This window comes from Passer montanus, unplaced genomic scaffold (genome assembly GCF_014805655.1).
Source record: "Passer montanus isolate IOZ18808 unplaced genomic scaffold, ASM1480565v1 scaffold3, whole genome shotgun sequence".
Lineage (NCBI taxonomy): Eukaryota > Metazoa > Chordata > Aves > Passeriformes > Passeridae > Passer > Passer montanus.
This window is the reverse complement of record NW_024367707.1, coordinates 7,683,441-7,750,337: the sequence shown is the minus strand read 5'-3', so window position 1 is coordinate 7,750,337 and position 66,897 is coordinate 7,683,441. Positions and strand designations below refer to the sequence as shown.

At 40.5% G+C, this 66,897-nt stretch overlaps 1 protein-coding gene across 2 annotated transcripts; it reads right to left on the bottom strand.

Moving 5' to 3' along the window:
• Positions 1-11,138: 11,138 nt before the first annotated feature.
• VEGFD (vascular endothelial growth factor D) lies at positions 11,139-42,024 on the bottom strand. Of its 2 annotated transcripts, none has more exons than XM_039714323.1 (7): positions 41,403-42,024; positions 23,959-24,169; positions 19,799-19,989; positions 17,248-17,396; positions 15,864-15,961; positions 13,269-13,464; positions 11,139-11,810 (listed from the first exon to the last, which is right to left on the bottom strand). In XM_039714323.1, the coding sequence occupies exons 1-7, from the start codon at positions 41,490-41,492 to the stop codon at positions 11,684-11,686; spliced, it is 1,062 nt and encodes a 353-aa protein (XP_039570257.1). In that variant the 5' UTR covers positions 41,493-42,024; the 3' UTR covers positions 11,139-11,683. The 2 variants fall into 2 exon arrangements, with proteins under 2 accessions (XP_039570257.1, XP_039570258.1); XM_039714324.1 differs by lacking the exon at positions 41,403-42,024 and adding an exon at positions 29,017-29,035.
• Between the last annotated feature and the right edge of the window lie 24,873 nt (positions 42,025-66,897).

Below are 66,897 nucleotides of genomic sequence, written 5' to 3'. Positions count from 1 at the left end.
CCCTCTCCCATCCCGGCCCCGCCCCTCTCCCATCCCGGGATCCCGCCCCGATCCCGACCCCGCCCAGCTCCCAGCCCGACATCCCGCCCCGCTCCCATCCCGGGATCCCGCCCCAGCTCCCGTCCCGGTGTCCCGCCCCGCTCCCGGCGCCAGGCACCGCGGGCACGGCGCAAATGCAGCTGCGGTGTCCTTGCTGTAGTGGGAAGCTCGTCCCGGACGGCTGTTGACAAAAAGCGTAGCACGGAGCTACTGAAAAAAGTGACACAAATGCCGTGTAGGGATGGGATTGCCTCAAAGTTCCAAAGGCTCTGCTCTGCCCCCAGTGGAGAAGCTCTTCTGGTGTGTTTGGCTCAGTTGCAGCTGGAGCTCCTGAAATGTTCTAGACTCTTCTGCCACAAGTGCTGCAAGCTTGCTGTCTCTAAATGAAAATAAATTAAAAACAACATGGTTTTTATAGACGGTCCAGGAGCTTGGACACTGGGAAAGGATCACTTTACTTTCACACTGGGTTAGCATCACTTGGCTGTGTATTCCTGGTCTTCTCAAGGAGCCTTAGCATCAGCCTTTTTTGCAGCTCCAACACTGTCCTGGCTGCTGCTGGCTGCCAAGAAGGGTGTTCACGCCTTTCCTGTGTGTTCCCAAAATTATATTTGGCAGCTCCTTCTTGCCAAGATTTCTGATAGGAATTTTGTCAGATTTAAGTCTGTCATGACTCCTATGCAAATGTGTTTGTGAGTGACAGTAGAAGCTGACCTAGGCTGGAGTTCTGGCTGGATGGATTCCTGTGGATTGAAGCTTGGACAGATGTGGTTTGGAGGCTCTGATCCCAGGCAGGGAGGAACAAGACTAAGGAGGAAATCAGGCACTTCAATCTGTAGACTGAAAGATGTGAAAATCTCTACTGTGTTGAGTAAGAAAAGCAGTGCTCATTAATTGAATTTTTCTCGTGTGTTCAGACAGATGGGACCAGCACTGGCAAATCTGATTTCATCACCAGGTGGTTCTCTGGAGTGTCAAGAACCTGAATTTCAGGGTGAGAAGCTGTGAGGCCAGAAGAGGGGAAGCTTCTCACCAGCAACAGCAGAGTGTGAAAGAAGAAGAGTTTGAGAAGCAGGAGTTTGTAGGGATCCTGGTTCTCAGAAGAAAAAGTGTGTAAAGCTGTGGCCTTCAATTACATCTGGGAAAAAGCCACCAAAGTAGTGCCAGGAGAAGGAGGAATGCACCTGGGGCTTCTCCAGTGCAGCACCCCATGTGAGCTCTGGTGAATGGTAGGGGTGACCTCCCTTGCTGTCACACTGCCCTGAATAATCGAGCTGTCAAGTCACTCCAATTTTAGCTGTTGGGAAAACAATACTTATGGTTTTAACTATTTAGATTTATTTTTTTTTTTAGATTAGTTCTTCATGTGTGTCCTCTAGAGAAGTTGTAATTCTTGGTATGCAAACTTAAAAAATATGAAGAGAAATCACAACTGGTACATGACATAGCAGCCTCTTTCTTTACTTTCCTGGCAGTTGGTCATAGGCTCTGGATGGCCTTCTGAAGGAGATCAGGGATTGTGGCCAACCTTCATGCCTTTGGCCTGGCATGTTGTCTTTGGTGGTCTGACATCTGTGATCTTCATCAAATGTGTCTAGTTGAGCTTAATGTCATTCCTGTCTGTGGTCCAGTAAATCCCCCTGTATCAGCAGCCTTCTCCTGTTGTCATGTTCAAGGGAACTTGAAAAATTTGTCAAGGAGCCTAGGACAAACCTTAATGGAAAGGAAAGGAATATTTGCCACTGCCAAGTTGAAAAAGGTGCTGCTAAATTTTGTCTCCACAGCTGGTTCACAAGGATGGGATAACATTCACTTTTTGCCGGCTGTGGTGTTGTGTGGTGTATTCATAAAATTGTCACAGATCCTGGTCCTATCCAGAGTCTATCCTGGCCTGTCTGAGGTGAAGCTGATACTGAAGGGACCAACAGCTGAAGAAAGAATCAAATTTTCTTACTTTCTAAATCCTGCACTCAGTATATTCACCCCCTCACTTACAGCACATACAAGGTCAGAGTGAGACTGTAGGATAAATAGAGAGTAAAGATGTAAAACCTGTGACAGCAGAGTAATTGCCACTTCCAAGCCTGGTCCTTGAATGCTCTCTAAAACATCTCATAAATTGAGTTAATGGAGAGAGAAGATGGAGGACACTCCAAGAGACTCCTGTGGCTTTGTTCAGGTAGCAGATGCCATCATGCCTCAAGGAGACCTCTTCAGTCTTCCTGAAAATATAGGAAAATATTCTGCCAAGTACTCTGCACTTTCCACTCCCATTCAGCCTCCTCTCAGGCTGAATTTGCCACTCTCTCTCCTGTCAGCCTGTTGGATGACATTGCTCTTATTCCATGTCTGTATGGAGCAAAGACTATCAGTGTTTGGTGAAGTGGCTTTGCTGTGTGTTTTAAGTTGGTGTATTAAATTAATGCTTTTATTTACACTCCATAAGCCTAAAGCATGCACATTTATCATTAAAAACAATAGTAATTGACAAAAGCAAGCTATCGGTTATTCACAGAGTACTTCAAAAAAGAGCTGTGAAGCAGTGCTGCTCTAGAGCCTGATGCAGTGACAAGAGAGCCACAGTGCTGCTGGAAATCTTGTGACATGGAACAGTGGTGTGAGATTGCACAACTGGCTTGAAGTGAAGGACATTTCCTTTTTATGATCCAGGGAAGCAGAAACTGTTGAAAGCCACAAATGAAGTACATCAGTGAAAAATAATACTGCTGAATGGAGAATTGTGGTCTGTGGATGTATCATAAACAGAGACAGGTTAATGAAACCAAGCAGGACAGCCAGAGACAGCCCAACACCTTGTTTGAAAAATGATAGTATTTGAAGTTTTTGATCCTGCTGGAATTAAATAGGCTCCAAAACAAAGAGGAAAGCAGTATTGCTTGGAATTCTTCCTCTGAAGAAAGAGGACTAATTGTCCTTCCATTTAGTTTACTTTTACAGGGTAGGGCTGAAGAGCCTGTCACTTCTAAGATTCCTGCATAGGGGGAGTGAGGGTCCAACTGTCTACCTCAGCAGTAATTTTTTGCTGCTAGGAAATAGCTACAGGATCTAATAGATTTATATAATACCATGGAAAGGTTGGTTTTGCCTGGTTTCTACTACAGATGGCCAATCTTATTACCTGGCTGCAATACCTCCCATAAAGCAGCCAGGAAAAATCATGGTTTTCTCATTCAAGCACCTGGGTTTTCCTATTCATGGAATCCCACAGAAGCTGGCTGAAATTACATGTTAATGTACTTCTGAAATACAGGTTTCAAGTTGAAGGCTTAACAAACCACAGTGCTGTCTGTGAAGGAAATTACCACTAAACGCAAACTGGAGAAAGGGCTTATTTTCTTGAAGCCAGATTTCTCTCTTAAATGCCAGAAAATAAGTTGGTTTTCCATTTTACAGACACTTATCCCTTCCAAGCAGTTTAGAATTCATCTGTGGGACACGAATTGCTAGCAGAAGGGAGAAGTTGATTGGCAAGGCTGAAGGCTGTGCCTGTTTGCTCTCATATGTGTGTAATCTGTGCCTCTCGTGCATGCCCTGAGGTCTCAATCATTTGGTCATCCTCTGCATGTTACAGTGCTCTTCCACCCCAGAGCCCAGAGCATTCCCTTCCCTGTCAAATCAGGTCAGTGAGGGTGAAGATGAGCATGAGGGCTTGGGAGCAGTCAGGATATACACCACGAGTACCTTCCAGTCCTCTGAGCTTACAAACAAGTTACATCTCTTAGCAGGACACAGGACAGGACAGCTGCTCCCAGTGCATGGCTGTTACTGAGAAGAATCCTCTTTTACACCACCTGCCCAAAGTGAGTCTTTCACCACTGCCATTCCAGTACCTGGACACTTGTTTTGTGGTCCTTCCTGGTCCCTAGCAGGAGCAGTCATGGCAAGCAAAGCCTGGATGGTGCCTGTCTTCTGCCTTCTCAGAAGTTCCAGCTTAAGTACTCATCAAGTAGGGCAGAAAAAAGATTTCTGAGCCCACAATGCAAAGTGGTGTCTGTGCTTATCCAGACATTTTAAGTCTGTCAGAAGTTGATTTTGTACTGGCAGACCCAGGGGATATCTGTCCTGCAGCCAGCATACCACTACTATCAACTCTCTAACAAGCCACCTGACTAATTTGAGAGAAATACAGTTCTGCCTGTGTCTGATTTGGATCAAATGATTAAATGACTTACAGTAACACACAGGTCTGCAGGTCTGGAGTCAGTTATGAAGCCACAGCATGTTGACCAGACTAGACTTGGGGGGAGGGGTTGGGTTTGTTTTTTTTGTTTGTTTGATTTTTTGGGGTTTTTTTTGTTTGGTTTGGGGTGTTGGTTTTTTTTGTTTTGTTTTTTGGGGTTTTTTGTTTGGGTTTTTTTTTTGGTTTTTTGGTTTTTTTTTGGTCAGCTTTACTAGATTTTACTGTCTATTTAGTTGCAGATCTGTTTCTGCTTTTGCAGCCTTGGGGCCACATCAGAGTACTTTAATGCTGGTGTATCAGCTGTGCTAGAAGAGAAGGCCTGTCCTAGAGGTCTTTTGTTTGTATCTTTGTATTTGACAAAGTCTTAAAAACTCCTGGCAATTTATGTAGAGTTCTACACTCTATGATTCTATGAGTTGGCACAAACTGGAGTGGCAGAACTGTCAGGTGGGTTTCAGCTTTAAAATGCTAACAAAATGGGTTTAACTGGAAGTTGAGTGTGTGTGAGGACTTGCTGGTGGAGGAGAAAAAGATGTGCAGTGACAACAGTAGATGGAGCTATTGGAAACTTAAAATGTGTTTGTCCTTGTGGTGCTGCAAAATATCTCTGTGCAAAGCTGAAGAACCTTAACATGGTATGTTTTATTTCCCACTACTAATGCCCCTACCCACAAATGCTCCAGAACATTTTTAGCACTGTTCTCTGTAGTCATTATAACAAATAGAGTAATACCTGTCTGCATTCTTCAGTTTGAATTTAAAGGAAACTAGTTTTGCTTAAAAAATAAGCATGAACTATCTATAGTTCTATATATTGATACTATAATTAACTCCATATTGATAGTTTGAACCCAGATTTAAACTGTAAGGCAAGAATAATTAATTTTAATTATACTTTAAAATCCATTAAATGAGACAAGTGTTTATTTAAATTGATACTGTTACTGTAGCCTTGAATATTTAGAGATAAAAAACAAGGTAAGGTCTATGGAGGAAGAAGTAATTTTTATTTGATTGTTATGACTGAGAAGACTCAGAGAGGCATGCAAACTATTCTCAAGGTGTGAAATGGAAGCCACAGATTGCAAGCTTTGTGGGGCTGGAAAGTGCTGCTCTGAGGTTAATTTAATTGATGTGGAGCAGGGCAAGGTGAAAGGTGACTGTACTCCAGGGCACAGGCAGAGAAGTGTAGGCATTCTTAGCTCTGAAAGCTTTTAGGAGTGAGCTGTGGGTAGATTTAAAATGAGATGCACAGGGAAATGCAGGAAGAGAGAGGCTGGATGACTTTCAAGAGATTTTCATGATATGCCTCATAACTCAGCTACAGGAAAATATTGATGTTTATGGCAAAGACAATATTGATAAGAAGCATTGCATAGTTCTTGTGGATGTGTTAAGATCTTCCTTGTCTTTCATCACTTGTACTGGTGATTTCATTCAGAGGACTGAATCAAAATAACTGCTATGCAACTGTATTTGAATGTTTAAACACAGTTCTGAAAAGTTAGTCCATTAATAGGAACCAGGATACACTTTCCCGAGAAAAAAGATCAAAGGATGCACATGAGTGTGCACAGACAGTGGGATTTGGGATCAGGGGAAAGTTTTGGAGAAATGCCTTGCCAGTGAGTTACCTTACAGAAACTGTTGGTTTATCTGGGTATCCTGCATTACCTTTTCACCTGGACCTGTGATCCTCAGCCACACATCAGAGATATTCTTCACCAATTAAAAATACCACTACGCATAAGAAAGTGGGGTAAAAGGCCAAGTGAAATGCTTCCTACTTTGGTACCTTATTTTTTAGACACTTAATTTGTGATCACATTCCATAACTAGATATTTTTTGTATAACTACTGTTGTATTTTTTTAAATATATATAGCATATACCAATGCAGACTAGAATTAAATAATTGATAATTCAACAATAAACATTTTAAATGTACCTTTAGATATTTAAGAGAGGAAACAGTTCATGCTAAATTATGATCCCCCACTGTCTGCTCTCAGCCTTGAATGACCTTTCACATTGAGTAGTATTGTAAAGTTTGATAAAAGTGAAAACAAAGAAGAGTGTTAATGGCCTTGAAGTCAAAATGCAGACCAAGCCCTGACACATCATTTTGTGTACTCATTTTGTTTTATTGGCTTAAGGAGCACTTTTCTTTTATCTTAATTTAAAACAGATTTTTTACCCCTGAGTTAAAAGTTTTTTGTGAGGTTTTTAAGTAACTGCTGATGTAGGTGTTTGATAAATAAAATGAATGGCAGTACATCACTTGTAATCCCTGCTTACTTGTTTTTTTAAACGTAGACTTTAATAAATGAGAACGTAGATTTACTTGGCCTGGTATCTACCTTGTAGTTCCAGAAAGAGCAATTCACTCCACAAGTCCAGAATTAGAAGATGACAACCTCTTTGGTATTTTCAAGTTGAAATGCATTTACCAGTTGTTTAGAAAATACAAAGGAAACAGCCAGCTGAAGGAGCTTCCTCAGATTCAGCTCTGGGTTCTCAAGATTTTCCTTTCCTTTTTGTTTTTACACTACTGTAAAGAAAAATAACTTTAATCACATAAATCCTGGCTTGCCGTGGTACAAGAAAACAAAAAATAAACCTAAGCACATTCACATTTGTTTTCGCTGGAGTACAGGAAGGGACCTTACGAGTCAGGTGGAGTGGATGCCCAAAGGATTCATACAGATTTATATGTTTGCAGTGTATATGAGTATGACAGGATTTATATGTGCTCTGTCAACCTTCCAGTGAATAATTCTTGCCATAAGCAATGTCACAGCATATGACCTGTGATAGCTTTTGAAGTAAATGAGAGCAGTGCTTTCAGGATGTGCTTGAATTTCTTCCATGTCACCAGCATTGGTAAGACCACACGTATCTCTGTCCTTCTGAAGTCAAGTTTGGTTTTTGCAAGTAGATAAATATTTCCTGACTCAATTAGCTATTATTCTGATTTATATTCTTCCTTGTCTCCTTCCTGAAGAAACCACGTATAAGTGTAAGCTACTACTCATAAAAACTGATGGTTTGAGAAACTTCATATGTGTTTATTTAGAATTAAAAATTATTGTTTATGTACTATCATTCGTATTACACACGTAACACATATCACATTAAAGACATTCTTACTATATGAAAATTAAGACACACCACAACAGGAATTTGTAGCACTATTATTCTGCCTATGAAATCTCTAAATCATGTCCATATGCCTAAAAAGCAAGTCATGCTGAATACAGTAATAAAAGGCCTTTCAAACTTCAAAGAGAACATTCCACTGCTCAATAACCTTCTCTCTCTGAGGGTCATTTAGTCATAGGTTAAGAGTTAATGACATCAGTCAAAAAAGAGATCTGCTATGAATTTTACATGCCACATTTAGTTCTTCTGAGTTTTTATATTAAATATCCTAATTAAAAGTCAATCTGATGTATCAATATGGAAAATGACGTAAAGCATTTCTATTTTAAAGTTTGTTGAATATTCTTAAGTGAAAAATCCAGAATTTCACCAACAAAATAGCATTGAACTTTTATGGGTTCTCACCAAAATCTAATTATCTGCATGTGTTTGCATTTTCACCCAGACCCTCTTTTTAGTCCTGGTCTTCCATACAGAGAATTTATGGCTACACCATAAAGTTAGTGACATCCAGATATTCTTGGGGCTGTGGCAGTGAAGACCATCACACAGCACTGTCATTCACAGCATTGTGCTTAAATTCTTGAGCTTTTCCACATGGTATTTCAGTGAATTTTACAGATATGCACTACATGCTCTAGCTTTGGTAACTTTCTAATGATTAGGAGACAAGGTAGCAAAGAGCAGCATCCTACAAGAGAGCGGCACAGGGCCTTAGAGCAGACAATCCACTGGGGTAGGAATTTATTTTAAAAGAAATAGACTGCAGGATGCCTGTAGGTTGCACCAGAGCTGACAATCCTGCTTGAAGCATGCAGAAGTACATTCATAAGGCTTCTACAAACTAGGCTGAAACCTCTAAGGAGAATCCAGGTTATAAACTAAATAAAAGCTTGTGTCTTGGCTGCTTAGGCCATCCTTGCTAGTGAATGTCACCACAAGCAATTTCCTTTTCCATCTTCACAGTGGGCCTAAGAACCATTCTTAATCCACAAGCTTTCAGGCACGTTTCTCCTGCAAAACAGAAATCCTTCACAGGCACAGGAACCTGTAGGGGGTTAAATTCAGTGAGAATAACACTGAATTTTACATTGACCTCCAGGTGTGTTTTTGCTGTTCACACACGCTCTGTTGCTTGAGCATGTTTGTATCTGTCCTGGTTTGGGCTGGGATAGAGTTAACTTTCTTCTGAGTAGCTGGTACAGTGCTGTGTCTTGTTTTTAGTATGAGAATAATATTAATAACTCACTGATGTTTTGGCTATTGCTAAGCAGTGCTTTTCAATTTCCCATGCTCTGACAGAGAGCAGATGCACAAGAAGCTGTGAGGAAGCATAGCCAGGATGGCTGACCTCAGTGGGCCCAGGTGATATCCCAGTCCATAGAACATCATGGCCAGTATATAAACAGGGGGAGTTAGGGAGGGGGAGTCCCATCGCCCCTGGGATGGACTGGGCATTGCTCAGTGGGTGTGAGCAATTCTGCTGTACATCATTTGTGTTCCTTGGGTTTATTCCTCTCTCTCCCCTTTCCATTACAACTACTACTAGTATATTATTCTTATTGCTGTGTTAGCTGTTATATTTAATTTTGTTTCAATTGTCAAATTGCTCCTACTTCAACCCATGAGGTTTACTTTTTCTTTCCAAATCTTCCCACTAGGGTGGTGGTAGGGCAGGTGAGTTGTGGGGTACTTAGTTACCAGCTGGGGTTAAACTACAACACTATAAAAAATATTTGCCTAAGTGTTTAACAAAGTGATCCATAAGATTTAAGAGCAAAATTTTGAGATTAAAGGTTAAATTCACCCAGAGGCTTAGACTGAAAGAAGCCTATGGATATAGCAAAATCTCATCTCCCTCCATCCCAATGGGATCTTCAGCCTGCGTTGGACATCCAGGCACTGGTCTCTTTTACAGAGGAATGTGGAAATGTGAAAAGCTCAGAGCAGGGCTCACAGTGGTGGTCAGTGATGGTACCTTTCCAGCTTAGGTATTCTAATGGCCATTGTAATCTCCTGGAGGTTAGGTGGTTCATGTTCAGATCCCTCTCCATCTCTGTAAGAAAAGCTCTGGGATATGGTGTTCAGCCCCTCAGTGACTGCCTTATCTAAGGGCCTTCTGGGGTTGAAGCAGAGTTATTTGTCTGTCTGGCAAGAGCATTCCATTTTGAAAAATGAAGTTAATTTATTCACTGGTGAGGACAGAAAACCAAGGAAGCCTCTACAGATCAACACTGACAAGACACAGATGTCATTAATACAGCATTCCAGTTGCTGAACTCCAGATAAGCTAAGAAATGTAAAAGCTTGGTTTCTTTCCACAGAATTTGGCTTTACAAATACTTTTGTGTGGTTTTACATAAAAATGTACTTTTACTCCATATACCTCTGGTGCTACCAGTTAAGTGTCAGGTTTGCCTCTGCAGCTGCCTGGCTTTCTGAGAAGTATGCTACAGGTTTAATTTATTGGCAACACAGCCATTTGGTCAGGATGCCCCCAGATGAGATAGAGGGGAGATGATGGGGAAGTTCACTTCTTTCACTCCCCTGTGGGGCTCAGGGACCTCACCACCACACAGGTGTTTAAATTTAGAGCTTCTAGGAGGAGCAGGAGAGATGTGAGAGTCTGCTTGTGGTGCCAGGCTGCTTCACCTGGTGTTGCACTGGGATTGCCTTCCCCTTCTTGTCCGTGCAGAGTTCACCTTGGTGGCACACATCCTCTCTGGAGGGGCACCCACAAGCAGGAGCCCAGTGCAGCCAGGGGTAGCCCTGCTGCAGGGGCTGCCCCAGGATGCTCACGGGTCAGTCAGGATCCCAGGCCAGCTCACAGAACAGGCAGCACAAGCAGCCTGCAGGGATGTTTGCACAGACCTAGGTCCCAGCTGGCTTAGGTAACACTCTCAACAGTCGGGATCAAATCCTAAATGCCTTACTGAGACTAAAGGCGTGTTAAATTGTTTGGTGCTTTGTCCAGCCATTCAACCAATCTTACAGGATTTGGCTTCAATTTTACTATAAAGCAATCTGGTTTTCCTGTATGAATAAAAAAGAAATCTTAATTGCACATCAGAAATCCATTTCCTGTTCCCTGTGTTGTGTCAAACATTCCATCTCTGTGGCTTTTGTTTCATGTACTCTATTCCCTTTGTTCACAGTGCAGTGTAGAATTGGAGAATTCAGCAATTGGGAAAAAAATCATACAGATGTCAAGACTATCACTTCCAGTTCAAGATTATTGCTCATAATATTTTCTCTGGACTAGCTCACACCAGACTTTGGTGGCTCAGAAAATAGTACTGCCCTTTTCTGATCTGGTTAAAACACTGTTACTCAGACCTCACACTGGGGAGAGGAATTTCAGTGCGAACGAGATATTTTCATTGCATGGTAGGCTAAAAGGAAAACCATCTTCTAGTGAACAGTGCTTTTCCAAAAAATCACTGAAGAGTTAGTACTAGTGCTGTTATCCCCTTAGGAAGATTAACACACTACACCAGGAACAAATAAATAAATCACACACATTGTCAAGCAGACATGGGAAAAAAAAAACTTCTTTTTTAATGAAACTATTGGGTCAAGTGACCTTGTTTCGACCTGGGTTTGGGCAGGAGCCAGTCCCTGTGGCACAAATGTAAGAAAACTGTACTTGAAATGGCTTTGGTGTTTGTTTTTTGTTGTTGTTTAGTTTGGGGTTTTTTTTGTTGGGCAGAGTTTTAAAATAACAAAGAAAAATCAAATCCACTCGAATAAATGATGTATTTATTTTCTTATATACACTTAAATATGGCACATCTGACAGTAGTTGTACAATAAACACAAAATGATAATCAAAGCTGAACAGTAGATCAAATAACTCAGTGCTGAACCTATTAGAAGCCAAATCCTGTACACTGAATTTCTGAAGAAAGTTTTACCCAGGAGCTGCATTAGCTAAGGATTCAGAGGCTAAGATTATCAAGTCTCAATTTCTGAACGACTGGCTGGAGACTGTGACTCTATTTCCAATACACAGTTTCATCTTCCATAATGTAACATTGAACTGGTACTTTCCAGTCTTTCTTCCATGCAGCCAGAAATTCATCAGCTGTTGTTACCTCTTAGAGAACAATTACCAATGTCCCAGAGGATTCACTTGCAGTTAGTGATTACTCTAATAAATAAATGCAGACTGGATTAATTCTTCCGCTAGTAATGTGGAAGATGTTCATGTTTACTATTGTTTGAAAGTCAGTGACAGCTACTTTGCAAAGCAGTGGATTTTCGAAGAATAGGGGAAGCTCAGTCAAGGAGTTTCTCTGCTTTGGGACCCATGAGAACCTCTCTTCTCCTTTGGACAACGACAATGCCTGGAACACACTGGTTTGGCAGTTGGGCATGTTCTGGGTTGGGATGGGCATCTGTCTTCACAACTGTGTGATTAAGGAGAAAGAATACAAAAGAGGAAAGCATTTTAATATGAAAATTCTTCACGGTCACATTCCTCAACTTTTTCATCATTGAATACTGCAATGCTTCCTACACACTGGGAAAGTGTTGGCATCCTACAACAGAGGGAGACAAGAATTTTGCTGCCTCACAATTTCTGTCTACAGTAACAAATCTTGTCCATTTGTCCAGATTCACAACTTAAGTGGTGCTTTCCTTTCTTAAGACCAATGAAGTCCTGAGGGTTAGCATTGGAAAGTGCTGCCCTTGGACTTTGCAAAGTAGCTGATCTCACTCACTGACTCAGCTTTGCTCCTCCATAGATACTGCATGGAAGTCTGGCATTAAGGTCCTGCATCTAGATTTCAGGAATTTTCAGAAGCCAAATTAATGTAAACAAATTATTTCATTGCTCCCCTCCCACCTGTCTGAAACATATAAATAACCAATTATTTCATGCTCATTTTTAGCTCTGCTAATTGTTTTAGCTATTTTTATACTTGCCAACTTTTTTTTTGTGTTTGTCCTTGTTTTCAAAGCTGAACCTGAAGATGCAAATGCTAATTCTTCCACAGCATCTTCCCTGTCAATGAACCTATGAAGCCACTGAGAGTGGACCCTGTGGGTGACCACTCAGTGAATTACAGCTCTGCCAAGGTACCCAGGGAAACTGGATGCTGACTGTCCTTATATAAACTTTGAGACTAAGCTACTGCTTGCTCCTGGGTCTCTACACAGGACCAAAGCCTTCTGAAAAATTAAAAAAAAAAATAACTAATCCATGAAAACAGGTGTTTTAAGAGGGCATTTTCTATCTGAGGTAAGACACAGAAACCTCAGAACTAATAATACAAAGAGATTAGGGAAATTTATGCAGTATAGTAGCCCCAGAACCATTTTCCTGCTTCTCAGTGGAGTCAGAGCTGGTTGAGTAGATTTATCTGTGTACAAAATTGCATTAGGTTTAGAAAATTACTTTCTCTGAGGACAAACTGGACAAGGAATGTGCTGTGTGCTCTGTGTGCAAATTTAGGGAGCCTTTGTCCCTAACCATCCATGAGATTGCTTTTAGCTGGTGCAGAGAACAGCTGTCACAGGATGGGCTCTGCCTACCTACAAGACTCGGTATCTCATTGCAAAAACTAATACCAGTTGTAGTACAGTTTTAATCATCATTCCCTAAAGATTAGCACACAAAAAAAAAGGTAGCAAGCATTGACACTTGAATAGCGGCCATGTCCAGATTTCTTAAAAATACAAACAAGCCTTAGATTCCTTTTATATGGTAAGTATTGTAAATATAATCTCCATTATTATTATTATTATTATTATTATTATTATTATTATTGTTATTGTCCCAAGTGGAAATCCCAACCAATTAAGCACTTACATCTCTAATTCAGCTCTTGCAATGTAGACACTGAATGGCAAGGATCACTTACCTGCAGGTTTCAGCATGAAATATCTTGTGTTTTAGAGCACAGCTCTCCTGGCTCTCCCTACACAAATAGCAGCTGCAGTTCTCTTTACTTTGAAAGAAATCTGTGGGACACTTATGTCTACAGATGCATTCACAATTTTCTTCATCAAATTCCATATGTTGTCCACACATAGCCAGCTCAGCAAGAGGAGGGAGTCCTGCAATGGCACATACATCTTTTAGCAGTAAGCTTTGCATGACTAAATCCTGCTTTTGAAGATACTCTATATGTTCTACATTCATTAGGAATCACTCACACATGTACTTCCTGATAGATTCTAGACTTCACAATTTCTGTTGCAACTTCCTGAGCAGAAATGGACTTGAGAGGATTGCGCTGATTATTTCACTTTATTCTATTTATTCTATTCTATTCTATCTATTCTGCTATTTCTTGTAGGTTGAACTTAACACAAAAAAGTTTTGGATGGTGTATATTGCAAGCGTTATGTTTTGGAATGCACAAATATTTACTGGACAGCAAGATTTAAAAAGATAATCTTAAAAAGGATTTAGTCTATACCCATGACAAAAAAGGCACATCCATGCAAATTACCACACCCACCACATGTGTACTTCACTACACAGTCACTGCAGAAATTTTTTTAGCAGTAATGTTATGTCTACTAGGGGGCAAGCAGGCCTAGCACTTCAACAAGGAGCACATTCATATTTGTCAAAGATGAAAGAAAATACTTTGTTTCAGAGAAAAAACAGAACAGCCAAGGGAACTCACTGTCTAATGTCTCCCCTGAAAATGCACATCTGGCGTACAATATGAAGCAAATTCCAGCAAAAAGGGAACACATTTTGTGAAAGCTGTATTAAAGCAAGCAGCACATCCCTGGTTAAAGGTCATGGCATATAAGGTGTCATTGGGAAGGTAATTTCCTGTAGCTTTACAATTAGCTCTTGGATATAACCTATGGAATGTGAAATGTAAGCTGCACCTCTGCCATCTGATCCCTCATCTCAGTGGCCAGCAAAGGCTTGCACCTTACTTGAAAGAAACTTTCATTATTATTCACTCAGTGATGAAAAACCAGTATCTCAACAGAATAAAACCTAAGGCCTATTGAAAGCAAGGAGGAGTCTGCCCAAAATTCTGGGAAGACAAACCCTTTCCTTTGGGTGATAAAACCTGGCATGTGTGGTGTTGAGTGTTTCGATCTCACTTTGTTTCAACATCAAAGGCAGATTTTAAGTTATTTTGTCCCAGCCACTTGCCAAACATAATGTACTTCAGAGAGTGGTATTTTTTCTGAGGAAGTATTGAGTGTATGTCAACAAAGGCCATAATTACACAAGCCACAGATTTTAATGCTCCAAGCTGACTATACAAAAGACTCTGAGTTAAGAGGGCTCTGGCTATTCTCAATTCTTCAGACTCAATCTAAAATAGAGTACTAATCTTTTCTGGACTGAAACGTCTAACTTGTGTTTGACTGCCTGACCTGATGGTCAGAGGATCTTATCCAGAGTGAGAAAAGATCTAACAGAAACAACTATGCAAATTATTTCTTGCTTATTAACATTAAGAGACTGCAATCAGTAGACCAGTTTATGAGGTTATTTAGCTTTATTTTAGTTTGCTAGTGTAGGAATTGCTTGCCAGATTGATTTATTGTTGCCTTCAGTGGTTTATTCTTTCTCTTGCTGAATGTAGCTTAAAGCACAAAGGCAAGGTTTATTTCTCTGTTTCCTCTAGTGCTATGACTGTGTTGTTTTGACCAATACAATTTCCTGACAAAACCAATTTTTAAAAACTTTACACAGGACTTGGAGAAAATTTTAATTCTCTTAATACTTATTGCTAGCAAGTAAGTTTAGACTTACACAATTACCACCCAGAATATTTCCTGCAATTTTCTCTGACAAATTAAAATTTTACAGGAGAAGCAGAGGAAGAAAGGCAGTTACTATTCATCTACAAATTTTATCGTCTTCCGTTTCCTTCCACAGAGTTGAAGAAGTGTACATAGTCCTGAATATGTAGGGTATATCAGTTTGAAAGACTCCTAAATAACTTAGGATTATCATTAAAAGTACTCAAATATTTTGAAAGGTTATGGAACTTTTTGCACTGACTCCAGCTAATGAGCAGGACTGGTTTTGTCTATCTTATTGCTTATTAATTATTTTCTTAAGAACAAAAAATAAAATAAATAAAAAAGTACCTGCTCCATGCAATGTATTCTAGGGCATTTTTTCTACAGTTAAGAAGTTTCCCTAATGCCCATCAGACAATTTAAGGTGCATGTGAAATAAAAATTTGCACAGGGTGCCTACTTCACAAAATCTTATAAATACTTTCCCAGGTCCCACTCAGGTTGCTGATACAGGGAGTAAAACATCCAAGCAAAAATACATGAGATGAGGGGAAGCACACATGTGTGTTTATTTTCAGGTGAACTTCCATACCATAATCCAAGTCTTATCTAGGGATGTGGAATAAAAACTTTAACTCTCTCAATGTAAAAAAGTGAAAAGACCAGAATGAGAGACAAAGAGCTTGGAGAGAGTATGCAAAAGTGTCTCTTTGTCATTCCATCTTTACCTTCTCGTCTGCTGGAATGCTGTGTGTCTATTACACATTCACATTTGTCACTATCCCAGATCCATCCATTATGGCAAAATTTGTTGGCAAAGGGGCATCTGGAAGAAAAAGAAATTGAGATAGGAATTTTAGAAAGATAATTAGGGGCATCAGAGTAGCCATTTGGCAAAATGAGCTGCTGGTGTGCTGGGTCTGCCCCTGTCCCACGTGAAGGCGTGGCACCTGTGTGCATTACTGCTGCCAACAGAAGGAATGGGGTCTGGCTGGTCCTGGTGACAGCGGGGAGCTCTCTGGTTCCCAGTGGCACAGGAAGGAAGTTTGACACCTATTTCAGACTAGGAAAGCTAGGAAAGCTTTAGGAAAGCTTTAGGAAAAAGCTCCAGTTTTGCAGCTCCACTTTTGCATAAAACAGCTTTACCCCAGGCAAGGTGGTCTTTGTCCTGCAGTATTCATGTTGTGTAACTTCACTGAATTTTGCCTCGCTGCCAGAAGGTTCAGTTCCAGTTTAATTTGCCCATGTTCATGGATGCACAGGGGACTATTTCAGTGTCAGAGGAACAGATTGACTTGCAGGCCCTTTGCTCTGGGAGGGAAACTCACAAACTGAAAAAAGACTGAGGTTCTACTGTATTTGTCAAAAAAGCAGATTCAGAGTGGCCAGCTGAGGGAGGGCTGGAGTGGCTTTGCTGAAATGACACCTCTCACCACCCCAAAGTCCATCTCAAGGGCAGTGATAAGCAGAATGCAGGGCTTGACAGAGGTTTTCCAGCTGACTTCCAGGGATTCACTCAAACTATTTCAGTTTCTAGAGTCTTTGTTTATTTATGTAGCCTTTTCTCACCAAGAGTACTAATATTTTATGCCCCATTTTGGAGTGAGATGTGAGGTCACTTTTCTCCTGTCCATGAGCCCAACAGATGCAAACCAAGACTGGGTCAAAGAGTGAAAAGCCAAGATTCACACTGATTCTGACCCAGTACGCCATACAGTGCGACAGAGGGCTTTAGCTTGAGCACAGGACTCAGTGTGCCCTGGCTAAATAATGCACAAGCAGAGTTGCTGTGTCAGGTTGAAAATGTCTATGCACACATTCTCAAATAGCTCCAGAGGAGCATAGTGCCAATATGAGCACTTTGAGTCCCTGCTGAAGAACCTAAATATCTTAGTGACTCCAGATGCTGCTGAACTGGCCCTCAGTTTGTTGGATCTGATGAGCATTCACTTAAAATTCACATGGTTTGGGTGAACTTTCTAACCATGAGCGACAACCAAGTTATTCAGAAAAAACTGTTGGGATAACAGAAAGAGAACGGACCATTATAACATTCAGAGAAGGACAAAACAATTTCCATGTGTGTAGAAGTTTGCAAATGGGGGAACTTACCCATCTTCCTCAGGGTACTGGACAGATCTTCGTATGATGGTGTACTGCTGGCGCTGGGTGTTTGATGTACACTTACAGGCCGTGTGATTGGCAATTTTGATGGGCACAGGCTCGGGAACACTTGTCAAGGGAACCGAGATCTCAAAGAGCTAGATGGCACAAATAGCATTTATTTTTTGGTTTCAGTTCTACAGTTAATAATTAGTTATTCATAGTAATTAATAATAACCATTTAAAAAAAATCTTGCATTTTTTTCCACCATTTTTTCTACCCTTGCTCTTATCTAGAGGTAGTTACCCTAAATACAAATGAGCAGAAGCACTCTGAGGGTTTTGAAGAGTCAGCAATGCCCATCAAGGTAGAAACTTGCCAAAATGGGCATTCTAGTGCTATTAATAGCTGTATTACAGCTATTAAACACCCAAAACTACTCAAAATTATTTGCAAGCAAACACAAAAACCTCTTTTGGATGCTAGGGCCAGATGGGAAAGAGGTAGGTGTTGAGAACTTTGTTTTTGGTTGTACCATCAGATGAGTCTCCACTACTTACAGAGACCTACTTAACTGTCCTTGGGTATAATCACAGTATGCATCTTTAGGACCTAACTTAACCCCCAAAGAGGAGTGAAGAAACAGGAGTAAATAGAGGAAAGTTCATTCTGCTTCAGCTAGGTTTCTGCAGGGAATCATCCTGGAAACGTCTCTCTGTTGACTACAGCAGGAGCTGAAGGAGCAAAGCAGCCTGCCTTCAGAGCATCCAGGTTGTTGAGTGATCTCTGAGTAGGCCTGAGGAGGCTCTGGTTCCTTGGGCAGCTATGTGTAGGAGCTGTTGAAGGGATCCACACTCCCTCTGCCCCTCAAACCAGCTTCCTCCCATGGAAACCAAAGCATTGGGCACCTCTTGGTGTGCCAGCAGGTTTTGGCTCAAAGCTGCATCCACCTGCAGGGACTGAGTATTCCTAAGCAGACTGCTTAGGTATTAAAACTTACGTGTGGCAGTGTCTAACTTTAGATGGCATCAATATCCTGCAGTCGATATTTTATACCAAGGGGAAAAATTCTCTCACTAATATGGGAATATGGGAATAATTCTATTAGTTGAATAAATCTGAACTGATGATGGTGTATCCAGAAATGGAACTTAGCTGGGGACTTTTGAAGGAATGCTTATTTTGAAGGATGCTAAAGGAATGTTACACTCTGCAAAATTGCAGTTTTTCAACAAACTTATGAACTGTTGCTCAAAAAACACATAAATAAATAAATATTTCTTAACCTGACCTAGCTCCCTGAGCTGATCAGATGTCTTCTGTGTGTGGCCAACAGCTCATAACAGCTTTCTCCTTCGGGTGTGGAATGAAAGCAACTAATGAGCATTGACGCAAGAAGGACGGGCCCTGATTTATTTTACTCCAGCTATATTCCAGTACAACCAGACACAGTGGAATTGCATTCCAACAAACACAAAATAAATACAGAAGTGAATTGGACCTGTTCCCCATAAGGGCTTAAATTTTCTTTTTGAAACAATTGCCCTTGATCTTTATTATGATTTAAAGAAAAGGCTTTTCATAAGTAGAATTTCATTTATTATGCCAAGTGAAATAGGAATGCACAAGACGAAGGTTTATCAAAGAGGACCAGTGTCCTGTGCTTCATCTGTGGGTATGAATCATAGAATCATAGAAAGGTTTGGTTGGAAGGGACCTTAAAGATCAGTTCCAACCCCTTACCCCCTCCCATGCGCAGGGGTGCCACCCACTAGACCAGATTGCTGATGAACAATGGATGGTTTCAGCCACAGAGTGGATTGAAGATACTAAACTTGGAGCTCTGCTCTGTCACCCACGGGAGCAAGATATCTCTGTACATAGCCTCTAGTGGGAGTCTACAGAAAGAAGCTGTCTGGCTACCCTATGCTCAGTTTTTGGGACTGGTCATTAAAATTTGGGTATCACCTGTTTCACATATTTAGTAACTGACTACTGGTTTATGCCTTTCTTTTCCCAAGAGGTGAGTGAATTGGGACATTCAGATCCTGAGGCATGCTAATTAAGAGCATCTGGTCTCTCCTGATGAATATGTCTCCTTTTTTGGCTTGCAAAATTGCACATCCAAAATTATTAGCCAGCCTTCTTGGCACGGATAATAATGTTGAAATACAGCAGCCCAACACAACAAAATTTCCTGGGGTTAAACCTTGGATACAGAAGATTCCCAGGAGACAATGCTCTCAAGGGGTCTCCAGTCCAAGTGACAATATATTAAAGAAGGATATAACTTCTGATCATCATGAGCCTGCAATTACTTTCTCAGGACCTGATTTTCCATCTCTACAGATACATAAACAATTTTTAATAATGCAGCATGGTAAAATGGTATTGCACACTCCTGCATTCACTCCACATGGATAAAGAATTAATTCTTCTGTTTGTTATGATAGTGCAGACAGATCTTTCATAACAGGATCTCAGAAACCAAACATCCTCCTTCCCCTCCCTTTTTGGTGAGCCAGGGTAAAAAGAAAACAGATGAATAGCCTCATTTACCGTTTTCGACACGTAAGTTGTGCTTGTATTCATGCAGCTGAGACTCTCCTCGTTGCAGCAGCCTCCACATCTAAACACATTCACACAGGGAGGCTTGAAAAATTTGTTGGTTGTTGTACCCAGTTCTTTGGCAACTTCCACACAGGTTTCCCTTGGCACACACTGAGTCTTTTGCCATTCTTCATCTATGACTAGAGAAAACAGCATTTTTATGAACAATCATGGCAAAGCTAAACCTCTTGATTAGTGAAGGAGAAGCATTATATAAATAAAAATTAAGTGCTGGCAGGCCATTTGCAGTTACTTGGATCAATTTGCACTTATTTGGATCAATCTAAGGAGCAGAGGGAGTCTGAGTGCAAAATTATCCCAGTAACTTACACCAGCTGCACTGGCAGAGAGGTTGTTGTGTTTATCTGCCTTTAGCTTACAATGCAAATGACCAAAATCTCAGTTAATTCCAGCAGATCAGGTAGAGCTGCATTGGTTTCCCTTAGCTGAGGGTCCCCAGCTCCACAGTGTCTGTCTGACCAAGCTGCCCCACACCCTGCTCCCCTTTGCTCCAGGGCAGCCTTCCTTATTGTCACTTTATCCTCTCTCTGAGTGTACCGCACCACGGACTCAGCAGGGCCTGGGCCTTAGTGCAAAAGCACATTAATGATTACCAGATTCTGGTCAGAGGGTTTGAGTACTCCTGGTGGATGTCAGCCAGAGAGCACAGTTTCCAAAATGCCCAGTGAAATCCAAGACAAACAGTCTCACACCTCAGTACCACCAGGGGGTTCCTGAATAACAGGAATATGAGTTCAAGCGTGAGCTGTCTATTCAGAACACCATGGCATCTTTCAAAGTCTGAATTGCTGTGGACTAATAGACTAGGCTTGACTGATTTGTTAAATTCTGACAGTCAGAAGGAATAATGAATTAACTACCTGAGCCAGACAGACAAAAAAGTGATATTTACCTAATCAACATAATACAGTCGAGTTTTGTCAAGAGGTGGCTCTCCTTTATCTGCCTTTTGCTTACTTGATTCAAGTTATGGAATTGCCCATGAGTCATCAATGCTTATGCTTTAAGTTCTTCTTAAAATGATGAAAAACATTTTTCTTCTTTACCCCTTACATCAGGCTTGTGAAATATGAAAAGCAACTTTTATACAATTAAAAAATGCTCTCTTTTCCAGCGCAGTCCACCTCCCTAGCATTGTAAAAGCAGTGCCTACGTTTACAGTGGAGTTCTGACAAAAAAGAAATCTTGGAATACTTTTAACCTACAAGATATACCTCACCTTCAGGTGAAGATCTATTTTTCTCGTTCCTGACTTTCCTTTTGTTTTTTTTAACTTTTTCTTCAACTGACTTTGTATATTTAAATAATTTTGTTTATTCCTGAAAAGTCCTTCAACAGAGTTGATTTGCTCCATTTTTCAGTCATGCAGAGAGTACAAGAAATAAGAGTTTGATGTCTGAATTGTGAAGAAGAGGCATAAATTAAGAGAAGAATAATCATTACAATTAATAGAATTTTCTAGAGCAATGTTAGTTCTATCAAACACCAATCTCATCCTAACATTAAAATAGAAACTAAAGTGTTTGCCAAACTCATTAATGTATGTGCATGTAATCACTTCAGATGTCACTTCAATGAGCATAAGCAGCGATGACCTTTCCAGCTACACACATCCTCACTTTATTAACCACTTCTTCAGCAGAAGGGCTGCTACAGCAACTGGCTGCCAAGCAACTGAGTGTCACATCTTGTTCAGAAGCCCCATTGTCACCGTGGTCATTTCTGAGACCAAGCACAGAGCAGTTTCTGAGAAATTTGTCTGTAATACAGTCTTCAGCTTGAAAGTGCTGCAGTCCTTAGTGACTGAGCAGCTCAGGGGAGGCTGTGGTTAGATTAAGTGACACAAACTTTCAGTGAATTCATTGTTAAAGCTTTAGAAAGGAGGAACGAAGTCCTGAATTTTCCCCAGTGGAGTTTGGAGTGCTGTGGAAGATACTGAAGTGAAACAATAGTAAGTCTTGCCCGGCCTTCTCATCAAAACATTTTGTTAAAACAAAACAGATGCACTTGAAAGAAAGGTCACTGTTTCATGACTGGAAAGGGTGTGGGAAAGAAATACATGTTTATGGGCTTGTGGTTTTTAAAAGAAGCTTTAGTACCTTGAACATATTAATATATTAGAACAAAAGTACTTGCTGTCCTGGGATAATTCCACTTTGAATGGAAGAATGGCCAGCAATGGGCTTTTATAATTTGAATTTCAGCACCTTGACTTTTAATGAGAAACTTGACATCTCTGTGTCTAAATTTAGACTTTCAAAGGGAAAATAGCAAGCAACATAATAGCTGTTCCAACCAGAAAACTTTATCAATATGACCATAGTAAAATAGGACCACAGAACAGTTTAGTTGGGAAGGGACCTTAAAGATCACCCAATTCCAACCCCTCTGCTGTGGGCAGGAACACCTTCCTCTAGACCAGGATGCTTAGTGTTCAATCCAGCCAGGCCCTGAGCACTTCCAGGGATGTGTCATCCACAGCTTCTCTGGGCAACCCGTTCCAGTGTCTTCCTGATACCTAATCTAAACCCTCTCTTAGCTTGGGAAAAGTCCCTCTCCAGCTGTCTTGCAGCTCCCTCTTAGACACTGGAAGGCTGCAATTAGATCTCCATGGAGCCTTCTCTTCTCCAGGCTGAACAGCCCCAACTCTCTTAGCCTGACTTCATAGGAGAGGTGCTCCAGCCCTGTGACCATCTCAAATAATTCACAGCACACTAAATGTCATAGTGACCTTATTATCTGAACATTATTTATGTTATAAATATTGAGTTACACCATTTTGCCATTGAAAAATGCCCATTTCAATGTTCTCTGCCTCTGTAACATTTAATAACATCTCCTTTTGTCATGCTGTTTTGACAAAAGGGATGCTTTAGTTTTGCAGAAATGTTTGTGTTCATTAAATGAGCAACAGTGAGTAGAGGATTACACCACTTGACTCTGGGTACTCCTAATAACTCTATGGATTTTTAATGTATTTGAGTAGAATTACAAGGGTATGTAAACAAAATGTTTATCACTATTAAAAACTGTCTTAATTGTTCTTTATGTATGTATTTGTTTTAATTTTTTTCTATACAAAACTTCTGTGAAAAGATTAAAGCCATGCCTGTGATATGAAAATCCTCTTCAGACAGGCACTTGTATACACATTTTTGTGTTGTGGCTCAGAGAAGTAATTTAAGGCCTTTGTTCAAACATAATTTAGCTGAGTAATGGTGTGTGAATGTGGCTGGGGTTGTTGTAAAAGTGGTATTGGAACAGGATCAGTAATATCTGATTTCCCAAAAGGAAAGTGATATGATAATATCACAGCAGGATAAAGACAACAAAGATTATCTTAGCCTGTCCTTCATTAAGCTACAGTTTAGATTTGCTGTAGGATGTCCATTTGCTGGACCAAAATATAGTAACTGATCTTTTGTTTTTTCATCCATGAATATGCAATGCCTCTTGAGCATCACAGCTCCAAGGAATAATATTCATATTTGCTCCAGATGGAAGGAGTGGGTTGTGATTCTCCACCTTTAGTTGCTGGTTAGTTGCCTCAAGGTCATCCTTTCTCTGGAGAAACTTCCTCAAAGAGATCAAGGTTAGGGCAACAGCTTCTTTCTCTCAATTCCCACACAGACACTGCTGCTGGTGCAGTGCCTTGTATCAGAGCACACCTAATAAAAAAGGGATTTCTATGCCTGCAGTAAAGTTTATTCATTTCTGCCTGCAAGCAAGTTCTGAGATAGCACAATGCTGCTCTCCAGCCCCTCATCCAGTCATTCTGAGCTGGTTTTTCTACATTGACTTCTCTTTCTTTTGTGCACTGACATATCCCTGAACAGTACATTTTCCCTTCGGAGAGTATGCAGAGAAAATAAGCCTGATTTGGCCCCAAAACAGGGAGGTGTACTCAGGCTGTTTTCTGACACTTTTTCATACAAAGTCATTTTCCAGAAATGCCCTGTTGTTTCTAGTATGGGTATATTCTAGGAAACCCCTTGACAGATTCTAGGCAACTTCTTCACAGTTTACCACACAAGAATCAGGGAGGGGCCTTGAAGCTGAGATAGACTTGGCCACAAACCTGCACCTACCTTTCAGCGTGTCGATATCATAGAAAGCAGCAGCAAATCTGGTAGAGCGGTGCGAAGCAGAGCGGGAGTCTAAGTTGGCCAAGCTCTTGAGTTTTAGCCTGCATTTCCACAGCTTCCAGTCCTCAGAGTGAGTGATGTGAAGCAGCTCTTCCAGGCTGGATGCTCTCCTGATCTGCTGTTCTGACCGCTCCAGTGCTGACAGAGATGTCCTCTGGAAGGAAAGGGGAAGTCAGAGAGGCAGCACTTTGCAGCCTGTCCCCAGTGCAGCACATGGAGCACTTGTCCCAAAGGGCAGCACATTACTGAGCACATCTGAGTGTGCCCGGAGCAGCACACAGAGATGTCCCAGGCTTAGAGAGTGCCCAGCACCAGATTTATCTACAGGATTTGTGCCCCCATAGATTGGGAAGGGGAGATGCCCACTTCACCCTCTTCACCACAGCCCTCAGAACTATTTGACAAATGCAGAGTTTACTGTGTCCCTGGTCTCCAGGAAACCTGGTGGACACTGGCCACATCACTGCTGTGCCTGAGCTGGCCAGTTGTGCCAGAGTGAATCCCAGGTCACCCCACAGGTAACCTGAATCAGTTCAGCTGGAGAGCCCAGCCCATGTGCCTCTGCAACATGCTACCTCAGGTGCCAAAACTTGGTTCCAGCCTAGAGACACCACTGCAGGGTCAGGTGGTACAGCTGGAAGCTGCATGAAGTACAAGGGCCCGTCCATATCGCAGGCAAGCACATCAGCCAACGTGCTGCAAAGTGCAGGATGCATCTGCCCTCTCCCATTGCGACTACACTTGGGTCCTGCCCATGTGCAGCCCCAGAGCTGTGGCTGTGCAGCAGCATCAGCACAGTCACTGCATTTTCCACCTGTGTGATGTTCACGACCACTCTGCTCCCATTGGAGGAAGCTCCCTACAAAGACCTGTACCACCAGTTTGAAGTTAATAGTCACTTTAAAAATGGCTGTTTAACACTTCATATTGCATAGTATCCTGTAACAATACTGCTTTCTTTGGCTGCTGCTTTCTGACATCTGTGTTTGTGCCTTTATCAAGGCACTGAGTATTTCCACTGACTCACCAGATCTGCTGAAAACAGTCTCCAACACAAGTAAGAGGTTATCTTTGTAAATGTCTGTGTTGCACTGGGCTGGTGCTCTCTCAGCTGTACTCTCTGGTCATACAGTGAACTGTATTTTTTGACTTGCCAGCTGTCATAAAATTCCAGCTCTTTAAAGCAAGGCTGCAGTACAAGAGGCTGTTCATGAGGTGTGTAGCAGACAGCAGTCTGAACCAGTGGCAAGCGAGTGCTCTGTGTAGGGCTGGGGAAGGAGTGAGGGAAAGGGCCACCTATAACAGGAAGATTTTTAGATGAGATCTGAAATCCAAGCACTGAGTGCATCTGTTACTTGTTATAAAGACATCTGTGGCATTTAGTTTGCAACAATACAGATGTTAGCCTGTACACATGGGCCAAGTTAATTTTTGGGTAATTACCTTTCACTGACCTAAAATTCCTTAAGTAGTTAACTCAGAAAAATTTGTTTGCTCTCCTTTTATGCCCGTACAGAACATTATATTGTGTTTTAGCAAGTTGCCATATTTCATTATAGAGATGGCTGCTTCATAGGTGAATGATTTCTCATGTATTTCATATGTGGTCAAAACTAGAAACCTCATCTCAATACTAATGGACAAATAGCTCTGAAGGAATGTGAATACTTAGCACCAGTAACTGAATTTCTAGACAGTTTTACAAACAAGGTACCCAGAATTTTGCTGATCCAGGAAAGCTGAAATTCATCTTGAGGTCAATGTGTCAAGACTTATTTGTTCTAAGAACCACAGCTTATGTTCACTCCCATTCACAAACTGTCTCCTTGGTCTTGCAAAACATGCAAGTGTAGGACCAGAGCTGGCATGGTAATGGGACCAAAGATATCAAAACTGAACTCTGTTAAGCATTAACTTTTTTCCTCTCTCTTTGTGGTACAAAGTAATGTTCTAGCTGAATCAGCATCCAACACTTCTAAACTAGACTTAATTTACAGAGAACCTGTAAAATGAGATGATAGCATCCTGGAACTTGGAAGATATATCCCTGCACTTCTTGTAAGAGTCAGCAGTTTGGGGTGACTAGCTTCTCAATTTCTCTTACTCCTATATCAAGAGGTTTTATTAATCACAGAATTGTTAAGGTTGGAAAAGACCTCTAAGATCATCAAGTTCAACCATCAACCCAACACCACCACTGTGTTCACCACTAAACAAAGCCCTGATTATTAGATGAGCAAAATATGAGCTTGCCTAATCTATTCAGCCCTGAAGTCAATCTGTTCCCCTTTCTCTCGTTTCCTAACATTGATCCAAGCTCTGCAGCTTGATGGAATTGCCTATCACGATAACACAAGAATAATTGTATTCCTGCTTCTTATATTTGCCTTCTTCCCAGAGGGAACACATTTCACAGCTGCCTTTTTAACTTCACAGGATTCCCTATTCAGTACAGAATTTCCTGGTGCCCTTTCCCATAACGACAGCACTACAGAGATAAAGTATGGTCTTTGCCTCTGAGCATTGCTGACACTAGGCAAGATGGTGAGCTGAAAGCACTGCTGGTGTCTAAGGGAGGTCTGAATCTCAAGTAGTTATAGGATTTTACAGTGGGGACATCTATTTTGTTTGTGAGCTGGTTGCCCTGAGCTCCTTCTGTAGCAAAGACAAGAAATATAGACACTTTCAGAGCACGATTCATTTGAGATCACACTGAAAGTCTTTTTTTCTGGATGACTAGCAAGGCCAAGCTTACCAGATCACAAGAGGTATTCAGTATGGTAGATCTTTGGTCAAACATATCTTAACACAGCTATCTGGGGTATAAAACATCTGAAGAGAAGCACTGAATTTTGCCCCAACCTTGCTAAGTGTCAAAACAGGAACAGTGAAAAGCCCCTTATGTGTTTCTTTTGATTTGTTTACAATGCTCTTATCTAGAACCTTGTTCTAAATGCTTGCTAGAGCACACAGCAGACTGTTAAGCCACCAGAAGGACATCCTTATTGTAGTGCACCTTGACCACAGAGGTGGCTTCCCACATCTTAAAAGCATTGAAAAGTAAAAGCTTGAAAAATGAAAAATGTAGAAGGTGCATCAGCTCCATCAGGAAGACAAAGCCCTACAGCCTGAACTGCTTCTGCTGGCCACCCTCTTCCTACACCACAGCACCAAATAGATCATTGTCATGAAATCTTTCCAAAGGATTCAATTCTGATCATCCTATTTTGAAAAGGACAGCACCAAATAAAAACAAAGAACCTCTTACAGTCTCAGATAATACCACGGATGAAGTGCAATAGGGCACCATGCAGGTCTGCAGACTTCTTTCATATACTGCTGTTTAAATTCAAGCTCTGTTTAGATATAGACATGTTCTGGCTGACTGAAAAGACCTACTTAGAAGAGTGCAGCTTTGGACAGAAATATGAATAAATGTGAAACTGGAGGAGGGTGTTAGATTCAGCAGAATCCCAAACTTTCCTATAATTTCATTTAGGATCTTATGCCCTCTCACCTTGATAGCAAGTGGAAAGCAGTTAAAACTAGCATTTGAACAGGAGGGAAGCTCTTCACTCAGCCACAGAGCAGAGGAAAGATACATAGATGTCTGACATTTCACTGACATTTCTGGGAGATCCAGCTCCTCACAAAAAGCACAAGGGGAACAGAACCACTGACTGCTTCCCCTGACTGTTGACATCTGCACATCCCCTTTCCCACTTTTTAGATATCCTTACCTCCCTTTTTCCGTCTTTGATGATTGATTTCCTTCCTTCCTTCCTTCCTTCCTTCCTTCCTTCCTTCCTTCCTTCCTTCCTTCCTTCCTTCCTTCCCATTCTCCACTCTGCTCTCAACATCTTGAACAGCTTGGATCCCACTGTGCTTTCATATTGTTTGTTTTCACTGCTCTCCCCATATTCTGCTAGGTGGGAGTCTAGTGAAACCTATCTCAGGCTGAGCTGGTCAGCCTCCAAGTCTAGAGGAACATCCATTTTTTTCCCTTCCATGCCCTCATCCAACTTTCCTTCACATTGACACAGATTTTAGTAGACAGCTTGAGGGTGAGCTGTCATCATTGTGGAAGTTGTTGGTTGTAATGGTTGCAACCAAGATGTGGAGCAGAACTTCACTGCACTTGGCATGGTACCCATAGGGAGCAAAATCATGAACTCTGGCTCCAGAAACTTTAGAGTATGCATTAAGAGTTGAGAGAAAAACAAATTGGACAAGGGTTCTTTGGGAAAGGACCACAGCAATGTCATTTCCGTGCTCTCAAAATGAAAAAATTACCTGTGGATCCATATTACTGGAAAGCTCCACATGTCCTAAACTTTCAGTACCCAGCAATGTACAGCCCACAGTCCACCAAAGACATAATGCTATTCCCTGTGAGGAATGTTTGAGTAGAACTTATCAATAACAAATATCAATGTAGCAGGCTTAAGTAGTTCATTCTTATCTCCTCAGCTTGCTGCTGCTATTAATGTAAATTTTCTAAGTACATCATCTAAAAACAGATCGCATATCCCGAGATAAAAATTAGATTCATAATTAACTGAAGTCACATGTTTTCCAAAACACTGACCTCTCATATGTTCCAAAATTATTCTTCAATTCAAAAAGGAATATCTGTTTTCCTCTATCTTGGCTATGAGCAATCATCAGGAAATGATAACGTGAGTTAGCATTGTGATTTTTGGATAATTACAACTCTTGTCCTTCCAAAAGAAACCATAATGGGCTATCTTTCTTCTTCCCAGTAATTGCAGATGCCAGGAAAAGCCTACAAGTAGTCAGCATTGGAAAGGAACAAGAGAAAAAGCAGTGATACATCCAGTGGCCACCTTGGACACCGACTAAAATCAGCCACTGAGTTCATTTCCCCACTGATTTATGCTAGTCCAATGTTTGGCCTATGTGTCATGTCATACAGATGCACAATCCCACAGACAGCCTGCCCTGCTCAAACTGGGCTCTTTCTTGAGTATTAGTACTGACCATTCTCTCTCAGGGGCTGCAGCTCTGCAGTTTGCACCTCTTCTCCACCCTGACAAGCTCCTAGATTTCCTGCTTAGGAAAAATAAATCAAAATTATGTCTAAGAAAGCCAGCAGAACCCACCTTTGCAAAACTCCTTTTTATTGACATGTGCTGCTCTCTTCAGCAGCATTAATGATGTGTTTCAAGACCTCCTGGAGGTATTTTGAACAACAGAGGAAAGATGTGGAGTACAACAGTAAAAAAAGGCCTGCTGAGGGGACTAAATTTATTTGAGGACCTGCAGCATAAAAAACATATGAGGTTGTATTTAAGAAAACAGATGCATGAATGATCTGCATTGATGCAGATGAATAATACTTTGTGTGCATAGGAAGGCAAAAATAAAAAATGATAGAAACTTATATTTTGCTCAATCTGCCTGCATTTCACTCTGTACTCAAGCATGCTCACAGACCCAGGAAATATATCCTGAAAGCTTTACACATTATTACTTTCCTTAAGCCCCAGCCTCACAGTCTTTCTCTACAGCAGGACATAAACCTCTGCTTAAAGCTAAACACATGTAAGAATTCTTCTGATAAGGAATGTTTTTCTGAGTTAGGGTCACAGATGGTGTCATTGCAAGTGCTGCATAAATACCAATGGAAATTTTCAGCACTACCACTGTGTCTGGGGCCAGGACAAATGATTAAGGAACCTCTCGATAACCTTGCACTTTTTTATGATCCATCCTCTCAGCAGCTAAGCAATAGAAAGAAGGTAACACATTTATCATGCCAGCTGAAAGCAGATTGTAGCTGCATAGCACAGTGATGATTCTCTTAATGCCATTGTATCACAAACTTGGCCAAACAGGCTTTAGATAAGGTCAGACTAAAGCTTTCAAAATTAACCAATCTGGGGGGTGGAAGTTTTGTGTCAAAATGAGGGCACTTGAACACAGAGCCTGTGTTGGCAGCATGTGAGGACATTTTGAACCTTTATGCCAGTGCTGTGTGCTTTATGCAGCTGTAGCAACTGCATTCAGTTCAAAAGAAGTTATGTAGAAGACAAAGGCTTGATGCAACCAGAAGGTGAATTCTCCCTGTTCCAGTGCTGCCTGAAGGCTAATCTCTAGATTAGAACTAGATTCAAACCAGTTTAAACACTAGGTAGATGATTCATCACCTCAAGAAAATACCAGGAAATTTTGCTTCTGTGTATGCTACACCTGAAAATAACCTCCTTTTCTCTTCCATGATGCATTCCCCAAGGTGATTTTCAACAGTGTATAAACTGATTATAGTTGCAGGCTCATCTTGTGAAGATAGAGGGCCTACAGCTCCCTGCCACCCCACAATTATTTAAAAAAAAAATCTCATTCTATGATTCTATTCACCTGAATGAATATGAACTATTTATCTGAGACCCCTCTCATAGATCATGGAGAAAAATAAGGCCACTGGGTGAACATTCATCCCATTCTAAAGCCTGCTGAATTAACTGTGCCTCCAAAATGTCTCTTCCTCTCCACTGATGCTGAAGGATGAATTGGCAGATCACCAGCTCAGCTATAGTGAGGAGACCTGAATCCCACTCAGCTGAGAGCAGTCAAATGAAATTAAATAACCTCTCCTAAACTAAAGCAATTTATGAGGTACACAAATATAACCATCCAGGAAGTGCAATGCACCAGGGTCAGAAGGACCTGGGACTGGCTGAAGGCCAGGAGAAAGCACTCCACTGCCTGCCTCAAAGCCACAGTGTCCCCAGCCATGCACACAGACTGTGAGCTGATGTGGCCAAGGAACTGCAAGGGAGCTCCCCTGGAAAAGTTTGGTTCTCTCTTGGCAGGAAAATGCCAAGCAGCTCCTGCCATTATAACACCAACAAAAAGAACTACATTTTCCTGGTAAGAATGACAAGATTGTGTGGTGTTTTTGCAGTAAAAACTCTTTTGAGGGTTTTCATTGTTATTAGTAGTATTTTTAGTATTATTGTGTCTCCTATCAGTTTGGAGTCAGGTAAAAACATGAAATGCAGAGATGATACCTAACCTGGTGTCTACAGCCAAAGCAAAATATATGAAAAAGAACTACATTTTCCTGGTAAGAATGACAAGATTGTGTGGTGTTTTTGCAGTAAAAACTCTTTTGAGGGTTTTCATTGTTATTAGTAGTATTTTTAGTATTATTGTGTCTCCTATCAGTTTGGAGTCAAGTAAAAACATGAAATGAAGAGATGATACCTAACCAGGTGTCTAAGCCAAAGCAAAATATATGAGAAAAGAGAGGAAGGCATTCATCCAAAGGGAGTACCAAGGAAACAGAAGATATCGCTCAGAGTGATGAGCCATGATTTTTAGGTAGCCGGGGCTCAACCATTGCTGAATTTTATCATAACAAATATTGTCTATAATACAGCATCTTGTATCCTTGGGGTGTTGCATAACAGGTAATAAAATAGTGAGAGAATCTTCTCCAGTTTGAAAACATGAGGCTTGGAGGAGTGACTTACTGCCCTATCAACAAGCAACTGCAGCACCCCATAAATATCTATCATGAGGCACTAACTCTGCCACATGTCTGACACATATTAGCATGCAGTAATTTTATCATCACTTTGTATTTCATTTCCGAGGAGAGAAAGAGCATTTCCTTTTCAACAGCTCCAGTAAAATCATACTTTTGATTCTATGTCAGCTATGAACTTCTGATATATGAAGTTGCATCCTTGGCTCTATTCCCTCTGGAAGAATCACTGGACTTTATTAGCACACAAATAAGCTATTTTTAATTATAGTGAACATGACCATAGAGAGACAATTAGATATTTTGGCTTCCTACTAAAATTATTCTCTGAAACATGATGGGCTTGTCATGGGATTTTTAAGTGGCTATTACAGTCTTTGTTATCTCAAAAGCATGGATGAAATTTCAGGAGCATGCAGTACTTCACCTTCAAAATATTGTAAACAAATGCTCAAATCTCTTCTAAAAATGTTTCATCTCTCTCAGTGCACTGCTTTGTCCAGATTAACATTCATTTGATCATCACAGTTACAACATTAATAACCTGAAGGGGCATTCTGTTTATAGTGGGGACAAGTTTGGGCACTGTGACACAAATCTCCAGCTGTCACTTTTTAATAAGGTTTTTTTCTCCAGTGAGAGCTGTGTTGAAAGCATACAGTGATATTGTTCAAGTATACAGCAAAAAAAAAAAAAAAAATACGCAAAGGGATGGAACTTCTTCCCTGAAGAAGGTCAAGGACTGAAGAACAGGCACAGGAAAATTTCGCTTCCCTCACCCACAGTCTGTTTAAAACGTCTCTGCAGTCCACCTTGAGAGTTAGAGAGTGTTGGCCTTGCTGTGCATCCTCTCAGGAAAGGGTGAGTGTGATCACAGCACTCCATCCTGAAGTCCTGTGTGCCATGGCTGCTGGAAGAGAAACTGCACAGAGCCCTGGCTGTAAGAAGGGCAGTGCAGAGGTGCCAGAGCACATAAAGGAGGACTGACAGATATGTCACTGGTGGGTTTGGGAGGAACAAAAAATGGTCAAACTTATAGTCTGGCCAGGTGCTGTATGAGGTGGCAGAGGGCTGGCAGAGGGACATTGACCTGAGACTGTCACATTTCTCACTGATACATTTGTGATGTTTGAGGGCCTCTTCTGCTAAAATCCTGCCGGTACATCTCAGTCTGTCTGACTGAGACACAAAACCAGAGGAGGAGGAAGCTCCAGACTGCTCCACCTCATGTTCAATGTGGCAAAAAGCTTCCTCCAGACACTCCTTCTTGTGAGTCTGTCTTCTTGGTCTCTAGTTTAACTTCCACTTAAGAAGGAGACCTAATTACCAATTTTCTAAACTTGGTGGTGATAAAACAGCTTCTACTTTAGCTGAAGATGATATGCTTTCACAAGTAAATCATATTAACTTCTCCGGGGCTTCAAGAGAACAGCTGGTTTATATTTTGAATGGCCTTTTGAACTAGAATAGATCTTTTGTGGTGTTACAGCAAACAAATCAGACTTCTTGCACTTTAGTAGCATGCTTACATTATAAAAATCCTTGGAGATGAGATATTTTCATTGCTGTATTCTCTCTTGAATAAACCAAAATATTGCAAGCAAATAACTGAAAACATCAGAACTGGACATGGTTTTGTGGAATCATGAATCTCAGAATATTTCATATAATTTTTTATGTCCAAAGCAGAGACTGATAATATTTTGTCAAAATACCTCTCAGGACTAGATACCTTTAGCCAGTTAGGTCTTTACACCAAAATGAGGCACTTTTATCAGCCAGAAAACATTTTGACTATCAGCTACAACTCTCTTTGAACAAATGCTTCTTCCCACAGCCAGGTCTTTTGGCTCTCATTGGAAACATCCTCCAGTTGTGATTTTGAAGGTAACAGCATCCACTGTGCATCAGTTTGCTGTCAGTAATGGAAAAGCTGGGGTGGTATATGAAAGAAAAGAATTGGTCTGCCAAGGTATGGATTTTCTTCCTGTTCAAGCCTAGTCAACTACACTGAGAGTTTACCTTTAGGTCCCTTCTACAGTGATCACACAAAGAACATTCATAACGTCCAGTGTGGTAACTCACTGATATATCCTAAATTCTACTGACAACTTCGGGAGTCTTACAGTACATTTTCTGAGCTTCTGCTAACATGCTTGTTCAGATGGTCTTGCATTGCTGCAATGTGTTGAGGCAGATGTGCTGCTCAATGCAGAGCTCAGCCAGAGCATTATCACTCCACTGTACACCAGGTTAGGTGCTGGCCCAACACTATGACAGGATGCACACATCAAAAATAGCATATTAAATGTGTTTACAAAGAGCGTGTCCAGGCTGTAGTCACTGCCCCATGATATTTGTCCATTCTTTGGAAGTCACTGGGGTTTGGAGAGTGAGTTTGGAATGGCTCAGTAACAGAGACCTGCATGAAATCAGATGACTATGTATCCTTCTAATATTTGAAAATATTTTTTAATGTGCTGAAGGGTCCTTCAGTTAGTGTTTTCACTGGTTTTTGGGTTTACCCCAAGACACTTTAATAAATGTTTTGGAGGTATGAGTAGCCAATTGGACAGCTGGGTTTCAAAATGTCACTCACAAAGCAAAGCCATTGCCAACACTGAATGAACTTATGTTACCCGAATCACACGCACACATTTTCCTGGAATTGTAGTTTTTCTTGAGTAATATTTCCCTAGCAATTCAGAAAAGTATCCGAACATGGTTTCTGAGTCATGCTGCTAATTAAAGTGAAAAGTTTTGCCTGTCTTTGTGGCACATTCTCTGTGTGCAAAGTGACATATGATATAGTAACATGATGCAACTTTTTTGCAATTCATGGTGACTCAAATAGAATTCCCTCCCCAGCTGCACTTGGACAGTGACCGCGCTGCGGCCGGTGACCGCGAGCTGTCAAACGCAGCACAGCCTGATTCCCGTGAAAGCATGGCTCAGGCAATCCCATCCTGATGCTGAGGAAGGTGGTCACCTCTTTCCAAACCCATTCACGTGGTGCCCACGCTGGATTGCCGAATCCCTGGAGTCCAGCTCCATTCCTCCAAACTCATTGTTTGTGCTCAGTACGACTTTGGAAGCAGAAGGACCCTAGATGGCGTCCTACCACCGGCCGAGTGCTCACGCACCTTAAATCAACTTCGGCAAAAAACATTAAAAAATACTCAGCTGTCCTTCACGAAGGAAGGAAGCTGAATTTTTCTTAATGCAAGAAAGCTAAAATGGCCTGTGCAGTTGTTTTGATGTTCATTGGCACAGAAGCCCGTATCTCATTCTTGTGCCATAGTGTTAAAAAAAAAAAAATCTGCTTGGTCTTCACACAGGCAAAGGGGGTCTGTGCAGCTCTAGTGGGGACACTCAGCATTGTGTTTGCATTCCTCAAATCCCAGCAAGATGTATGATGATTTGCAAAGCATGCTGGGGAGGAAGGAAGCAGGTGGAGAAGTAGATAAGGGAATGGCACATAGTGAGAGGAATAAGAAATTTCTCAGGAATAAATGTTTCTGTAGGAAAGTTACTATATCAGATTTACTTCCCTGCAGCAGCATAGCTCAGGTCATTTTCCCCCCTCAGCAATATGGTCTCAAAGCCAAGTCCAAGAAAGGGTAAAGGCCAGTTTTGTAACTGGACTAGCCCTGAGAGAAAGGCCTAAAAGAATCACAGATCCCACTGTGTGATAACTGTAAAAAGTATTGTACAAGAGTTTTTAGTGGGAATTAGAATAAACGAGTTATCTCCTACAACAACTGTACCTCATTTATTTTTCCCAAATGCTGGTATGGTGTCCCCAGGAGATAAGACACAAGTAAACCTTGTGTGGAATAGTGGCAGTGTTGATCAGAACAAAAGCTGCAGGCACCGTGGCAGGGATCTCACCAGCCAGAGTTTGCACCAGTTTTTTTCCTGTTTGCAGGCATATCTTTTCTCTGCTTGCCTCCTGTGGGAGCCTACATTGATACCACCACACCACTGGTTATACACAATACAAATACCTGGGGGAGGAAAGCACCAGTAGGCTGCAGAAAACAGAAACAAGCAACATTTGCTGAGCCTGAGCTGATGGCTTGTTTTGGTTGCTTTCAGACCACTAATTACCAAAATTATGGCCCACTTCCCTCTGAACCTGCCCCCTGAACCTGCCTCCCCTTGGTTTCACAGACTTTCAGATGTGAGCTACAACTGATGGCAAAGTTTAATTAGTGCTTAATTTCAAACAGCTGATAATTGGGTTTCTCAAATGATGCATGTGAATAATCTACACAGCCTGGTGTACGTTTCCAAGCTCTGCTCTATCCTCAGACATTAAAATCCTAGCTGAGATGGGCTGGATTGGATCAGCAGCTGGGAGGGATTTTTTTGTTCTTTCTCATGAGCGAGAACTGTTCTTGATAAAGTAGCAGCATGTTAGTAGTTGCCTTTCCAAACTGATAAGAGCCAAGGACGGATGCTCTGTGGCATGATAACAATACAGGATTGTTCTGTTTGCCTTCAGTGCACCTTGTCAAGACAGTAGCAGATAAGTCAGAACAAATTGGCTTTCCTCACAACTTCCCTGATAGCTTCTCACTTCTGGAGGAAAACACAAACAATCATTTCTGCAGGAATGCTGTAAGTATATTTTTGCACATTTTTGGCTCATTGTGCCTATCAGAGATGATAATCACAGAGAATCAAAAGCAGCAGACAAAACTGGGGGAATGAAATACTTCTGAAAACCACAATCTCATAATATTTGTTTAGAAGTGTTTCCTAACTTTGAAAGGAAGCTGGATTTGAGGATGAAAATCCCACTTTAAACAGAGGAATTGTTTCCAATGACATTTCAAGATTCTTTTTCTAGCAGTTGAGCACTTTGCTGGAATTTCAGGAGTTGCCTTTGAGGAAGAGATCCCATGACACAGAAGATTGTTAGAATCTAACTGTTCTAGAAACTGAGCAACATGTGCAAGCAGATTTTGGAAAGCCGTGAAGATCTATCTGAAAACCAGTGTCAGTTATAATTACAGAGACAAAAGCTCACAGCCAGCTCTGCTGCTCAGGTTTCCTCACAGAGCTCTGTCTCAGTTGTACAGACAGACAGACAGACTGCAGCTGGCTCTGGGAGAGGAGATGTAAAGAGCTTCCTGATTTCTTCCACCCATGGTGTGATGGCTCTCCGGTATTTCCATGCCTTCCCAAGGGCAAGGCATTTTCCACTTAGGTGGTCCAGGGCCTCAGGAGGGTGGGGAAGTGCTGCTTCCCTCTCACCAGTGGACAAGGACTATGCACCAGCTGTGTTTGGAAAGTGCAGTTCACAGGGACAGTCGGAGATGAAGGAGATCTGTTTGAGCCAGAGCCACCACTGGAGGCTTGAACAATGTTTAGGCAGAAGTAGAAAAGATTTAGCTGAGGAAAAGGAGTGGGTGTAACAGAGAGCAGCCATGTTTACCTCCCAGCTAAGCCCACCTGACCCCTTGATCTTTTGATCAGAAAGCAGCTTTATAGTTCAGGGACACTCCTCAGGCCAACAAGACCTAAGGAGGGTTGAACATGGGGAGAACACCTCTGCAAAAGGAAAAGGTTCTGAGTCTGACTTGGAAGTGACCAGTTGTTCCTTTCTCTTGCGTGTCCCCCAGCGCTCTATCAATAATGTGAAACAGCAGAATTGAGGAGGAAAGCAATGAGATTTTAATTCTCCAAGATCAAAACTTGCTGCCTCATTAGGGAGGCAGTTTTAGTGTTGGAAAGCAGAAGCAACTCTGATGGATCGTTGGCTTCTCTTGGCAAAAATTTGCCTCAGCTCTGATGAATATAGGACATAGCTCTTCACATCTAATTTTAAAATTCTGGAAAAAGTATTTTATGTCTGTTTCTGCTCTAGGAGAGGAAAAATTTGAGGGGGAGAGACAGAGAGACAGTGAAATTTGCGGTTCTCTAGCTGAGAGGTTCCAAAACGTAAGAGACTGTCAGGACAAAAACTTCAATACGGAATTTTTAAAGCATTTCCTGATTAAAAAAAAAAAAAAACCTTAAAAAAATAATTCTCGGTCTTCAGAAAACCCACCTGGAAATCTAATTTTTCCATGAGGACTTTATATATTAGCTTAGCATCCTGAACCAAGCCACTGGAAGGCAAGGGCCACCCTTGACATCAATTCAGCTCTGGAGCCGAGTCCTGTTGGACACCTGTGTGGCTGTGCTGCCCTGTCTGAGGCTGCCCACTACTCCCCACCATGAGCCTGTGCTCCAGTTGTGCTTCTGACTGGCAGACATTTGATGTTCAGGCTGAAACTTTCCATACCAGATGTCTGCCTCAAAATTATTTTAATAATTTTTTTGCTTTCTCTGTCAAAATGGTTTGACCACAGTGGAGGATGAAGCTCTTCCTTTATCTGTGAAAAAAAAATTTCTATTTCTCTACTATTAATCACAGGTGTGCATTTTTGACACCTGAGGTGCCTTTTTTTGCCTTAGATGTGTACACTGCTATCTTTGAAAAAATTCCACATAGGCCTCCCAGGGCTTTGCAGTAGTCAGGTCCTGTGCTGGTTCCATTCAGGAGCAGAGCAGGACCTGGTTGCAGGCCACCCATGGGTGCAGGTCCAGCCTGTGGGGCTGTGCTGCCCTGTCTGAGGCTGCCCACTGCTCCCCACCATGAGCCTGTGCTCCAGTTGTGCTTCTGACTGGCAGACATTTGATGTTCAGGCTGAAACTTTCCATACCAGATGTCTGCCTCAAAATTATTTTAATAATTTTTTTGCTTTCTCTGTCAAAATGGTTTGACCACAGTGGAGGATGAAGCTCTTCCTTTATCTGTGAAAAAAAAATAAATTTCTATTTCTCTACTGTTAATCACAGGTGTGCATTTTTGACACCTGAGGTGCCTTTTTTTGCCTTAGATGTGTACACTGCTATCTTTGAAAAAATTCCACATAGGCCTCCCAGGGCTTTGCAGTAGTCAGGTCCTGTGCTGGTTCCATTCAGGAGCAGAGCAGGACCCGGTTGCAGGCCACCCATGGGTGCAGGTCCAGCCTGTGGGGCTGAAAGCACAGGACCTGCCCTTCTTCACCCCCAGGCCACAGGGGTCTGGCATCCAGGGACAGGAACTGCTGGATTTGCCTGGGGAGGAAAGGAAATGAATACTCATGGAGGAGGGCAAGGCCTGGCCAAGGAGGCTGAGATCATCTTTGAGATCAGAACAAGAGAAGGGTCAGGAAAAGGAAAGCTGGGGCAGTTAAAACCACAGGAACGAAGAAGGAAGCTATGGATGGAGAAGAGAAGTGGAAGCCATGGTCAGATATGACTGGAAAACAAAAGTGTCCATTAGGGCTGTCTCTGAGGAACTTGGACAAAACTCCTGAGGGTCTGCAAGAGAAGAAGGATGTCCGTGTCCATTAGGGCTGTCTCTGAGGAACTTGGACTGAGGGTCTGTGAGAGAAGAAGGATGTCTCCATCCAGGAGGAAGCAAGTGGGAAGGAGGGTGACACTTGGAGAGCACAAAAAAGAGACCAGTTGGAAAACTGAGTCCCTGAGTCCTGGAGGTGAGGGAACAAAGGTCAAGTGCTGGGAGCAGAACAGGGAATGGAGGAGGAAGGAAGAGCTCCAACAGGCAAGGAATACATGTACATGGTGGGGAAAAGGGGTTCATGTGCTCAAAAGAGGATGGAGTTTTTGAAGGGTTAGGAAAAGCCAACTTCCATGGAGATGCTGGATCACATCAGATTTTACATAAGTTTTTTAACATTCATGCCTTTAATCAGGATATTTGAAGGGGGAAAAGAGAAAATTTAAACCCTTAGCCCCGTGAAACTCTTGCATGATACCACACTGACGCCACCTGATGGTTTGAAGCAGAAACAGTTTTAAAATTTCAGGTGTCCTGGGCAGAGCTCACCTAACTCGGTTCATGTAACAGGGGGCAGAGCAGGTTGCTGGTGCTTAACCCTTCCTAGGTCTCATCAGCTGTGTATTAGCTGCATCCTGACCTTGTGGGGTTTGTCCAGGCAATGCTGCTGCTGATCTCAAAGAACTTTGAAAAAACAAGGTAGGGTAAGTGAATGCAATACATCATTTCTGTGTACTGCAAATTCCATTTGAGGTGCAAATGGTAAAAATAATCATAACTCTGTGTGCCATCCAACACTGTAAAATGAAGCACGTTTTGTGGTATATTTCCACATGTGTACATACGCAGAAGCCCGCAGGTCATACAGGAGGAAAACAACCCAGAGAGCTAACACTCTATGTAGAACATTAAAAGAAAAACAAATGGTCTAGCAAAAACGTCTGTCTATACCAAAAGAGCCAGAACAAGCAGTCTTGTCTTTTTGGCAATCAGCAGCCAATGCAAGTGAAATACAGCATTTGAGTGTGACACCTTTTTGAGTGTGACCTGTAAGATTCCTTTAAGATAGTCTTGGGAACTCTCAATGAGTTGTTTCAAGAACAGTAGCCTGTGGCTAAGCTGGCTGCTTGACAGGGGTAACCAAATTTCAGTGAAAATAATCACAATTGCACCTATGTTGCATGGACAGCCCTATCACAGTGAATGAACTGTAAGCCAGTATAAGCTAGCAAGAAGAGCTCTTGCATTTACTCTAGCCAAAGTGGATATGGATTCAAAGTTTACAATTAAAGGGCTTTCTAGTGGTTTTACTATTGTGCTGAATAAACTTGTGTCCCACATGTGGCTAGAATTATCAACCCTGCCAATTATGGAATGGTTACTGTTCTGTGTTAGAAAGCACGTTCTGGTTTAAATGAAGTGATTCCTACGGGTACAAAACCAGTGATTTGTCATGCAATGCACAAAGTTAATGTATTAAACAAGGCTTGTTGCTCTGGTCCTAATGCCTTCAAAGAATTGATTGCTGAGGTTGTAAATTAAAAGCTTGTGAGCAGTCAGCAGGCATCAGTCATCCTGAGGCACACACTGCTCTCCACTGCTGACTTACTGGGCTGGCAACAGCAGTCTGCAATTAGGCACACAACCTAGCATTTCTTTCCTAAAGCACAGGTCAGCATGCAGCAGCTCACAGACTAGCGTGTGGTCATTGCTTGCAAGCAGGAGGTTTTCTGAAGTGGAAAAAAAAGCCATTAGCTTGTTTTGCTCTGCTAGTGAAAAACAAATAATTTGTTCTGGACCACACAGTGAATTAATCATTTTTGGACAGACTGCACATGTAGAAACTTGTTCCAGTTTTTGTTCTGATTTTTCTAAATGATTGGTCTGGATGTTCTCACATTGTCTCAAAGCCAGATCTGAAAAATCCTATGCTCATGGTGAGGCTTCAGCTTAAATTTTGTTTCATGTACTATATTCAGAAGAAAAGTTAATTTCTGGGCAATGTGCTTTATTATTACTAGTTGCTGTTTATTTTAAAATCCTATGTAACCTTTTCTAATGAAGGAAAAGAAAAATGTTTCTCTGATATCTGCCAAACAAGTGAACAACTGATGAACACATGTTCTTACAGGGAAAATTTCAACGCCAGCATACTAATTCCTGCAATTATAAATACATGAAATAAAAAAGTGCATTTACCAATTATTCTAAATACTCTGACTGGTGCTTCTTTTTCACATTTTTCTTTTATTTTCCATGACTGAAACAAAAATTTTAACTGAAGAACAAAGTATACAACAAGTACTTAACAACTAGTAAAAAAGTAATAAAATATTAAACAGAGAATATGGATTTAAATTCCTTGTAGATTTATTTTCCTGTATGGGTGCTAAACATCTCTGCAACTAAACCACCACCAAACAAAAAACAACAATCCATTACAAAACAGCAAGAAACCTACTACCTTGCAGATTAAATGCAGCTAATTCTGGAAATTTGTATTATTAAGAGTCACAGTAAATAAAGTTCACTTACCTTCACAGAACCATTCTCATAGTCAGATCCATGCAGCAGATGTAGAAAAGAAATTATGAAAATATTCACAGTTGCCCACGGTTTGTACATTCTGATGTTTAAAATCCACAGGTTACTGCGCAGTCGTTGTTGTACAGCTGGAAGTGTCTGTTTCAAAAGGCATTTCTCTACCACCAACACAGAAAAGCTTCCAGAATTTCTCTCATAAACTCACAAAGGATTCCAACATCTGAGAGTAAATATCTGTCTCTTTGCTGCTCAAAACAATTGTAAGTTCCTCTAGAGAATGTAATTTCTCAAAGCAGATATTAGATACACTTGAAATAAAATCATGATAAGGTTTTAAATAGATATATATCTGTATGTGTACACATACACACTCACAAGCGATCAGGTATGGATTCCAGTTAATGAAGTTAATATATCTTCCATCAGGACACAAGGAGACATTCAAAATCCATCTGTGGTCCAGAACATGTAAGAAATCTGCTCGATTCTGTGCTCGGTGTTACAGCAGGCTTTTAAGATGGTAGTGCAATGGCCAGTGCTTTGAGCCGAGAGCTGTAATCCAACTCTATGAAAACTTTTTTCACAACCTTCATGGAAGCTTGCAGAAGCATGTGTCTTAAATCTGATACAGACTTTGGCAGTAACACAGGCAAATTTTGGCTCAAATCCCATTTTCTTCCTACCAATAGCATAGCAGTTTTTAAACTAACTGATGCAATCTAGACTCCCATTATTTTAAAGGAGATTACCTGAAACATGAAACTTTAGCACACGTTCTTACACCACACACATATTTTATGTTACTTCTCTGAAAGAAAAAAAAAAAAGAGGGCGGGAAAAGAAAAGAGAAAGACTTTCTTTCATGTGTTCTATCCTATGTGTCAGAGGGGTTTCTGAATGAAGTTTAAAAAGCAAAGTTAAGAACTATCTCTGACAACAAACAAGATTTTGATTTTTAAAAAAGAGGGCGGGAAAAGAAAAGAGAAAGACTTTCTTTCATGTGTTCTATCTTATGTGTCAGAGAGGTTTCTGAATAAATTTTAAAAAGCAAAGTTAAAAACTATCTCTGACAACAAACAAGATTTTTATTTCTTAAAAGAAAACTCATGAAGCTGCAGTATAAAAGGACAAAATCTCTTTTTATTGCAACAAAACACAAGCAGCATTTGGCTCCAAGATGAGTATGTATTTTCTCTGTATATCCCTGCAGTTTAAAACAGAGATTTAAAAACAGAAATCAATCATTTATAGTGGGAACAAAGACTTCAGTAATTATATATGTTAAATCTATATTGCTGTACTCATATATATTGTGTTCAGGAGAATAGTTCCATTCTCACAGGTTTTAGTGTTTGCAGAATCAGACTCCACAGTTGTTAACATAAAACAGTCAAGTACATAATACTTCAGAGTCCTGGTTTCCTACCTCTGATGCCCAAACAAGTGCTGTCTTAAATACAAGTTACACTTCTCTACTTACCATTAGGTTGAATAATTTCTTCTTCAGTATTGACCACAAATGGACCTTAGAAAGAAAATTATTTTAATCCAGTCTTTCCAGTTGTTGTCTGTTAATTTTCATTAGGTTTTAAAAAAATATATGTAACTCTATTATTTTTTAGCTTTGTCTTTTCCCACTTGACTTGTGAAAGCAATCTATTTCTCTTTTTTTTCTTCCTCTCCCTCCCACCCCACACTGGTTAGTACAAGGGCAGCAGGAATTTCACCTCTTTGAAATTAGAGTGAAAAAGCTGCTTTGTCAGTGTACCTGCTGCCCCCCATACCTCCCCTGCACCCAGCTGCCAGAGACATTCACACAGTTTTGCACAGCCCACACTATGAGGGTCACCCTGTGTCTGTACTGTAGGTAATAATTAACATTCTTTAAACTATTTCATTCATCATTTTAAATTATTGTGTTATCTAAAGCTTGTGTACGGTTCCCTTGACCTCATTTAATGTCTCTGGTTTGCTTCTGATAGTAATGTCCATCTCCTTGCAGGAGCTGCAAGCCTGCTAAAAGGAATGGATATGGCTCAGCCTCGGATGCACAGCTTCCGAGTAAGGGATCAAACCAAAAATAACCTCTGTGGGCTCAGGACTGCATGAAAATAACTTTATATCAACCTGCAGGTAACTGGAGGGAGTGTCTGGCCATACTCACCTCTCATCTATGGGATCATTTGGAGCACAGAGCCAGAACCACGGCAGAGTCAAGGTGCAAAATGTGCCTCCACAGCTCGGAGCCTGCTGGGTGGGATCCTCGGTGCCTCCACTGCTGGGTGGGATCCTTACACAGCCTGTCCCCAGCACTGTCCAGGGATGAGCTGCTCTGCTCCCTGCTAGGGCTGGTGCCAAATGCCCACGAACTGCCCTTGAGGGACTCTAAGCAATCTAGCATTAGAAAATTAAGGCTGTTTGGTTTGGAAATGTTGGAGAGAAACACCTCTGTATTATTTTCTGTATGTTGTAGTTCATCGCTGTTACTTACCAAATTCAGCCCTGAATCACAATGTTTGGAAAGAGCAGGCCTGTATCTTTCTGAAAGCAAACCATTCATCAGAAGAGGTCACCCACCTCTGGCTTCAGGGGGCTTTTTGCAGGAAGGCTGAGCTGACCCTCAGGCACTGAATCAAACTCCTTTATACAAGAGCAAGTGAGATGCTGCAGGCAGAAGACAAAAAGTACCTAGTGTCTCCCTTAGGACTCAGACACAAAGACTAGCAAATAGAGAAAAAAACCTCCTGTTAGCTGCAGAGGACTCTAAAGCTGGCTCAAAGCTGTTGTGAAAGCAAAGGCAAAGCAAGAGAAACCAGCTGATAGGACAGGAGAGCAACTCAGATAATGAATTTCTGGGAAACTTTTTTCACCATGTGTATCATTGTGCTCATCCCAGTTCTTGTCTCTCTCCTCAGATCCTGTTAAGAATCAGTTCTCCCTTCAGCACCACCTCAGCTCTGCTCCTTACACAGCTTTCTTATGATTTTTCCTGCCTCGTGTTTGAGAAGAATTTAAATACTTTTGTGTTGGAGCTCAAATCTCAGAAGTATGATGAGATTATACTGCAGACTGCCTGCCACAGCAGTGAACAGACTTGCTGTCTGGCCAGACACCTCTGTTTTCATTTAATTTATGAACATAAGTTAACAATACACACACTCTAGTTTCTTCTTTTATCTCAGTTAGCAGTAGTAGAACCACCTGCTCAGTTCTGTGCAGGGTTTGGGGTTTGTACTTCTTTTGAAATCTAGCACTGTCTAAAAAGAGGTTTAAATAAAATTTATATGACTATTTAAATTTCTTTTGTAACTGGATAATTTGCTCCACAGACCTCAGCAATGCTAAATACTGCACAATGAACTGAAATTTCAAACATTTATGCCTCCTTTGGGTAAGCAGCTAATACATTAATATTGTGGCAGAGTCAGCTCTTCGCAAGAAGAATTTAAAATTTTGTTCAGTTAAATCTGTTTCTAATGTTGATCAACACTGATGTCTGAAATGAATGAACAATACAGATTAAAACTTTAAAACTATTTATCTACAGGCATTATGTATGATTTTTTTCAACAACATTTGGAGTATGAGTCTTTCTTCAAAAATAATAGTCTCACATTGCACAGAAACCTGGAATCGCTGATTCCTATTTTCTGTTTTTGTGATGGAAGAGAACATATAAATGACAGAACTTGGTAAATGAATGGATTAATCATAATTTATTGGCTTTTTTATGATAAGATAGACAGACCAAGTGCAGTATATTTACTAGAACTCCTCACCATGATGAATTGGGTGTTCTATATTTGGACTGTGCTGCACATAAAGAGAAATAAGGCCAGTACAGATGATTAAAACTAAAAACCAGCACCATGTTTAACTTGTGCATTTCCTGCATGCGTGCACACCCAAGGAAGAGAAGAATTTCCTGACAGTGCTGAACAACTCATGTTCTTCAAGCTGAAATCTTTTCAGGTGAGACAGTAAATTCCTTCAGTAATCTGAAAATAACTTAGACCTGCAGAAAGGCCCGTACTAGTGTCATTATTAGCCAGAAAATATCAAAAGAGAACATTTCAAACAAACAAAAAAATCTTCATTTGGAAAAATGTAACAAAACACCAAAGGAAGATATTTCTGGCTTTTAACACAAGAGTAAGCCATAAATCAATAGGACTACTTAGATCAGGGAAGGTTTGTGAGGATATGCCCTAGATAAACTCCAATTGATAAACTTAAATTTATCAGTTTGTAAAGTTGAAATTGGAGATAAATAAAGGAAGTCCATAGCCTTTGCTTCAAACACAGCATTGTTTCACCAGCTACTTCAGACTTGAAAACTCCACACCATTAGAAGTTTCAGTATGGCATAATGTTCAGAATAGCGTAATTCCCAGTGAAGGTCATTAAGTATTTTCAAGATGATTCTATAAGTAGATCTGTACATTCCCTCTAACTAATCCATACACAGAGGAACTGGTTTTCTTGAAAACTACATAGAAAAAGAAAAACTGGGAGAGTATATAAAATATTGCAAACAAGGAACTAACTTAGATTTAATAAAGCACTCATGACATAGCAGTTATATGGCAATCTGGTCACTTAGTACACATTATTAAACTAATTATCAAGTAATTATTAATTTAAAAATATTTTTTAAAATAAAGCAGCATTTATTAAAATGCCTATTGGCATAATCAATTTCTGTGAAATAGTAGAATGCTTGAAATATCACACCAATGCTAAGCTGGATTGATAAAATTTAGGGGAAAAAAGAAAAATCCCATGCACAGAATCTCAGATTCAGAGCTCAAGGAGACTCTGCCAAAGCTGAGCAAGTGGAGTGATGGGGACAGCACCACAGAGCCAGATCCAGAGCCATCCCTCTCACCAGCCCCAGCACTGCTTCATCTCCTCAGGTTACTCTTTAGTTGCCTTAAATTAGATCATTTAATTGTCTGCTTGCTGCAGCAGAGCTGGAGCTCAGAGCAGGATGCAAAACCAGCCGGGAAGAGGGGAAATCCCACTGGGTGCCTCTGCTGTGCTCCAGGCTGAACTGCTATCCACACCTCCATCTAGCTGGCTGAAAGTTCACCTGGGAATGTCTGCACAGGCTACAAACACACCCTGGGCTGAAGGGCAGGCAAAGTCCCAGCTCTCCACAGCATCCCCTGGCTCAGTCCTCCCCTGCTCCAGGGAGGGACACCCTTGTTAATGGAGGAGTGCTGTCAGCAAAAGGCAGATACAAATCACAAACAAACACTGTTTGTTGAGCTTTTGAGAGACGTAAACACCACGTAGCTGCTCTGTTTTTGAATAGGCTCTGCCTCAACCTCGAGAAGAGCACAGCTGCCTTGTTACCCTTCACAAGTTCACATTTGTGATGCCTAATGCATGGAAAGACAGAAGAACTCTCTGGGGCGTGGCTGATGTGCTGAGCAACAGCTTTATATCAAATGTGAAGAAACTTCTGCTTTTTTTTTTTTTCCAGCACTTCCTTTGTGTCTGTTTGGGTAACTCCAACTTCTAAGAAGTCTAACCTACACAGAGATACCTGATCCAGAGAGCAAGAGCTCTCTCTGGATTCCTGTTATTCATATTTATCTTCAATAATGGGAGCTCTGTGTCTGCTTGTCTTCACACCCATCTGTGTTTACATACCTGTTAATGAGGGCACAACTGAAACAATAATCAAACTTTAATTACAAAGGTGTGTAGTAGCTTTCATAAGCCTTTGTTTCACTTGTTATTTTATAAGTTCTCATTTCTTTCTACAGAGAAGTGGGAGAAGCTGAACACAAAGATAAAACAGGCCTTGTAGTTAAGGAGAAGAAAGGGAAAGGAAAAGATGGGGAGGTAGGGGATAGGTGAAACAGAAGAGAGAGGAGGAAGGAGAGGAGGAACTCTGACTGGATGATATCCTTCACATCTTCCATTGACTGTAGCCTGGCCCTTGCCTCCAGACTGACTGTGCAGCACTGGCTGGTGTTCAGGTACACCTGAGGATCACTGCTTGTTCAAGTCAGGTCTGAAACAGTTCACAAAGCCAAGGCAGGAAGCAGTTACCAAGAGGATGGATTCAACATCCAGAGTTCCATGGCTACATTCAGTCTGAGGCTTCTCCTCAGCTACTGTACAGCAAGAAAGGGAAGTGTAACTGCAGAGCACAGCGAGTATCCAGACTACTGAATCCTGAAGATGTTGCAAGCAAAGCAGATGAACTCACGGGTTCTCATAAGGAAGAAAATAATAATACATTCTCATTTTCTCCAGCACACGTGGCACTGTTGCTAAATTACCCTTGGGAACTGAGGTATGCACAGCTTGCACCAACTTGTGTAACTGAACAGACATTTACTGCACTGTACACATCAAACCCAGAATTTCTCAAGAGAAAGATGTGACTGCAGGTGATATCAACATCCTTAACCTGGCAGTCTCTGGTGATGTCTTGAGCCAGTCCACATGGCAGAGCAACATTACAGCTTGTATTTCAAACATTTACTTTCTTCTCATCCAGTAGAGCCTCACAGCAATATAATTCAAGTGACTGTAGAGTGGATGGTGCCAGAAGAACAGCTACAAGACATCAAGGAAACATCTTTTACATGAGAAAATCCTCATTTATTCTAGAGACTGCTGCATTCTCAGAGGTCAAGAAGCAACTATATGTTATGGGACTGGAGAGTTAAAGAAAATTTGTGCAAGAACATTTTTCTGAAGAAGTTGTTACCACACAATCACCTCCAAATGCTTCTGGAGAGCTTCACCCATCTCATCACAACACTCCTTGAGGTAAGGCAGACTTTGTGACCGGAGTGGAAAATGCAAGATTAGTTTCATCTTTGCAATTCACACACCAGGCTAGAATTTGCCACAGGCTCCCACAAGCAGCTGGTGGAAGTGTTGGCATAACTTTGTCTATCAGAACAGCATATAAATAGTCTCACAGTCATATCTACTCACAATTAGCTTTTGGACTTTTTCTGGACTTTATAATCATATCCAGTCTGCTTTAAAAAAGTTCTTTGTTAAATGCAGTGCAGAATACTTCAAGTTCAAGTGCCTGGCCAAGTTCCAGGGCTCATATTTTTTATGCTTCCTATTCTGATGTCTTTTCAGGGAGATGTGGCCATGAAATAAGAAGAAACAATGCCCTGGGAATAGTTTCTGTGCCAGAGCCCCAGACTCTTGACCCAGCGAGTACAGCCAGAGGATGCTGTGAAAACATCCTGCCCCTCAAGGCCAGCAAGGAACTCCAAGGCTAAGCCCCACACAAGACAGCTTAAAGATACCTCTAGTCACCCTCCCTGCCTCTTTCTGTCTTCATTGAGCACAAAGCAACTTTTTGTAGGAATTTTCAGCATTAAAAAGTCTTAGGAACAACTGCCTTTGCCCAGAATTTCTCCTAAATACAGTCTTCTGCTCCTCATATAGCTATTTTCACAAATAAAGGCTACTAAGTGATCAGAGAAATCAGACAGAGAAGTAGAAGTTAAAACATTCAGAGGCAGAAAATTTTGTTACAAGTCCAAGGATAACTGAAACAACATTGTAGGAAGCAGAACAGCAAGAAGGTGATAAGGAAGGAATTTATACCTTTATTTTCCATAGGTGATTTCCCTACTTACTTCTCTAGCACCTTGAAGTGACATCCTCAGAGCAATATGTACATTCATGGCAGATGGTCAGAGAACCAGTACAAGGTTTAGCATAATTCTCCTTGCAGGGAACACCCCAAAAGTGTGCACCAGCTATTGCAAAGCACTGAAAGTTAATTTCAGGACTTACACATATCTGAGGATACTTTAGGGTAACAACAGTTCAGTAATATGAAAATAAAACCTTTCTGGTGCAACTTAGAGTTTGAGGATGAAATGGGTATTATTTCCATTTTGTTTTGCTGCTTGGGCACTCTCAGATACCGGGCCAATAAAAGGACAAATCAGCTCCCTGACATGAGCAGGGGAGAATAGATGAGATCTCTGTTGAATGTTTAGATAGAAAATGTAAGCTTCAAAGTGTGTATATTGCAAAGTTCATCTCTAGCTCTTATAGGAGGATTTTTGACACTTAAAACACAAAAGCAGTTCTGTGTTTTTACAAGAAACCCACCTGTTTTTATTACATCCTATTGCTATCAATAATGTGTAAGCATAAACACAGTTTGTCAGTCTCACCCTATATATTTCCCATTGAGGACAAAATAAAAGGTGGCTTGGCTACCACTGACCCTTCCACAGAGTCTTCATCCCCACGTTGTTTGTGCTGCTCCAGCTCTACCTGCATACAAGATCCAGTGAACATTTCAGATCCATCATCCTCTGGCCAGTCACCTGTGTGAAACAAACTACTTATCTCTCATGCCCATCCACTGCAGACATCAGGGTTCAGGGTTCAGGTCCCCCAAGGCTTCTCAAAGGACAGGAGGTGCCCTGAAGCAGCTGAGAGTGCCCTGACATTCATTCATGCATCTTGGAGCCTGCTGGTCTCACCCCCAATGCAAACTTGTTTTTCTGTGGGTGAGACTGCTGCCCCACCTCTGCTCACAGTGTAGGAGTCTGCACTTCTGCTCAGGTGACACAGAAAGCTGGATGGATCCCCCACCAGGAGCAGTGGTGTAGAGGAGAAGAGTTCACTTGGCCATATGAACTATAAGGTTTTAACCAGAAGGTTTTATAATGTCACAAGAGCTCTGACAGATCTCCTTATCCATCTGGGAATTACCCTCTTGTTGGTCTTTGGTGAATATACCATGGACTTAAGCCTCCAGCACTGCCTTTCAGCCAAGGTATTCATAACAAAATCCTCCAAGTCCAAAAGGGCAGTCAGAGAACAGAAAGTAAACCTACGCTCCTTAAAAGAAAAAGGGAAAGAAAAGAACCAAGTGAAATAATGAGATATTTATCCTTGAGTCCATATCAACTGCTGTAATATTCTTTAAACACAGTGGAGAAATTTTATATAAAAATTTCCCAATAGAAAAGATTTAGATACTGAAACAGGAGTTACTTATTTAAAGAAAAAATTTATAAATCATACTTAAAAAACAAAGAAAACGCACAGACACGAGTCCAAAGGAAATTAAACCTTAATTACTCAAAAGCTCTCTGGGAATAGATCACTGCTGTGACATGTTGAAAAACAGTAATAGTTAACTTTATATCAAACTTTCAACAGTTTTAAAACACTGAAAAAAAGCCCAGTAATGTGCTCTATCTAAATGTACCTAAATCTTCAATTCCAGCTGTTCTGATCCCTTCAGTCTGACAGAAAATCTTCAGTAACAGTCTTCAAGCAGGCAAGATTTTAAAGAGCTGAAGATGTTGCAAAATCTTTTCAGGCTCCATGAAAGACACTAAAAAGCTGATTTTAATCCAATAAGCAGGTTTTAATAAAATTATTTTTTCAGTATTGACTGGGAACCAAGAATATCTGTAGACTGTTAGATATTAAAGAGGCTGTGACAGTGGGTTGAGTATTGGATCTCTGCTCCTGTGCCGTAAGTCACAGTTACCTTGCTCCATGGTCCTGTTTTGGACCACTGCAGTTAGCTCACTCCAAAGCAACACCCAAGTATGGTTCTGGCAATGGATCATTCCAGAGATCTCTTTCCAAGGCTGAAGCAAGGGGATTCCCTGATTCCCCTCACACAGAGCTTTACAAGCAGGCTTTGCTTATTCAAACATGCACAAGTGTCTTCCTGCCATGCCCCAAGGCATGGTACATGCATAATTATGATCTAATAATTAAGTCATTAAGGATAATAATGTTTAAAAAGTCTTTTAAAAGGGATAGTTATTTCTTAAAGCCACAGGAACATCACATGGAGCTTAGAGGAGATGTCTGGCCAAAAGCTCCACAGCCCAGATTCAGACAAATTACGGTGAGTCCTGATGGCCTGAAGCACTCTGGACACAAGTGTTTTGTCCTCAGGGAGAGATCCTGTCCTTCTTTAACCCAAAATCCTACAAATAGTCCAAGGCTTGAGGCTTATAAAGCATACCTCAAGCCATATCAGCCTTATAAGCCACCTGAGGCTTATACAATATGTGCTGTTAAGAATGTTCTGGGCAGATCTGAATCTTCACTGGCCTTTGATACAAGCAATGTTACTTGATGATACTTCCCCGATATTAATTATCTTCTGCAATTGAGAGACAAAAGCAAATACAGTAAACTCATTTCAGTAGATAATTATTTAGGAATCTTTCTGCCAAGCTGGACTTCACAGTCAGAATATTTCTCTGACATGCATGATACCCCACCCACCATTTTTCTGCCTACAATAAAGAGCACTCAGCATAAAATGAAGCAGAGCACAGCAAAAGATCAGATGAGACAGAGGGTGAGAGGATCCCATCATGATGTAGATTCATGAAGAATCATAATGACTGACTGAGGCTGTCTACTTTGCTTCCCCAAAGAGACACTATTTCCCTGTTACAGTCTCACAGAAATCCCCCAAGGCTGGAAAAGTAGGCCAGACACAAAAGAAACTCATCTGGAGAATAGTTAACATGCTAAATGTAACTACAGACTTATTATTGTGTCCTTTTGTCCTATTTTTGGGAAAAGGGACTTTGTTCTGGGATAGCTAAATTTTTGTAATGGCAAAAGACATTTAAAAGAAATGATCAGTCCAGGTGGAACTAATCCTGGTGATGTCAAAGAAAAGGTCCCCTTCACAATTCCAACCTCAAAATTAATGCAGAGGCTGAAAAATTGATGTGAATCATAAAAATTAAGAACAATGTGACAAATTAATGAAAGACACAACCATTATGAAATACTTAGGAGCTTTCTGATCTGAAATACTGAGAGTAGGTTTGTAAATTTATACTTCAAAGGAGGTGTCAGGAAGGTGATGAACCAACAGTTATGGCTTATGGCAACAATGTCAGCAACTCTTATCTTAAATCTCACTCAGAAATGTCCTTCAGGCCACAATCATTAGGGCAGAAATACTTTGTCCTCAAACTGAGCCGTCTTTTTCAGTCAATACACTATGGTGAACTTCAACTTTTTGTTTAGCATCATCAGGACCTTTGAATAAAAAAGACATTTAAATAAGAAAGTAAATGCAGGAATCAGGCTGTATGTTCTTTCTAAACACTTCTGGGGTATTTTTTGGTTTGGGTTTTTTTTTTTTCTCAGAAATATTTATGTTACTCTTACAATCCATTTAAAATCCTTACAAAACGGTTTTTTCCCTTGAATACATTCAGATTGACTCTCTTAGTGCTGACTGGAAGAAGGTTTTTTTCTCTCTATTTTTAAGACAGATATGAGCAACCAGACTTTTCTCAAACACCAGATATAAAGGATGGCCCCAAATCTTTTGTTGTTTCATGGGCTACTGGTCTTCACTGTCTCTCCATCCCCATTTAACCACTAAATACCATTTTCAAAACCACATATAGGGATTTTTATGTAGTAATCTGAAATTTGAATACATCAAGAGTGCCTTTTTCATAAAGGGCATATACACTCCTTGGAGAATTTATTTTCTCCTGTCCTTTCTGAGAATTCTAAAAGTTGCACATCATTAGTACAACTTTGCCAAAATATTGGACTTATGACTTTATATGAGATCATTTTTCCTTTCCTCACTTTTCAAAGGGATGGCTGGAAACATCAATGTTGTGATGTGAAAGATCATTTCTGATTACACATAAATGTAGTTTCTATGGCCTGTTGCTGGACTGTCAATTGCTGTCTTCATGGTTAAATGACAGAGCTTTGTCTATAGTCCCAGACACTGAAGTCAGTTTACAAAAATGGGGAAAGCCAGCTATATAAAGATAGATTACATATGTAAAATATGTTGCTAATTATACATAAATTGCTTACAAAAGTTTTGCAGAGTAGCATCAAAGACAATTACATAAATGTTCACAGGCAATTTTTTTGATACATTATGAACACTGTTATTTTTTGTAAATCAAAATGTTTCAAAAGACAAAATACATATTACATGTCTTTCACTTATAAATACAGCCAGATCAGATAAGAAATATTTTCCATTGCTAACCTGGGCCAAGAATGCTAACTAACAGCACAGTTCACAAGGGTCTCTCTGAAAATAGCTGTTCTAAATATGTGGTTAGATTAGGCTGTCTAAACATTTGTAAGAGCTCAAGGAAAGCTATCTGGAAAGGCTATCTTTCATTTCTAATTGTAATATTTTCATAGGGTATGACTTTTATTGGCTACCACATTTAATCCCCATTGACTCTGCTTCCCTTCTTCTAGTACTGAGGATTAAGCAATAATTCCCACCATCTTGAGGCACACAGACCAGACCAATTAAACTGTAACACACATATTGAAATTCTGATTACTGCTTCATGTTTTGGTTGGAAGTATTGAGCAGACTTACAGATTGCCCTAAATCTCATAGCAAGAGAATAAGAACTGCAGACATGAACATGGAAAAACTGTCCCTGTGCTGATCATCCTATTCATCACTTCATGACGAGAGCACAGGAGAGCTGAGCAGTCAGATGCTGCAATACAACACCTAGGTCACTCTGCTGGGTCGGGCACTGTCAGGGGCACATTTTCCCTCTGGGTTGCTCTCTCTGGGTGGCCCCTGCCTTCCCCAACAATGTACAGCACACAGCCCCACGGAGATAAAAGGATGGAGAGCACTGGGTCCTACATCAGTTCCAGCAGGTGGGAGAACGGATCTGATAGATAACATTGAGCATGTAAATAATAATCTCATCATACAAACCTCTTCTGTGGGCATTTTTCTTTAAAGCCTGGTCGTGTCAACAGTGCTCAGACTGAAGAGGAAATGAAAGCAGCAAGCTGTCAAAACACCAGCACGTTGTTCTGCTCAGCCACAGACTTTTGTTGTTTTTATTAAGTGCAGTGTCTCACATACTTGCAAATCTTGTCATCTTGCCGTTTGCCACAAATCTTGTCATCTTGGCATGCACCAGAGTGCTGCCTTTGGAGAGTTGAACAGAAGCTTCAAGGAGAGTTGAATAGAGATTTACCAACCATACACAGTGCCAGGCATGGTATGAATAAAGGTTGTCAGCACTGGCGTACAATGAGACACAAACCCCAAGTTTAATATACAAAGTTTTAGCAAACAGATAGAAAGGACATCACTGAACTGAACTGAGGGGTCTCACAGACTTGGTCAATGAGCTGTTTATGCACAGATGGGGCTGTGGTTGAAGTCTGTAAGCCTTAGGTACCGTTGCCACAAGAACAGATTTAGAAAAGTGTCTTTTCTCCTTGTTTCCAACCTCACAGACAAGGCAGTGTAACAGACTGGGACTATTCTTAGTGTTGCCACACAGCTCTCTTGCAATCAGCAAGGTAATTTTGGACAACGATTGACTTCCACAGGAGAGTTTAGCAGCTCCTTCAAAGGCCAAGTGTACATTGGTGCATGTGTGTCAGCCCTACCAGACAGCTGCAGCTCAGTGCTATTCCTTGGTTTTGTGCACACAGAACCTTGCACAAATGTGCTCTGAACAAGCACCAGAGCAAATAACAACACAGTCTTTCCAGCTTTGGCTGTGGGAGCCCAACAGTCCTGTGCACTGAAAATCTGAAGCCCAACTTAGCCTCTGAAACCGCTTGCACTGAGCCAAATCACTCTCTATTTAAGGAACTTATTGGCACCTATAACTGGATTAATTTCCTCTAACTCTGGATTTTTTACAAACAAGTGTTGGGTTTATCAGACCAAGTACATGCATGTGCTTTGAAATGAGGATGGTGCTCCAGTGAGTGTGTTTGCCTCCACTGTAGTGGAGTCTGGGGTGACTGGCTCAGGTGCACGTGGATTCAGTCTTCACAGTCACAAGCAGCTCCTGCAGCTGTCATTCAGCCATGGAATAAAATCACAGTGTTTTCCAGATGCATTTTCCTTCTGCCTCTCATATACTGCATGGAAAATGTCAGTTTCCTAGAAATATTTTGAATTATTATGGCACAAGCCAATAAATTACAGCTTGTAGAATTCACAATGTATCCCATCTGGGGCTGTTGCTTCATACAAATGGAAATATTTGTGTCCTTCTTTTCTCAAGGTGAAATGAGGTCTCCCAAAATTTTCTGCAGGTTCCTTAGTCTTGCAGACATTCTCTCAATTTCTTAAATAACTTCAGACTAATAACTAATAACTCTTTATGCCCTAGTTTCTATCCTGTAGCATTCACCTCTAGAAAAAGATATCCCTTTAGATCAGTTTACTCCCTATTTTATTAAATCTATTTGTTTTGGTATAACATTATTTTCACATTTGAAAGCTTCCCTCCATTATTATTACCACTTTTTTCACAAGGTACGCAGGCTTCAACAGAGATTTCTTAATAGTAAGGAATCAACTTTTGTTCTGCATTGAACAATGCTGCAATACTGCTGTAAGAAATTATTACATTCAGTAGAAGACATGGTTTACTATCTGAGAGGTAGAGTAGTCTTACTGGAGATGCTATTCCAAATATTACATGCACATGGGTTAAATTCCAATACTCTTCAACTGGAATCTTTTTGCTGTAGTATCAGAACACTCTAAAAGCAACTTATTTTCAAATATTAATCAAATTCTTAAGCCAAGTGTCCTTTGCGCATTTTTCCATGCTTTGATCACCAATGCAGGTGAGTTAATGTTGCAATCAAATTATAACTTAGCATTAAAAGGATTTTTGGCGTTTTTCAGTTAGTACCACAGTGAGAAACATTCATATGTAAATAATGCACACACATTCACTAACTACTTAACAAGCCAATAAATAACCCAGTTCTATTTTGGAATACATTTGCTATCAGGAATATATCTGCAGTAAATCAGCTGATAGGAATCCCACTATATTACACTGACCACATTTTCTGCATTCCCTTCACCTGCCATGCACAATAAATCATTTTTCTTGGTGATCACTTCTGACAGCAGGGAGAGGTGTAGTCCTTAAGTGCTGAAATTCTCAAAAATGTCATCTCATACCTTTCACACCCCCATTTTTCCCCTCCAGAGTCACTGGAGAATGTTACAGCAACTCAGATTCCAAGGATAATATAAACCTACAGCAGAGTACTGCATCCTCCCAAATTATTTATTCTTAGAAAGGTGCTTTGGGATAAAGAAATATCTTCCAGCTTCTCTATCAGATGAACTGTTGGTTGGGAAAACTGAAAGGACTTGACCTCTTTGTTTTGCATGGCATTGCTTAATTTTGCTTTTCTCTCACCTAGAGCTATGACAATATATCAGCCTTATCTGGTTTGGCTTCTATTTGTGTTCTTATCTGCAATTCTGAATTATCATAAGTTAACTGCAAACTATTATATTTTGGCTGCAAAGAGGTAGGAAAATCATCCTACCATAATTTCTAAAATTTGTGGGATCATGTTCTGTGCTTTTAAATGTTTAAAGAAATTAGTTTTAAAATTACTCAAACCCTGGAACTAAATTTTACATTACATTGCTCACTGAAGAGTGCTTGTGGCAAATGGAATGCAAAATGCTTTCCTTCAATATATCATGTCCACCATCAAACTAACAAATCTGCCAGAAGCAGTGATAAAACATCTGGTGAAAAATTAGACCAAAGGCAACAAAAAAACAGTAACCTTGCTGTGAAGCTGCAATATAAAGAAAATTGGGATGTCATTTTTTTTGAGACATTTCAGCTAATATGACTATAGGTTTTGCTAGAATATACAAGAGAGTCTCATAAAAATTGTCACTCAAGTAAAACCTTGCCCTGTTTTGGATTTCATTAAGGTAAGAATGAAATTCCTACTCAGCATTTTGAAAGCAATTATCTCTTGTGGGTATGGTTAATATGCAGAGGCAGAAGAAATACAGGATGACTCTTTTTAAAAGGATGAGGTGTACCTATATGTTATTAAATTAAAAATTCCCATGATATTCAGTTTACCTCAAAAATGACAGGTCAAAAATTACTTGTTTTATGGCAACTAGAATACTGCTAAGCTACCTACACTTACTGCATTCATGCATTCACAGGGTTAGAAACTCTCTCTACAAATATGCATGGAGCTGTCATCATGCAAGGAGAGATAAGTGTATTGTGATTAAAGTGATCTGCTAAATCAGAGCCACCATCTCCTAACTCATTCACAGCTTGAGATCATTCATGGATCACCTTGTTACCCTGACTCTTTGCTCATGTTAAATATTTGCTCACGAGGTTCCTGTTACTTCACATGCCATGACCATCTCCGATCATTCTTCCAGCAATCCAGGGCCAAGATCCAGCATGCTGATTACAGCAATGGAATACAATCCTGACCACTCATCTACAGGTCTATTCATACACACCTGTATTTAATGTGTAGTTTGGGGTGATTCATTTCACCCATCTTCCCATCTTTATTGCTCTCCTAATATGTAAGTAATTTGTAACCTATGACCATAAAGGGAAAATAGTTCTTTGGATGTGCTACATGCTCGTAATTATTAATATTATTCCTCATCTGACCTTTTTATTTGAAAGCAGCTAAAAACTATCTTTTGTACTGCAAATTAAACTGATTTCTGGTGCAAACCAAATCCACTGCCGTAGATAGTAAGGAATCCCCTTTCATACAGCGAGCAGGAAGAAATGTGTTACAAATGTGAAAGAATTATGCAATGCTGGGATTCTGCTAATCCTGAGGGCAACCACTGACTGCTGAGACTGGCGCATGCTGTGTGGGGAGCTGCTCCCAAGAGGAAGGCTTATCAGATGGGTGCAGGCTGCAGGATGTGGCCTTGGGTTCTCTCCAAGCCACGCAGAATGTGCTGCTTTCAAACCCCCAGCCTGCCTTCTGCTGCTCTGTGCTGAAACATCTGTTTTCTATGAGGCCAAAACCACTGACCAATGGTTTAACTCTTAGATGTGCTAGTTTAAAGGAATCATCCAGGCAATTAAAACAACTAGTTCCCTAAAAAAACCTCCAATAGATGTGTGCTAACTTTTATTTCTTTTTTCCTTTCACTCCTATGTGAATTCTCAGATGTTGATGAAGTGCAGATTACGAGTGACGTTTTCCCTGCGGTTCTGGGGCACCTGCAACACCCTGTCTCATGGGGGTGCTAAGAGTGGAGCCCAACTGCTGCCTTCCTCAGTACAGGGCTCTTAATGGAGTCTCCATCCCTCCCATTTGCAGTAAGTTTAAATTATCACTTGAATAATTGTTCATGAGCAATCTCCTCTTCTGAACTGACTGACACCAAAGGTACGTTCACACAGTAAGGCCTCCCCTTGCTACCTAAAAAAAATGTAAAGATGTTGTCTGCCATACATGGTTTGTATATATTCTTAGTACTCCAGACTGAAGTAAATAGGCATTGCAATCCCACTCTGTTTCTCTTTCAAAGTCTGTCTGTAGTAGATTAATACATGAAAACATCTGATTACCATTAGCATCTGTAGTTAATCTTCCAGTTGCAGTCTGACAATTAAGAAATCTACAGAAGCCAAAAAATGAAGGAACAATGAAACAACACACTTGAAATACCACATGAAAAATGTTACTGTTTGGGCTGTCTGTGTTTAAATCTTTCACCCAAATGCCTACTCTTCATCAGTTCTCACATTAAGACAGCCGGTATGTATGAAGGTGTTTGGAATGCCTCCTCACAAGTTCATACAGCTGTCAACTACACCTTTGCTGCTTCTTAATTTTATTTTTTTTTTAATTCACACCAAGTGAAACTATTAAACTGATTAATCAGCATGAATCAAGCATTTTTCATTCACTAAAGGCATCACAAGTCCACAGTCTCACTTGAGGGTGTTTTGAACCATCAAGTGTAGGCTTTTTATGCAGAAGACAATTTCATCTCTCATCAAGTCCATCATAAGCTGAGACAAAGAAATTCAGTCTTTCTGCTGAGCTTTGACCTTTTGTTATCCAGAAAGCAATGAAGACCTGACAAAATCAGCTCTGGTATTAATCCACAATTACCCTTCCAAGGAAACAAGCTCTTTACAAACAAGCCACCGTAGATTATAAAAAGTGTGTTCCTATGCTCCAGTCCAACACCTCAAAGTCACATTTGGTAGGCAAGGCTTACATCTTTCAATTCCTGTTGCTTTTCTGTCAGTGGAGTTTGAGCTGCTCTGGAGCGCAGTTTTAGATCAATAGAGATATTCCACCCCCATACAGAGGAGCCCAGCCCCCATCAAACACTGTGCTGCTCCGTCCTGAAAGCAGGATTTGGGAACAGGTAACTGCCTTTTTCAATATGTTGCCAAACACTCAGAATGCAGAACACTGCAAAATTAATATGCTTTTCACCCTATAAAGGTGAAATATTCTATCTCATTATGAATCACACACAGTTCATTATATTCTTCTTCTCCCACTTTCCTCCTCCCACAAAACCAATAACGTTCCTATCTGTAAGAAAGTGTGTGTGCTTGATTTCTTTGTTCAGATTGCAGCTCAGGTACTTGCATGTGGCTAAGGATAAAGCAAACAGGGAAGAAAAATATTGTTTATATACTTAGAAGCTAGTCTGTAATTTGTAAGATGTCTAGGGCCACTATTCAAAATCAGTTTCCTTTGTTCTTTGGAAGTCAGCTGTAATATCCTAGGTAAATGGAGTAGGAATTGAGGAAGATTTCTACATTTTTAGCACTACAGCTGTAGTAATAGAAGCTGTAATGGCAGCTGTATAAACATAATGTGGAAACAGAGAAAAAAATAATTGTAAAAGGAAAAGCCAAAGTAGAAAACAGGGAAAAAAAAAAAAAAGGGAGATCTGGCTTAGGCTAACATTCAATACACTTCCTCAGGTACACTAAACTGAAGTATATAATGTCCATTATTAAGGAATGAGGTAATACACAGTAGTTTTATTTTCTTTCAGCCTGACAGCTCCTGCACTACAAAATTTTTCTCTGTATTCTTGAAGTATTTATATAACTATGAACTCTTCAGAACAAAACAGGGAATTTGAAACAAGAATGAAATAGTATGAAACTATTTGAATGTGACTTGTTGCTGTCACCAACGAGACAGTGAAGCAAATTAAGGGAATCTTAGAAAAATTAAAATTCTAACCAATATTACACTTCACTGAAAATGTTATGCTTGTCTTTAGAGATTACTGGCAAACTAGAGGAATCACCACCCTTGGACTGATATTCACTGGCAAAAATATTCAAAGTGTTACATCACACAGTTTTATAACAAAAAAATTCTTTATAAGAATCAATAGCAATTGTGAAATCTCATCCATGCAAGTGATATGACTGGAACCTGAATACATAAATCAATTAAAATATCCATCAGGAAAAGCAATGAAGTATATTTTTTTTCCAGTGCATCTTTAATTGACTTACCATTATTTGGAAATATTTCTAGTTAAGAGGCAAATCCAGACGCACATTACAAAAAGCCTTCTATTTCCCTCCCTCCGCCAAATAAAAAGACAGTGTAAGCACATTGCAGTTAGACATTGATGTTTTCCAAAATATACATCAGCCCTCCCCAAAAGAAAAGCAGTGAGAATGCTTTGGAACTTCCTGCAGTGTTGTGTAACAGCCCCAAGGCCTGCTGCCCTCCCCTCTGCAGCTGAGGAAAGAAGCCCAGGTAGCTGTTGGCCACTCAGCTGGAAAGAACAGGGTTAGGAGGTCAGCAGAACCCTGCCTAGGCTTAAATGCTGACAGACATTTCTCTGTCACCTTTTCCTCAATGGAATGCTGCTGCATTTGGTCACCTTATAATTCTTGTAGAGCTTTCTTTTCTGAGTTAACAATTTAGAGATTGTTCCTGGAAATGCTGCTGAGATCATGTCCTTTCCTGAAGGCCTATGGAATCTAATGTGCAAAGCAAAACCAAGCGCAAATCCCTGAGAAAAGTTGAAGTATCTTAATGGAGAATTAAATTTCTTCTGAAGATTTCTAGAAAAAAGCTGAAAGCTACTCAAAGCTCAAGAAGCTTTTCGGGAGCCCCCAAGGCATTGTTTCATCCCCATGCTGCCCCACCCTAAGTTTTCCTCATAACTCCTCATGGACTGCAGAAGGCTTCACATGGCAGTGTTCTGTCCATCCACAGCCACAATGAAAAGCAGATATTGAACTGACCAGAATTGCCTGGACAGCAGTAAAGCAGGAGCACAGACTTCCTCTGTGCTCACAGAGATTATTCAAATACATACTGCATGGTCACAGACATGGCTTTCCTGGTCCCTGATGACTGATTTCAGCTGCTGATATGTCTCTTTGGCAGGAAAGCCAGCTGCCAACAAGTAAACAAACAAACTGGACATGTGTGAGTTCCAGGCTGCACAGCAGTTACAGAAAATGTGCAACAAATTGTCTTTCAGCATCTGTGTTCTGCCAAGACATGACAGGTTGGACAGGTTAACCAGACAGTGGCAAATTCCTGAGCTAAGTTTTATGCTTATGGTCATATCACAGTTGCTTTGAATTGTCTTCTCATCAGCTATTTCATCAAAATACTGAGTTGATAATTTCAGTGAAATCACAAAACCAATATAACATAGTACTTACTGTAGATAATTTCTTATAAACGTAGCCTGCAGCATTCTTTATTTATATGTATTGGATAAAAATGAAGTAAATTGAGTTGGCAATTGGCAATGTTCTGTGAAACTTAGACTTAAATCTAGAGCTGCAATGACATAATAAATGTGTACAATGCATTCCAGTGCTCTTACGTAGAGTTTGTTATATTTCAAAATGCTTAATGTCTGTCTACTTTTTCCATTAAAAAAAAGGTGCCCACAAAACCCAGAGATTTCAGAAAGATTCTGGGTGTCAAAGCCTCAGAAGATGAGTTATTACTAAAAAATAACACAGTGCTTGTACATCACTGAAATAACAAAATGGTATATTACACTCACCTGGCTCATTCAGCACATGAAGTCTGAATACTAATGGCAAGGAGAAATCATAGCTGGAACTTTTGAAAAAGACACTGGGGAAAAAAACCTCAATGAATCAATACAAAATATTCCAATAGCCTGAACAGTCTGAGATAGTCACCTTTGGCTGCCTTTCTGGCTGATGGAGAGAAACAGAGATTTCAAAGGGTTATTCATCTTCTCTTGAACAACAAAAAAACTCCTGTGAACATAATCCAAAAAATCTCTCACATACTTTAAGGAGCATCTATGGCAACCAACTCTGCAGTACATGTTCCGCTACAGACTTCTTAAATTTGGGAAGATAAATACCATCCTAGTTTTACTGGATATGTTACATTTGAGCAGTCTACATGTGTTTAAATGCAAGTTTGACAATGGAAATCATCAAAGAAAACAGGAAAAAAACTGAAGAGAAATGAGATTGAGCATCTGCTTTACAGCAAAGGAAAGATCACAGAGTCTTTGAGGTTGGAAGGCACCTTTGAAGACTGCCCAAACAGGGGCAGCTACAGCAGCCACATCCAGTCAGATTGTGAGTATCTCCAAGGATGCAGATTCCAGCACATCTCCAGGCAGTCTGTGCAGTTCACACAATGGCCAATCCCACTGTCCATGTCTCCAACAAAGATGCTGCAGAGTGCTGGTCCCAGTACTGGCCCCTGAGGAACACAAATCATCACTGCTTTCCGCTTTGACATCAGGACAGTGACCACAGCTCTCACTGGAGGTGACCATCCAGCACATTCCTTCTCCACTGAGTGTCCACCTATCAAATCCATGTCTCTCTCCAGTTTTGAGACAAGGATATCATGCAAGAGAGTCCCAAATACTCCAGGGAGGTCATGCCATTCCTTCTTCCCTCTAACCACCTCGTCAGACAAGAACACCAAATTTATCAGTCCCAATTTGCTGTTGGTGAAGCTGTGTTGGCTGTCACCAATCACCTCATTCCCCATGTGTCTTAGCATAGCTTCCAGGAGAATCTGCTTTATGATCCTGCCAGGCACCAAGGCAAGACTGACCTGCCTGTATTTCCCACATTTTATTACAAACAGTGAGACTTAATTATATGTGCAGACCAAGGAAAGACAGACGTACATTTTTTAAGAGTGAAAACACCAGAAGACTAGGCTGTAGTCTTACAGATCTCCTTTCAGGCAAAGAGGTTTATTCTTCCTCCTGTGATTCACAGACTTCCCAGAACATTTATTTGGGGGATGAGGATGATAGATGGACTTTCCATTGCTGACAAATTCCCCAGTCTGTCTTGGTCTTGGGTCACCATTGAAAACTGGAGACTCTGCTGAGACTGGAGAGCAGAAGAGGCCACAGAATACCCTGGGTGCAGGGAGATGGTGAGATGGTCCCTACCTCCTAATAAAGTGTTAAATGATGTAAAAATTGAAGCTCTTTGATGTTCTTTTCCTTCTTGCAATTTTGCCAATACAATCTCTGTCACCACCACTGCATAGTTCCCTAATTAAGGACTGAGCCAGCTGAGGAATTGGCCTTTAGCAAGTAGTCTCACGTTGTAATGGAATGCACTGTCTTGATGCAGAAAACATGCAAATCAAGACTAAACTGAATTATAAATACCCTTTCTGAAATGAAGAATTCCCTATATTGTGTGCCCTTCAAAGAGTTTCCATTCAGAAGTCTTTAATTTTATCACCCCTAACATTCTTTCCTTACTTTCCTGGGTTTTATTTGTAAATGTGTTCTTAATTATAAGAAAAAAAATTGCCACACATAAGCTATGCAGCCTATTGAAATCCCAGCTGCTCCAACAGGAAGGCACTGGAGTTTCTAGCACAAGTACAAGAGGCAGGAGTATGTATGTCCACACCAAATTCCCCTCCTGCAAATTAGAAATTATTTATGAACCTTTTTTAATATGTCCATTTTATTGCCAAAGTGAACCAAAATATAAAACATGAAATCAATGAGAGGCTGAAACAGAGTGGGGTCTGCATACCAGAGCAGTCATAAATTTTTCAACATGTGGCTTCAAATGTATCCATAACTATTTTACAGTTATATTTTAAAGGTATTTTTATTTTATATTTTCTTCAAGATTGATCATTTTTTTAGATTTCTACAGAGTATTGTATTTAATTTCCTGCCCCAAGTATAATTTGCAACAGAGGTATGAAACACCATGTCTTAAGACACTATAAAAAATGAATTAGTCTCCCTCCCTGGATTTCTTCCTTTTATTCTAGTAATACTTTCCTAACAGAACAAAGAAATCAATAGTTTGCATACAGAATCTGTATTACAACCACCGATTCCTATAATGGTTTGGGTTGGAAGAATCAGTTTTTCATAATTCCAAGAACACTATAAGCTGTGCTTTGCATGGGAACCAGCCAAGATTTTGTCCAGTTTTTGCTTCTTAAAATGCTATGTATTGGACATACCCACTCTGTGAACAGCTGTTCTGTGGGACTCAGATCACTGCACCTTCTAGAATGATTGCTGCTTGTTAGTAAACTATATGTTGATTACAATCTGTGTTCTGTTTTTATTCATATATTGCAGCGTTAACTTCTTTTTACCTGATTAGAATGATTGCTGCTTGTTAGTAAACTATATGTTAACAATCTGTGTTTTGTTTTCATTCATATATTGCAGCATTAACTTCTTTTTACCTGACGCCTTGCTTCACCTGCCTTTGTTTTTCTCTTGTACCTCTCATCCATTTAGCCTTTCCCTTTCTTCTCTTCTTCCTTCAGCATCAATGAATCATGACCCAAAGGTGCCATTTCACAACCATCCTCTCTTTTTAGTTCCTCTCTGCTCTCTCCCTAAATCCTTTAAGTCTTGGGCACAACTCTACTCAAGCAGCTCTGCAGTATTTTACCATCCATGTCCCTCAGGCATCCCACAAGCCACTCTTCCCTGGCCTGTACAAACACAAACCAAAAGTCATCAAATCCTAGAGAATGTAAGGATGATCTTTATGACAGAAATCATCATAGACAAATGGGGGAGAGAGAGGACAGAAAGGCAATCTGGTGATGATAGGGAGTGGGCTCAGCACAAACTCAAGTTATTATCAAGCTTGCTACAGACAGCACGGTCAAGCTAGTCCTTATGGAGAGATTTAGAAATGTAGATTTCACTAAATGAGTACTACACTTAACAAATATAAACTTTTAAATGGTACAAGAGGTTGTATCTAAATATATAGCAAACATAAAAAGTATTGTGGGGTCAAGGCAAAGAAGGACAAGGTAACTCTTAGTTTTAGCCATGTTCATTTTTGCTTATCATAAGACAGATCTTTGTAACCATTTTGTTACCATCATTCTCCTGTTGCATTCTGGTTTCTGTTCTTGCAACAGATATCCTTTCTGCCCAAACCTATCTTGGTATCTATCAGGTATATATCAGCTTCATCCAAAAGATCAAAACCTCTTTTTGCACATAGAACTCCCTTCAGCTAAACATAATTTCACACCAGTTCAAGATTCTTTCTATGAGGATAAAAATGCAAAATAGTAGCCTTACATTATAGATTGTTTCAAACAGGGAACACATTTGTGATATTCTATGAAGTGCAGAAAACACTTTGGACAGCTTAAAAACGTCTGCAATCAAGAAAAGAATTGCCACTGAAGATGGTAATTAAGGACTGCAAGCAGGATGGTCGGGAGGGAGAGACGGAAAAAAATTATTTTTAAAAGCAATAGCAACCTCCAAGTCAATAATTTCCTGGCAGTTAATGACCAGACGGATCAAGATCTCCTCCAGATGGCCATTAACTGCCAGGAAATAGTCAACTTGTTGGCCATTAGTGCTCAAAACACCATTAGGGCACTGCTCTGCATTAGTTATATTTGTGTGATGTTACTATTCACTAAGGGTATGAATTCAGCAGAAACCCTTAATTTTGACAGACAACAGAACAAAACCAGGGCTGAAATAGATGGATAGTTTCACTTAGGCAGGGCTGCACTGCTGCTGGAGCTGTGAGAATGTGGTGCTTGTAGAAATCACTGTCAGCAGCGTATGCTCCACACACTAATCCACTTATGTGCCTTCTCTTATGTCCTGAAGGGACCACCCCAAGGGGTGAAAGGTTAGTCTCCATGCCAAATCAATGAATGGTTTCCTGCTAAGATGTCCAAAAAGTATGTGACTGTTGAGATTAGGTTACTTTACCAGTAATAAGAAGACTAAGGGAAAAATTCCAAGTGTAGAAAGTACAACTGTTTCCTTTTATAGTGTAGACACACAGGTATGTTTCTTCCAAGTAATCTCCAAACACTGTATTTTGATGCAGTTTATATATAGTTTACTATATAAACTATACTATACTATAGTTTTTATATACTATGTTATATGTAATTTACTATGATTTATGTACAGTTTCCTATAGAACCATAGGTCACAGAATCATGTGCTGTATATACATATAACTACTCTAGCTATTTACAGAGCTGTGTAGTAAGTTTAACAGATGAACCCACAAAGAAATAAAGCCTTCTTTATGATAAAATTTCCAAAGTTAAAGCTAGATTAAGCTATCTTTGAAAATACTTTTTGTGAATCTTTATATATATGTGAACAAATGTATGAACATCTACGTTCATAGAGGAGTCATTA

Excerpts from the sequence above, each read along its gene's own strand:
- VEGFD (XM_039714323.1), bottom strand. The coding sequence starts at position 41,492 with ATGTACAAACCGTGGGCAACTGTGAATATTTTCATAATTTCTTTTCTA. Across the intron at positions 19,990-23,958 it reads TGATATCGACACGCTGAAAG|TCATAGATGAAGAATGGCAA; the intron begins GTAGGTGCAGGT and ends TGTTTTCTCTAG. Across the intron at positions 17,397-19,798 it reads CAACTTACGTGTCGAAAACG|CTCTTTGAGATCTCGGTTCC; the intron begins GTAAATGAGGCT and ends TGTGCCATCTAG.